The 71,047-nt window shown below is 41.8% G+C and overlaps 4 protein-coding genes across 8 annotated transcripts in view; 2 read left to right on the top strand and 2 right to left on the bottom strand.

Annotated features, from left to right (window-relative positions):
- The window catches only part of PLEKHH1 (pleckstrin homology, MyTH4 and FERM domain containing H1), a 74,756-nt gene extending 52,619 nt beyond the window's left edge, over window positions 1-22,137 (top strand). For all 4 annotated transcript variants that reach the window (XM_089521712.1, XM_089521710.1, XM_089521709.1 and 1 more), the window contains 12 exons: window positions 1,947-2,059; window positions 2,246-2,419; window positions 3,375-3,472; window positions 5,539-5,716; window positions 6,755-6,910; window positions 9,400-9,500; window positions 10,021-10,162; window positions 12,578-12,720; window positions 14,831-14,960; window positions 16,415-16,501; window positions 17,625-17,771; window positions 18,843-22,137. In XM_089521712.1, the coding sequence (XP_089377838.1) occupies window positions 1,947-2,059; window positions 2,246-2,419; window positions 3,375-3,472; window positions 5,539-5,716; window positions 6,755-6,910; window positions 9,400-9,500; window positions 10,021-10,162; window positions 12,578-12,720; window positions 14,831-14,960; window positions 16,415-16,501; window positions 17,625-17,771; window positions 18,843-19,037 (1,664 nt within the window). In that variant the 3' untranslated portion in view covers window positions 19,038-22,137. The remainder of the gene's footprint in view (window positions 1-1,946; window positions 2,060-2,245; window positions 2,420-3,374; window positions 3,473-5,538; window positions 5,717-6,754; window positions 6,911-9,399; window positions 9,501-10,020; window positions 10,163-12,577; window positions 12,721-14,830; window positions 14,961-16,414; window positions 16,502-17,624; window positions 17,772-18,842) is intronic.
- Window positions 22,138-26,709: 4,572 nt separating this feature from the next.
- Window positions 26,710-37,098, bottom strand: PIGH (phosphatidylinositol glycan anchor biosynthesis class H). Of its 2 annotated transcripts, XM_089521707.1 has the most exons (5): window positions 36,906-37,098; window positions 32,504-32,713; window positions 30,983-31,066; window positions 28,866-28,945; window positions 26,710-27,938 (listed from the first exon to the last, which is right to left on the bottom strand). In XM_089521707.1, exons 1-5 carry the CDS (start codon window positions 37,086-37,088, stop codon window positions 27,920-27,922), a joined length of 576 nt encoding a protein of 191 aa, XP_089377833.1. In that variant the 5' UTR covers window positions 37,089-37,098; the 3' UTR covers window positions 26,710-27,919. The 2 variants fall into 2 exon arrangements, with proteins under 2 accessions (XP_089377833.1, XP_089377834.1); XM_089521708.1 differs by lacking the exon at window positions 28,866-28,945.
- A 4,273-nt stretch (window positions 37,099-41,371) lies between these two features.
- Window positions 41,372-58,951, top strand: ARG2 (arginase 2). Its single transcript, XM_089521705.1, has 8 exons — window positions 41,372-41,541; window positions 42,427-42,499; window positions 53,498-53,675; window positions 54,504-54,663; window positions 55,209-55,303; window positions 55,714-55,818; window positions 55,968-56,104; window positions 56,818-58,951. The coding sequence occupies exons 1-8, from the start codon at window positions 41,422-41,424 to the stop codon at window positions 57,021-57,023; spliced, it is 1,074 nt and encodes a 357-aa protein (XP_089377831.1). The 5' UTR covers window positions 41,372-41,421; the 3' UTR covers window positions 57,024-58,951.
- VTI1B (vesicle transport through interaction with t-SNAREs 1B) lies at window positions 57,202-68,817 on the bottom strand. Its single transcript, XM_089521706.1, has 6 exons — window positions 68,629-68,817; window positions 67,317-67,375; window positions 63,863-64,054; window positions 60,606-60,779; window positions 59,389-59,450; window positions 57,202-57,547 (listed from the first exon to the last, which is right to left on the bottom strand). The coding sequence occupies exons 1-6, from the start codon at window positions 68,744-68,746 to the stop codon at window positions 57,457-57,459; spliced, it is 696 nt and encodes a 231-aa protein (XP_089377832.1). The 5' UTR covers window positions 68,747-68,817; the 3' UTR covers window positions 57,202-57,456.
- Between the last annotated feature and the right edge of the window lie 2,230 nt (window positions 68,818-71,047).

Below are 71,047 nucleotides of genomic sequence, written 5' to 3'. Positions count from 1 at the left end.
CCCCATCCCTGATCTGTTCCTTTTCATTCACGGGGGAATAGGGTAGTTTTGGCAGTTCCTTCCTCTGAAATATAGCCTGCAGCACCTGGTATTCATTGGTGGTCTTTCATCCAAGTACTAACTAGACAGACCCTGCTTAGCTTCCAGGATCAGACAGGATCTAGTGTCTTTTTATGGACTGGTGGTACTTAGGCCCTACCACATTTTTTTTTATTGTAAAATTTTTAAACAATTTTATCTGTGAGCTGCCATGGGTCCTTTTCTGGGAGAAAGGTGGCATAGAAATTAAATAAATAAATAAAGCAGCTGAGTCCCGCATTTGGGGAAATTGCAGGGGTCACCACACCCAGAGTGTAATGGATGAGCCTCACCCTGGGAACCACCTTCATGATCATGGTAATTCCCCTGAAAGTAAGTACTGACTGGTATCTTACCAAACTACAAATCCCAAGATTCCATGGAATATAGCCATGACACTTAAAGTGGTATCAAAGTATTATAATTGTGTAGTGAGAAAAAGGCCATCATATGGAGAACTCCAGTAGTAGTAAGCAACCATGGTAAGCATGGGAAATTCCTTTGCAAAGCCAGTTCTGTTCTCATGCCCTTCCCAACATTTGCATGAAACAGAATGGCTTGAGCACCCATCTGGACTTGGACTGTGGAAATAAAAAGAACTCTCATTCTGAAATCAGACTCTGGCAGCTTTCATCCAGGTCTCTGTGATAAACTAGCAGAATGGCAACTGTAAAGTCGAAGGCTTTCATGGCCGACATCCATAGTTTTTTGTGGGTTTTTCGGGCTTTGTGGCTATGTTCTAGCAGACTTTCTTTCTGACGTTTCTCCAGCATCTGTGGCTGGCATCTCTGAAGGTGCCAGCCACAGATGCTGGTGAAACGTCAGAAAGAAACTCTACTAGAACATGGCCACATAGCCCGAAAAACCCACAAAAAACTAAGAATGGCAATTGCCTTTTTACTCTGTTTAGAGTACGGTATTACACACTGTGTATATATCCTGTTATAGGCTAGCCATACTAGTGAGTGTGACATTGCTGTTTTAAGCAGGGAAGTACCAGCTCACCTTAACTACGATTGGAAGCTAAACCCATATTCATTATTAATGTTACAGTGGGTGCTTTTTTGCTGAAACACTTTTCTAGTTATAAATGAGTGTAGTGCTATAAACTTTGCTGTGCTGAATGCCAGTTATTTAGTATGGATGCCCTAATGCAGAAATAACCTCTGCCTCTTCAGAATGAAATCAGGTGTATCGCTTTCTGGTACAGCTTGCATGTAAAAGCTTCACATGTCTGGGAGAAGGATTATAGTTTTGCCTTTTCATTGATGCATTAGCTTTCCACGAGTGTAAAGTTTTTAGTGTGGCAGGGAACGGAAAGAACAGGTTGCTTACCTGTATCTGAGGTTCTCTGACTGTTTACCTATGATTTCACACAATTAGGTTTTGCACCTGTGCAGAACCTTTTGTGCAACTTTCTAGATGAGCTTTTTCTCAGGGAACCCTGTGTCTTGCTTCCTCAGCCTGAGCACCTGGGTACAAGTCAGCTAACTTTCCTCAGTTCCTTTTCATCCACAAAAATGAGTGGAAGTTCCTTCAGAAAAAGCTCAGTTCTGGAATGTTCTGTGAGAGGCTCTGTATACGTGCAACACCTAATTGTGTGATTCTCAGAGACCATGAAGAAGAACTTGCTATTCTCCCAACTACATTCTGAAAGGAGGCCATCCTTTATGAGCTGTGTGGCTTGAAGACATAAGATACCAATAAGCTAATATGGTTTTGTTAACATGATGATGATGCTGATGATGGTGATTTGGCAAGAGTGTTGTGTTTGTATATACTTATGTGTGCTTGCATGCAAACAAGATGCCTTGTGTCATGCAATATTTGACCAAGTTTTCACAGCTTTGTCCTGTCTACCAATTCAGATTCTTCTTTGTGGAAACACCCTGTGCTGTGTTTCAGCAAGGATGGGCTGCAGACATCCCTCACCACTCTGCCTTCAGAAGCATTGCAGACAGAGGCTCTCAAACTCTTCAAGGTATTCCAAGAAAGCTGTATTGTGCGTTTTGGTTCATTCAATAAAGTTATCACTGTTTGGTGGATTTTTGATGCTGTTGAAGTTGTATTTAGGTTATCATCAACATGACTAGGAGGAAAACTGAAAAGTGTTAACTACCAATCTCTCTCCATTCATGTGTGTCTGTTCTGCTTGTCTGTGTTTCAGTCTTGCCAGCTATTCATCAATGTCCCTGTAGAAGGCCCATCAATTGATTATCATGTTACACTTGCACAGACAGCACTACAAGTCTGCCTAACCCACAGTGAGCTTCAGAATGAAATCTACTGTCAGTTGATGAAACAGACCAGCAGAGATGGTCAGAATCATTCTGTCATCCAGGTGAATTTCCATATGCCTTTCCCGTCCTCTAAATACTGATTGTATATGCTAATTGCTATGTTTGAGAGTTAAATAACAATTATCAGGAAATGTTTTAATGTGTTGAATTAGCACTGGAGACAATTGTGTTTATTTTCAATAAAGAGAAGAACTGGTGAATGACTGAAATAAGGGATGATACTGTAAATATAAACTGAAACTATAGAGGCAGGATATATTGATTCAGCTGTACTGGCTAAAGAATGGAAGTTGTAACAGTGACACTTGAGTATTTCTAGGGTTGCCATATCTCGCTTTTGGATGGGACTTTCCCTGGTTTTGGGCCTTTAAGAAGGTCCCGTCCCGGCTTTCCAAGATTTCCCGGGTTTTGGCCGCCACTGCTGCCATCACCCGCGAGGGAGCCGTGAGGAGGGGCCTAGCTGGCTGGCTAGGCCCCCAAAAAGGAGACCTTGCCATGGCTCCCTCATGGGCAGTAGCAGTGGCAGCAGCAGTGGCAACCAAAACTCAAGGCCTCCTTCTGCCACTCTGCCGGCCATGATGGAGTGGAGAGGGAGAAGGAAGCCTTGCCACGGCAAGGCTTCCTTCTCCTCTTTGGCTCCGCCAGCCATGACAAAAACATCTGTGGCTACTGTTAAAGATATAATTTTGCCTTCTTGGAACTTGAGAGTGATTAATGCTGTCCTTGCTTCAAGGGCTGCTTTACGTTTTATGGGAGATAGAGCATATTCTTAAAAATAAAAGCCCCCGGACAAGGAACCTCAGGCAACTGCAGCTGCCCTTGTGCATATAGATATGTCTTTTACACTCATATGCCTTTCATGTGTAGAATTTTCAGTGTGTGACACAGCTCCCAGCAAAAATTGGATCCAGGACCTTTTTGTCTTAAGCATAAAAGAGCAGAATAGAAGTAGTTATTTTAATCTTTGTAAACAGGTTTTTCTTTTTCCCTCCACAGTGCTGGCAGTTATTGGCTCTTTGTACTCCTCTGTTCCTGCCTCAGCACCACTTTCTCTGGTATCTCAAGCATCACCTGCAGCAGCATGCGGACCCAAAGTGAATATCTTGTCTTTTACCCTTGCTGAGTTATTTTGAATTTATTTTATCTGAGCTATATAACCAGATCAGACCTGAAGGCTCTAATTAAGAATTGCTCTACAGAAAGCAACCACAAAATGGAAGCTGTTTAAAATGGTCTTTGTGTGGAAATATTGTTTACATATTTTTATTTAATATAATGTTTGTGCCACTTCTCATGAAAGCATTTGAAGTAGGGTAAGATATTTTAAAATATGTAAGATTAACAGAAATGATTAAAGTTAAGCATTGTCATGGCAGGCATTACCTGTAGAATCATTGTGATTTTCAGAAATGAAGATAGTAGGTGCAAGCCGCTTTTTCAAATTACACATGCTATGCCATATTTATATAACATATATAACACATTAGTCCTACAAGGAAATTACTTCCATGAAGGAATTTTGTAATGTGCAAAGCATTCTAGCTGTTACATATGCACTGGGCTTTTGTGGGAGAGTTCAACTCACTCCTTCGGTCATTTGAAGTTCAGCAGATTCCAGCAAACCATGCAAATATTCTGAGCTGTACCCAAATTAATCCTTTTACAGCCTGCATGACAAGTGGGAACAAAAATGTGACCAGTATAGCTTACTTGTTCAACTTGTATGCAAAAAATATTATACAGAGAACAGCTTTAGACTCAGAAAGGAACATCAACAATCAAAGATATGCGGATAACAACATACTACTAGCAGAAAATGTCATAGACGTGGAACAGTTACTAAGGAAGGTCAAGAAAGAAAATGCAAAGGCAGGGTGGTTGCTGAACATAAAGAAACAAAAATAATGACCACAGATATTCTACATAAATTCAACCTAGTCAATGAGGAGATTGAAATAGTTAAAGATTTCCCCTACTTAGGATCAAACATTGTTAGGAAAGAGACTGCAATCAAGAAATAAGAGGATTAGGAAGAGGAATGACAGCTATGAAAGAACTAGACAAACTCGTAAAGAGCAAAGACATACAGTACATCTGAGCACTAAAGTTAGAAACATCCAAGCCATTGTATTCCTCATCACTATCTGTAGATGTGAAAGCTGGACATTAAAGAGAGCACACAGAAAGAAAATCATCTCATTTGAGATGTGGTGCTGGAAAAGAGTGTTGAGGGTACTGCGGAGAGCCAAAAAGACAAACAAATGGGCTCTTGAACAGATCAACCCTGAAATCTCCTTAGAAGACAAGATGATCAAATTGAGGCTGTCGTAGTTTGGCCACATAATGAGAAGGCATCAGTCACTAGAAAAGACAATAATACTAGGAATGATTTAGGGTAGGAGAAAGAGATGAAGACCACACACCAGATGGATGGACTCAATCAGGAAGTCATGGACATGAATTTGCAAGGGATCTTTTAAATGTTTCATTCATAGTGTCGCCATTAGTCAGGATCATGTAGAGGACACATAACAACAACAACAACAACAAAAATATGCTTTTATGGTCATTGCAGTGGAAAGAATTCACTACCTCCCTCATGCAATGACTCCCACCTTTTGAGACTCAGCGTCTTCTTGTGTCCTGATCCTGGCATGGCCAAGAGGAGTCAAGAACCATCTGGTTATGTCACTATAGCCAGACAAATAACAACAATGATATCGTCCAGGATGTTCTGGGAATCCTACAGAGGTCCCAGAGGATGGCATTGTCCTTGTGTGTCCAGATACAAAGGCATAGCTAGATGCTTCTCAACTTCCTCTGGTCATCCTCAGACACTAAATGGCCAGCAGGATCCCACAGGAGGAAGATTAATCCTACAGGAGGGGAGAGGGGAGAAAAAATGGAGTTCTGCCTGGGCAGAACTTTATGCTCCATTTTCTCATGCAGGATCTCTTTCCATATTTCATGTTGCATGTGTTTATGAGTCCCCCCAAAAGACTTGCTTTGCTTATTTGGGAAAAAAAATTAATGATACTTTTCATTTAAGAAATCTCAAAGTAGTCTACAACGAAGTGTCTTACAATAAATACAGTTGTTACAGGACAGCTATATAAATACATCTATATCAATAAATCAAATGCTTTGTCTCTGTGATTAGAAGTGAAATAGGCAAGTACGCCATCTACTGTCAGAGGTCAATGCAGCACACTTTGAAAGCTGGAGAGCGAGAAGCCAGACCTTCCCGAATGGAGATTGTGTCCATTTTGCTGAGAAATCCCTATCACCACTCATTCCCCTTCAGCATTCCAGTGCACTTTATGAATGGAACCTACCAGGTAAGACATAAGGCCTAGTAGGGACCATATACTGGCAGTCTTTCAAGTCTGGATCAGTGGCTTACTGTCTGCCATTCAACCTCAAGGGGCATTTTTTGCAGTGAGTAACGCTTGGGTTTATACACATGGAATCTGATACACCTACTCTCTAAAAGTCTTTTTATTGTATCTCTGAAGTCCAAATCATACTGCAGAAATAATCCAGTTTGAGACCTCTGTAACTGTCCTGGCTAAGTGCTAGGGAATCCTGGGAATTATAGGCCCGAGACACACCAGCCAAAAGCAGTGTGCTGGTGCCGAAACTAGGGTTTCAGAGTGCACGGCAACCACACGCTCCAGAACCCTAGTCGGTACGGGCGGCGGTGGCATCATGGCAATGCCCTGTCCACATGGGCACCACCGTGACAACGCCGACGACACACAGCGTCTATAGGTCGCTGCAGATTGCGTACATCAAGAGTGCGCCAATGACACACTAGTGACGTATACAACGCGCCACAAAAAGAACCCTGAAGAACCGGGTTCTTCTTACTGCAGAGGAACGCCACACACTTTGGTGGCTGCAGTGTCCTTCCGCACTTAAAACGGGTGACTGCAGCCTGCCATTTCGAGGCAGTCTGTATTGCCCCATAGTTTATTGTTGCACAAGAAGGCTAAATGTTTCCCAAAACTACAGTTCCAAGAATTCCCTAGCACTGAGCCAGGACAGTTAAAGCATTCTCGAACTGGATTATTTCTGCAGTGTGTTTTGGACCTTACATAAGTAGAAATAACCCTGAATTCTTCCCCTTGCTTAACTATGCTTACAGTAATGGGCAGTTACAGTTCTTTAGTACCTCTGATCACAGATCCTGCAACCTTGCTAGCTGTCATGCAGCAGTATTTGCTTGGGAGACAGACTGGGAAAGGCTCTGTACAAATGTTACATTTATGTCAATCCATTCCTAGTGCATAGTGAAAATATATGCCTATCTATTGTAATGATGGAAAGAATGATTTTGCCTCTCCTTTGTGATCATTTCACCTGTTCCATTTTAGGTGGTTGGCTTTGATGGCTCTTCAACTGTGGATGAGTTTCTGCAGCAGCTGAACCAGGAGACAGGGATGAGGCGGACATCACTCTCTGGATTTTACCTCTTTACAGATGATCCTTCTGGCAGGGATCTAGAGCACTGTCTACAAGGCCCTATGAAGGTGATTGCCCTTAATTCTGTCTCCTGACAAATCTCCCTAATCCTTGTTACAAATACTTGATGATTATAGCTACTGATTAAATTTATAGAGTGGGAACACTAAATGGGTATACTGAATAAATACATTATATATTTCTTCTAATATTTACTGTGTATTTACTATTGACTCCGCCCATGGCAACCCTGCTGATGATATCTCTAAGCCCCCCTGTCCTCTACTGTTCTGTCCAGCTCCTGCAGACCCATACTTATTAATTTAATAGAGTCCCTCCATCTAGCATGCGGTCTTCCTCTCTTTCTTCATCCCTCCACTTTTCCTAGCATTTTTACTTTTTCCAGTGAGTGATGTCATCTCATGATGTATCCAAAGTACAACAGGCTCAGTTTTGCCATCTTGGTTTCCATGGAGATTTCTGGCTTGATCTGTTCTAGGACCCATTTGTTTGTCTTTTTGGCTGTCCACAGAATCCTCAGCACTCTCCTCCAGCACCATATCTCAGATTAATTGATTTTCGTCCTGTCTTCTTTCTTAGCTGTCCAGCTCTCACATCCATATATGATAATGGGAAATACAATGGCTTGTATGATTCTTACTTTTGTGCTGAGTTGAATATCTTTGCATTTTAGGATCTTTTCTAGTTCTTTCATAGCTGCCGTTCCCATTCTTAATCTTCTTCTGACTTCTCTCCCCCCCACTTCCATCCACCATCATCCCGAGGGAGAGAAAGGCAAGCCATCCGGCCTGGAGGGAATGAAAAGGCAGGCCCATCTCCATTGGGCCTGGCCTAGATTATGAAGCAAAGCCCTCCCTCTAGTCCAGTGAGAGAAGAAATGCTGGACTCTCCCCCTTCCCCACCACCACTCCCTTCTCCTTTTGTGTCTTGTCTTTTTAGATTCTAAGCCTGAGGGCAGGGAAGTGTCTAATTAAAAAGATTGTATGTACAGCGCTGTGTAAATCTACAGCACTATATAAATAAAGCTTAATGATAATAATAATTCTTGGCTACTGTCCTTGTTCTTATCAATGTTTGATCCCAGGTATGAAAACTCTTTTACTATTTCTATTTCTTCATTGACTAGTTTGAATTTGTGTAATTTTTCCATGGTCATTATTTTTATTGCCTTTGTCCTTTCCGCCTTTGCACTTTCTTCTTTGATCTTCCTTATTAATTTTTTGAGGTCTGTGAGGTGTTCTGCTAGTATTTTGGTGTCGTCAGCATATCTCAGATTGTTGATATTCCTTCCTCCTATTTTCACTCTTGTGTTCAAGCCTGCTTTTCAGATATGTTCTGCATACAAGTTGACCAAATAGTGTGAAAAGTTGCAGCCTTGCCTGACTCCTTTGCCAGTTGGGAACCATTTTGTTTCTCCATGTGTGTGTGTTGTTGTTATTGTTGCTGTGCATCTTCAAGCAGTTTCCGACCTATGACAACCCTATTATGTAATTTTCTTGGAAAGATTTGTCCAGAAGGTGGTTTTCTTTGCCACTGAAGTTGCGAGTGTGTGACATCCCTAAGGTCACCCAGCAGGTTTCCAGAATCATAGTCCAATGCTCAGACCATTACACCATGCTGGGTCCCACTTTATGTATATACTTTACATAGGGGCACAGGTTCAAATACCTACTTAGACATGATGTTCATTTGGCTTGGGCAAGTCTGGTAACCTGAAGGCTGGATTTCTGCAATGCGCTGTATATTGAGCTACCTCTGTATCAAGTTTGGAAACTTCAGTGAGTTCAAAACATAGCAGCCAGATTAATTACTGGGACATCCAGGAGGGATCACATTACACCAATATTATATAATCTGCTACTCCATTGGCTGCCAGTTAGTTTCTGGGCAAAGTACAAAGTGTTGGTCATTACCTTTAAAGCCCTACGTGTTTTGGGTCCAGATTACCATCTTCCCATATAATCTGTCCTGTACACTCAGGTCCTCTGGCAGATATTTACTCCAGTCAGCCAGTACTAGGTTGGCAACTCTCAGTCACAGAACATTTTCTTCAGCTGCCCTTAGGCTGTGGAATGACTTGCTGGAAGAGATTTGTCAGCGGAATATGCTGTCTGAATTTAAAAGAGCTTTTAAGACATGTCTCTTCTAGCAGGCTTATCCAGATGATTTTTATATTGTGATTTTTAAATAATGAGTTTTAGATGTGGATTGTTTTAATATGTGCACATCTTATTTGTACTTTTAAATTTATGAGTATTTTAACTGATGTTGTTTGTTTATTAATTGTTGTTGTTCCACACCTCGATTAATGGGGAAGAGGCGGGTAACACATTATCATCATCATCACTACCACAAGGTTTTTGTGCCAGCCTAACTTCTTGGAAGAAAAAAATGTGATGAAATGCTATTGTTAAAAATTTAAATGTCCAGTTTAACCCAATGTCTCAGAATATTTTCCTATGCCTTTTTAAATATATGCCTTATGAATTTTCTGAATCACTTCAGCCTTTCCCCACCTCTTTTATCTATTTTTAAGGTATGTGACATCATTTCAAAATGGGAGCAAGCTTTGAAAGAACTGAATCCTGGAAAATATGAAGGTGGCACAAGAATAGTGAAACTAACCTATAAAAACAGGTACTGTCCACTGTTGGCAATGATTTTTATTGCATCAGTCCAATTGTAAACTCATATGTTGATGATTATAGACTCAAGGGTTATACGGATCCACTGTATCCCAGGTTTATTTTTTCTTCTTTATTTAACTAGAACTGAATTAGAGTAAATTCTTATACAAATTCAAGTTCATAATCTACTAATTATAATTTTTAAAACATTGTTATTAATGTTATTTGTTATCGGGGATCAGGGATTGGACTGGATGGCCCTTGTGGTCTCTTCCAGCTCTATGATTCCAGGGCTCAATATTATAGAATTCTGGGGTGTGTAGTTTTTTTTAGATATTTAGCCTTCTCTGCCAGAGAGCTCTGGTACAACAAAAAATACTACAAATCCCAGGAATCCATAGGATAGAGCCATGGCATTAAAACCAGTGTCAAACTGCATTATTTCTGCAGTGCAGATACAGCCGTAGTGCCCGATATTGTGCATGTAAAGGATTTTTTAAAATTTATTTCAACATTTTTCTTTAATTTAGATTGTATTTCCGAAGCCAAGCAAAAGGTGAGACAGACCGAGAGCGCTTATTGCTGGCTTTCCAGATTAATGGTGAAATAATCAGTGGGAGATTCCCTGTCAATAAGGAGCTGGCTCTAGAAATGGCAGCTTTGATGGCTCAGGTGAACATTCATACCATTTTGCTTATATCATCAAGGAGCACTGGAATAACTGACAGACCTTGAAAAAATAAGTTTTTTGGACTGTAACTTCCAAAATACCCCAACCAACATTGACCATTTGGGAGTTGTAGCACCCAGAAACTTACTTCTCCAAACTCTGCACCTTTTTCAAGGGAGTAAAACATTTCCAAATGCTAGAGAAACATCAAATAATGGTGGAATGCTTATTGTTGTGGCCATAACAAAGTATCCTACTCCTTTCACTACCCCACTACAACACTACAAGGTGACTCTGGGTGACAGCCTTTTTATCTGAGTAGGAGATAGGGGGGATTGTATAATACCACTGCATAGTACAAAGAAGGAAGATAAAAGAATTGAGGGGAAAGGAAGAAAAAGGCCTAAATTCTATTACTAGTGCCAACTAGAGTCCACTCATTAAATCTGTTGCTGAATAATAAGTCATCCCTTATATAAATCTCATTGATTCAATGAGTCTACTGTAGTTAGGACTGCAGTAGTAATTGGATTTAGGCCAAGGTAGGAATTGTGTGGCTCTCCAGATGATGATCTACTGCTATGCCCAGCATCCCTCACTGTTGCTTAGGTCTACTCAAAAGTGGCAGTTCAACAACATCTGGAAAGCCTCTGTCTCTTATTTAGACCAGAAGGGCCAACTTCACAGGGAAATGAAGAAGATAGTAGCAGCACCCTGTCACAATCCTGGCCAGAGCATAGTATGAGGATCATTGAGACTTTTACTAGATATGGCAGTGCAGCTTATCCCCATCAATCTGCCCACTCATATTTAAAGTAGAACGGAATGGCTTATTCATATGAAGAGAATTGGGGAGAGGGAAGTGATACCTACCGTACAGTGAACTGTTTTATGCAATTTGTCTTATCCCCATATACTTCTCCTATGGATAATGGCCTGACAGCTTTTTTAAAAAACAACAGCAGAGCTGACAAAAGGCAAGGCATGGTATTGAGGTAGGTTTTGCTCCCCTCCCCTTGTATTCTGCCCAGGATGTAGTTAAAGGGTGGGGGTGGGGATTGGAAATTGTCCATCAAATCTGCCCCCAAAATGAAAATTTCCTTTAGTTCCCAATCTTTTAACATTGCAGAGAATGAGCTAATGAGAATTCCTCATACCTGGAAGGCTTATATTTGCTGTGTTTGCTTTTTCTTGGAAACTCTGCCCCTTCTCTTTGAATGCCCAAACTGTATTTCTGAATACTCTTCTGAAGTTTTAAGTTACTACAGTGCTATAAGTATGGGGACAGAAGTCAAATTTCATGTGGGGAGAGGATTATTTGAGGACAATAGCTTCATTTTATTTCCCCTTCCCCATAGATACACCCCATACTCTGTTTTATACATCAATGGTAGGAGGCACATATATGACAATCCTGTCACAGCTATGAGACCTGAGGGTCTTGGAGCACAAGGCAAGCTGAGAACCTCAGAGGTGGGAACAGTAGGAATATTTAACCAATTACAAGTGAAGCAGAGTAGCACAGGAGAACAGCATGCTTTTCTAAAGCCAGGTATGGTTGTTCATGTCTCCCATAACACATAAGACTGCAAAGAAATAAATGAACTGTGGTGCCTTCATTGTCTCATTATTTGATACCTTAAAATTACCTTACAAGATAGAATAGATATAACAACAACATAGGGTTTTGTGTCATGTTTTTTGCCTATCAATGGATCTAGTAGACCAAGGTACAAACAAATCCTGATCTAAGTAATCCAAGTAATTGCATTCCAAGTAATCAGTCATAAATCAGACATGATCAACTATGACCATCATGTTCCTAGACTATAGCTTCTGTCAGCCTTAGCCAGCTCACCAACTCAGTGGTGAGGGACATTGGGAATTGTGATCTTAACATCTTCTGACCCACCCTTACTCTAATACCAGTTCCCCAATTTAGTTCTGATGGGAATATTACCAAAACAAGGCCACTGAGAAATAAGAAAGAAGTATCAACTCACTGGGAGGGACCCCAGGATCTGCATGAATCCAAAGGTGATCCAAAGCAAACACATCTAAAAGTCATCTGAGAGCTGGAACTGTTCAGTGGTTACAGAATGTTAGGACAGTAAATAGAAATAGTAGAGAGGAATTGGAATGGAATGAAATATCCTGGAAGGGGAAACGTCTAGATTACCACCTAAACAAGAGCAATCCTCACTGCAATATTCTGTTGAAGTTTCATGTGTTGATCTGAATATAATGTTTAGATGCTGGTATGGATCTTTCTGATTTCTCTTGGTTTTACTGGATACATACCTTTCTTTATGTATGCACATAAACACACACAAAAAAAATATCTTCACAAAAAGCCACATTTGTTTTACTATATTTCAATATATTTTTCCCTATCTCTCTTGGACTTTTCCTCTAAGGTGGAATATGGTGACTTGGATCGACCGGTACAATCAAGCCCCGGGGGGTCATCCCCTTCCAAAACGCAACATCTTCTCCAGCAGGTCCTGGACAAATTCTACCCCAAGCGCTACAAACACAGTACTTCTTCTGAACAGCTAAGGTAAGAATAAGTATAGCTGAATGCATTCTGCTGTATTGAGGTTGGGCAAAGTGCAAGCCTAGACATGTTGTGAGATTGTCATTTGCATCAGCCCTTGCCATAACCAATGGTGAAGAATGCTGAGCCCAACAATATTCTGAGGGATGCATTGCCTACTCCTGTGCTTTGATAGAGCTTTACTTTTGTTGCTATGTGCTTTCAAGTTGACTCCAAGTTATGGCAACTCTATCCTAGGGTTTTCTTGGCAAGATTTGTTTGGAGGTGGGTCGCCATTGCCTTCCTCTAAGGCAAAGAAAGTGTGGCCCGTTACAGACCGCCCCTTAGGGGCGGCCTGTCGGCACACCTTTCCCCGCCGGATCGGGGCCTCAGTGGCTAGAGCGGCAGCCGCTAAGGCCCCGATCCGCCGCTTTTCGGGCTGCAGGGAAGCGGCAAAAGGCCCCTGGAAAGGGGTGTCCTTGGGGCTTCAAGCCCCAAGGACACCCCGCGGCAGCGGGGAGAAGGAGAAAGGGGCCATTTGGCCCCTTTCTCCTTTGGTCCGCTGGGCGCAGCCGTCTGAAGGCTGCGCCCAGCGGACCAAACGAGGAAGGAGCTCCGAAATGGAGCTCCTTCCGGGGTCGCAGAAAGGGCGCCCTAGGCGCCCTGCCGCAACCCCAATACGTCACAACCACACCGCCTCGTTTGGAGGCGGCGCAGCCATGACGTATCGATGACGGCGGCCGTGTAGAACGGCTGCTGCCATTTTGTGCACGCACAGCGCGCACTAGGGTTAGGGCAGTGCGGAAGCACCGCACCGCCTTAACCCTAGTACGCGCTCCGCGCGTACTTTTAAGCCCATGTGTAACGGGCCTGTGATTTGCCTGTGTGTGTGTGTGTGTCTTCATGTTCCTGCCTTCAAGTTGCCTGTCAATTTACAGTGATTTCATGATTTCACAGGGGTTTTTTAGGTAAGAAATACTCAGAGGTGGTTTTGCCAGTTTTTTCCTAGGAAATAACCTAAGCAGCTGGCATTTGTTGCTAGTCTTCCATCCAGCATCTGATTCTGCTTAGTTTCCAAGATCATATGGGATCTGGTGCCTTTATTAAGGTGTAAATTCAGTTCTTAGTCCCAAGCAAAGTAGATTCGTTGAATCAATGGCAACTTGCTCAGTCAATACTTACATAAGTTCCATTAATTCTTCTGTAATTGAGCCCGCAAGAAAAAAAACAGAGATACATCTCCAAACACTCAGTAAATGGACAAAATTGGGCTCCCCCCCAAAAAAAAAAACCCAAACTGTCATCCCCTGAGCTCTAAAAAATGTGTCTCCCTTTTTTTTTTTTGTGGGTTCCATTGGGTGTTGTCCAGTTTTTGTCTCTTCTACTGTAACTGAGACAAACATTTGGGGACAAACAAGTGGCCTGAATAAGCCACTTCTAGTGTACAAAATCCTGACAGAGCACCTTATATGATTAATTACATAATTTGCTCCATCGACTTAACTAATGGAGGTTAATATTCTAATCAAAATAGATGTGTATATATGTCCTTAGATGCTTAGTACTCACTTTATGAATTCAAACTCTCAAAATACTTAGTGAGTTTCTTATTAAGCTATTCTATGCCAGTTGTCCTAAATGCTTTCCTATGATACACTAAAGATATTTACTTTACAGTGATTTTTTTGTACTGTTAGATGGTGTTTTTTCCTTTTTTGTTGCCTCATGTTTTTCATTTTATTTCAAAATAAAATGGCATGCCAATAATGTTCTTCTTTCTTATGCTTCCTCTGAAAGCTGGCATTTCTTTTAGGGCCAGGGAGCAGGGGGGAAGGGGGGCATGTTGAAAGCTTCACACATGAGAGTAATGTCTATCTTATTTTCAGACTTGTATACCTGATAAATTGTAGACATCTAAATTATAAACAAAAGTTCAATGGGATTTTAAAAACGATATTGTAATATCTGTCTAGTGGCTTGTGTATGATTTGCATCAATTTGCTATAAAATTTAATCAATTATTATTTTCAAAAGCATTAAGGTAATTCCTTTAGGATGACAGATGCAACTTTAATATGGTAATGTTTACTAGTCTTTCTTTTAAAATTACGGCAAACTAATATTATTCCTCTAGGCGGCTGGCTGACCGATTAGCTACAAAGTGGATGGTTCTGCAAGGGTGTTCTCTGCAAGAATGTGTTCGAATCTATTTGACTGTGGCTCGGAAATGGCCTCTTTTTGGAGCCAAACTGTTTACTGCTAAGGTAATGGGAACAGGAACTCTGTTGGCACATACTAGCTGAAATCCTACATTACAAAGTATAATGGAAAAGTTCTGCAGGTGGAACTATGCTACGGCTCCCCTTTCACCACCCCCACTCTGCAGCCATTCAGTAACTGTTGGGGAGCAGGAGGGGCTGGAGAAGCATCTGGCTGTGTCGCTATAAACAGACACAGACTGATGATATCATCTGCCAAGGTCTGCCAGGGTCCTCTGACAGTCTCGGTGTATGACGTAATTATTCTATATCTGGCTGTGAGGACTATTCACCAACACATTGCTATTGGATCTTGGCCTTTATTTGAATCTCATTACTCAGAGTGGCCCTGTACAGACGGGCCCTTTGCAGCATCATGACGACATGCTAAGGTTGCCTCAGGGTGGCGTGTGCACATGCCCTGCAACCCTAGCACATTGCCATGACACCATAGCTGTGTGGCACCGTCCAGACGGCACACACAGCTATAATGTCACTACTGCGCAGCATCCAAATGGGTCCACACAGCAGCAACATGCTCATGCCACCAGCAGTTTGCGACGGAGCAAAAAGGAGCCGCTTTTCGGCTCTCCTTTTTTTGCACAACCACACCACGCAATTTGGTTGCTGTGGCGTGACAATGCGAAAAAGAGAGGTGGCTGCCAGCCACCTCTTTCTGGTGGTCTGTACTCTGCCAGTATTTGCTTTGGAAGCATTCGTATGCACATAGTCAACAGATGTACATTAATGCATCATTAGAAATTTTTAAAAAGTGTTTTCAATAAGTAGAGTGTCTTACAGTTCTATCAGCCTTGGGTAATTTCAATTTCATTCTAAAGCTAATAACATTTTAAAGTTAATAACAGAGGATGAGATATTGTGAGTTGCAAGTCTGTGAAATCTTGACAAAGTTGAATCTAAATCTGACAATTTTTCTAAGTAAGAGAAGATTTTTTGATATTTTTTTTTACTCTTAGCAACATGTTTGAGAGTAGCTTCAGGAAATACTAGCCGTGCTATATTTCGTTATTATTTGGGGGCTGGGTGGGAGCCTTTTTTTAAAAAAATGGTGCATTAAATTGATGTTTGGTTGAGAAAGTGCTAATGCATTAACACAAAGTAGGGATAAAACAGATACAATCTATTTACTTTACTTCATCAAAGTCAGTGTAACTTCGTTTGACTTGGTGGGCTGCAATGCCAAAATCTCAGTGTAGTCTAGTACAACATTTAGGCTCTCTTATCTTGTCTTAAAAACTTTTCTAATATTAAAACCAGGAGGCATTTCCCTAGAAAGAAAGTCCTGTTCTCTGTGATTCAAACTCTCAACAGATACCATCATAAACTGAATAGTCACTGATTGCTGTAAGTGCCCTAGTTGACTCAGAGAGCTATCAGTTGTTATCACTTGTCCTTAATATCATGGCATTATAAGGAATTGTTGTATCTAATTTTTCCAGCCTGTCCTACCTTCTCCCTTGGAAGATGCTCCATTATGGATAGCTGTGAATGAAGATGGAATCAGTATACTGGAATATAACACTTTGGTATGATTGGCCAAGGAATTTGGATTCTTCTCTCTAGAAGTATATTTCAATAATTGTTCACATAGAAGTTGGACATAAACTTATTTTCATGACTCTGATTACCAAATTATTTGTTTTATTTAGTTAAAGTCAGGTGGATATACTGAATCCAGAAAAATACATTACAGAATTTCTCATTCTCAAGAAAGGTAGTGGCAACTAGGGCAATTAACAGAAAAGGCTATTCTAGATATGCACATAAGGTCAGCTTCTGATTTGATAACTGCTCCAACTTGGAGAGTGCTCCTGTATTCATAACATAATACCATTCCACTGGTAGTCATTGTTATCTCCTTTGAGAAATTCAAGCTGACAGACTTTCCCAAAGCTATCAGTGGACTGATTTTGGTGTTTCATACTTTGTGCTCCAATGCCCATTCTCATGTATGAACATATACACATGATGATGTGAGCCATACTGCTCTTATATGCCAGAACAAATTTCCCCTTCACTTTTTGCATGGGCTCATGACTGCAACAGCACAGTGGTTGAATTTTATAGTGCCATAAAATCTTTTTCCTCCATAAGCAGATTACTCTATTAAGATCACTTAGAGCTTCAACTTGCTTCTTCTAAGGGAAGCACACAATGTGATTACTTAGGCATGGATAGAGACGTGAAGATTTTTGTGTCAGGAAATCAATACTGACCTTCACAATTTGTTTCGTTTTTGTTCTGTGTCTTCAGCATACAACAAGAACCTTGCCACAGGATTTTCTTAGCAAGAGTTCCTTAGAGAGGGGGCTTGCCATCGCTTTCCTCTTAAGACTGAGAAAGTGTGACTTGCTCAAGGTCACCCTATGGGTTTCCATGGCTAAGCAGGAATCCAAACTTGATATATACTAGGAGTTACTCCTTCCAACCTATATTTTTTATACACATGGACATCTTAATAAAAAAAACATAATGTAGCAATCAACCCTTAACTAGGTCTCTTAAGTATATGGCACCAATATTTTGTATGTGTGGCTCTGTTATAGAATATAGGTACCAATCTTATACATCTGATTCATGTTTTAAAAGCATGTAGTAGAGGAAGGGGAAGGCGAGTCTCTACTTGTCTGTCTTTTGTTTTTTATGCAGCACCTAAAATTGGCTTACTCATACTCTTCTGTGCTGACCTTTGGAGGCTATCATGACGACTTTATGATTGTAGTCAGTCAAATGAAGGAGAGATGTTCTAACAAAGCCAGTCCTGAAAAACTACTTTTTACAATGGCAGCTGTAAAGGTGAGTCTTTAAGCAGAGGCTGGATGGCCATCTGTCGGGTATGCTTTGACTGAGATTTCCTGCATGGCAGGGGGTTGGACAGGATGGCCCTTGTGGTCTCTTCCAACTCTACGATTCTATGATTCTAAGCAAAACTAACAAATGAAACCCCTTTTTGTTAAGCAAAAATGACTGTGAAGTTTAAAAATAGCTGTGAGTCTAAAGCAAAACATAAGGGGAAAATTCCTTTTTATTAAGCAAAAATGAATCGGAATTTTAGACGGACAGTATCTGTTTCCCCTTCTCAACATGGACAGCAAAGAATGACATAATATATTGTCTATCAAGTAGACAAAGTTATTGTCATTCTTCTAGACAAATCCCAGACTCTAATATGTTCCACAGGACTTACGGATAGACATTTATTTTAGTTAGATGGTCCTCTTCTTCTTTTATTCCTGGCTTATAAATGTTGCTCATCCTGAGCTGTTGTGTAAAGCTATGTATCTAAATTAAATTACTGATTCAAAATAAGAATGCAGGGGTTTCATTCTGTGTTTTAAAAGAATAGCCTAGGACTTGCCATACTTCTTTGTGCCCTAATTTCTGTTTTATTGACATGACAGCAATATATTTACTTGCAATTCTTATTAATTGCCCTTGCAACTTTATTATGCAAACTTCTCTGTGGGACATGGCATTTGCCCAAAAATGTTTACAGACCATTTATGTTCATAAACCATGTGTATCAGATAGCTTTCAGAAAGGGGCACACTTCATCCTTGAAATCTTCTCCACATCGACCCACAGCATTTCTACCAGGTTTCAGGGACTCTCCCTTACTCTCAGTATCTGAAGTAGGTTTCCCAGATCTTGGAGCCTGGCAGTCCATACCCAGGGTGAAGGGGAAGAAATTTGGAGCTAATACATCAGCTTGAAAGTTCTCTCTTTCTCTGTGTGCTTGCAGCTGCAGACTGCTTTGCAGTGGCTACTGTAGAGTATTTTCAGTTAAAGCAGAGCCTGGATACATTTGTGGTAGAGCCAAGAATGTTAATGTTAATTGAATTTTTATCCCTTTCACTTTCCCAATAGATTGTTGAGGTGACTCTCCTTATTGCCAGCTATATTAATTACTGTTCTTCAATGCCACACCTGTCTCCTGCATCACCTGCTCAGATCATCAGTTCACCATGGAGTGCATCATCTACTAAGAAGCTCATGGAACTTGAAAGCAGGTCTTTCTTTCCTTCACTGCCCCGGACCACTAAGGGACCTACCTTGCTGTAAAAACTATTCTAAGTGCCCTTCAGGGTTGTCTTGCACACTGTGAACTGAAAAATGCTGTGATTTCAATGGTTATGTGCCCTGTTAACCAGGCAGACTCCAGGTCTACCTCTCTGATGAAGTGCAACATTCCTAATAGCTTGTTTAAAGCTGATACTCTTTCTTCTTTAAGAATCAGAGCTAGAAAAGGGAGGTGTTATCTTTTATATTCCCCACTCCCACATTCTCCACTCCCCTGTACTTTCTATCTTAAGATTTGCATTACCTCTTGACCACTTCAAACATGCACTCACTTCTTTAAGGAGCTTCACAAGTTCAAACCTCTCAGCCTGCATTTATATTGAAGTTATTTTCACAACTTGTTTATATATTAGAGTTGCTCACTAATTTTCATCCACTAGATATTGCATATTTCCTCAGATAACATCTACTGCTAAAATCTTTATAGCAACCTAACCTCTGAATGATATTGGCCTAAATACAGTTGCTAACCCCAATTAGACTTCGTCCAGTAAATCAGTGGGATTTATTTAAACTTTGACTTACCAGTTTCCAATTAATCCCTAGGATCTACTCTACTTGGGGCATGCAGTTGGATTTAGGTCCTTATGTTCCCATTCATATTCTCAACTATTAATTCACTTCTTACTATATCTATGCTTATCCACTCTTAACTTCTTAAACAGGAAGCTTGATTTAGGGTATCTGTCACTTGACTGTCTAACTTTATTCTCCACTTTTCTCTATTTATCTAAAGATTCTGGTTTTTCCATTTTGTTTCACTTTCTTGTTCCCAGAAGCAAGCTAGGTAAATGACTTTAGATTGCATTTGTATAGCATTATATAATGCCCAATGTAGTATGAGACCATCTTACAACAATACACTTATCTCAGTGGATGCCAACAGTATTATAAATGTCACACATGCTGGATTAGAGACTTCACATAAAATAGTTGGCAACTGCTATGTGTACATCTGTATGTACAATCAGGTTGCCTGTCGAGCCCATGAATTTCATAGAGTGTTCAAAGGCAAGGAATACTCAAGAGGTAGTTTGCCAATTTGTTTGCCAATTATCACTATACTGAGTGACATGTTGTTGCTTTTAAAGAGAGACATGGGAAAGCAAATTGATAGATAACTCCTACCCACCCAACAGCCTGCATTTTCATGCCTGCATAATCTTTAGTACTCTGAGAAAGAGGGGCAGGGCAAAAACTGGCCTTCAAAGAGAAAGCCTAGAAGAGAAAATAGATAGCCTGAGGATTTTCCTCTACCATCAGTGATTTTTCTACAAGCATGCTGAATTTGGGGATATGGTTGGAAGGACTTGAGACAGATTAGAGAAGTACAGACCCTCAAAACAATTTTTGTTTGTCTGCAGTGTCCCCACTACATTTTATTCTATGCACAATAAGCACCTCACCCATAAACTCTCCTACATGTGTCTCTACAGACATACAGTTCTGAGACACAATTTTAATGTTTACTCCTCCTTTTAGCTTTTATATATTAATGGCACAATCATGTTACTCAACTACTCATACTCATTTATGAAACATAAATGTGAATCAGGGTGGGCAGCTTGTAGCCCTCCAGATGTTGTTAGACCATTGGTTATGCATCTAACTCTGTCTAAGCTGGCTAAAGCTAATGGAAGATACAATCCCAACAACATATGGACAGCAAAATGTTATCCAGTCCACCCTGGATGCTGCTGCTAAATTGTGCTCATAGAGCCTGCATGGAGACTGGTGGTATGTAGGAAAAATGCACCTCTGGCCCCTGGAGTGTAGGCCAATGTGAGCTGAAGGTTGGCCTATCACTGTTTTGACAGATAAGCAAAAAACTGAACTTAGTTTTCAACAGGAGTTAAGCAGTTAAAAAAAAAAGTCATCACATACTATATCAAATGTGTGTAGGGGCACACATAAAAGATGGATGCATGTCTCTAACCAAGCAGCTGTACTTAACAAGTACTGTTGAAGAAATCAATGTGAACATTGTGAGCAAATGGGCTATGGTTGCCTAAATGATCTGCCATTTTAAAGTGTCCAGTTTTTCAGCCACCATTGTGGACAAAAGATGAGGAAATGCAGCATATGATGTCACATCAAGAGTAATACTGTAGCTCACAAGAAGGAAATGGTCATGCGGATTCTGCTTCCAGCTGTGATCTCATCTACCCCTTAATATAGTGGTCAAGATCCTTCATCAGAAGACGAAAGCTATAGAGATGTAACTGCATCTCCTGATGCTACTCCCTCAAATCTACCTTTTAAGCAGTGTAGCTCACCCCAAAATGGCCTTTTCCATGTTGCTGGAAGTAAGGGAATGTGAGCAGACATGTTCATCTCTTTTCCAAAAGCTGGACATACAACAGTCATCCTGTTATTGGAAAAGAGCTGGATGCCTCCCTGCTCATTCCCCTGCTCTTCAGCAGCACAGAAATGCCCATGTTGGGAGGAGTGTAGTGCTTAAAAGGTAGGCTTTGTAGAGATGTTTGGTTGTTACGTGGTTAATAGAGACTTCCTACCTTCACAATGACCATAAAAGTGAACTGTAATTAAGTAAGTCAGAATTCTGCCATCATAATTCATGAACACAATGCTACCCATAATTTCAGCACTATGAAGTAAACATATCAGTATGTTAATGGGAAGGAAAGACCTTAGGTGGAATGTGAGAAAGCTTTAAGGAACCTGCCATATTTAAAAGAAAGCTAAGATTTCAATCAAATCGAACTTCCGGGGTAGTAATTCCCACTAAGGGAGTTGCTTCCAACCTAATGTCCAAGACTGCTTGAAGAATACACTGTTAGTTTCAGAATTATATAAAGCAGAGGTGGGCAACTGACTGGGTTTGGGAACAACATCCCCTGCCAGACAGAGAGCATATTGGAGAGCCATATATCCCTGCAAGATGGCAGAGGAATGCACACCCAGATCCTTTTTAAAAAAAATATTATATAAATATGCCCTCTTCTAGTTTAGACAAATTCCAGTTTAGTTTTGGTTTGAAAAAGTCTCACCTGAGCAAAAAGCAGCTAGGTCAGGAGATAAAAACATGGCAAAATTGCTGCTTACACCTTCAAGCTGGAGGGGGGGGGGGGGGTAGTATATATTTTTAATTAAAAAGCTGGGTTTTTTTTTATCATTAAAGTGCCTGAAAAACATAATTGGGGGACTATATGTTGACAGTAGGCGCACCCCTGATAGGATATCTAGAACACATGTGAAATAAAATGTGTGTCCCACGTACTCAGGTCAGAAAAATAAAACAAGGGGTCAGGGATATACAGGAAAAGGGATTCATGTTCAATATTTGCCTAAGGATGATAAGAGCAGTTTAGCAATAAAGTGAGTTGTCTCGACTAGTTGGTACATTTCTTTTTTGGAGTGTTTCAGGGAAAGATAGCTTGGTATATGAAAGTTTTAAGAGGAGAGAGGGCAACCAATCCTTCCTTATACATGTCTCAGAAACTTTAGGGAGCCCCACTCACCTCTCTTTAAAGCCCAACTGGCCACTGCAAAATGGTGAGGAAAGGCCTCCTCCTTTTCATTAGCAGCTTCAGGACAGGAATTGCAATTAGGATTTGCCTTCCCCCCCAATATCCTATGCAGCTGGAATTGCTGCTTCCGTGATATGAATGGTAGTAGAAAAGCAGCAATCTCAGTCAGGGTCTAGAAAGCTTAGCAACCACATCCGTCACCAATCCCATCTGTGTGTGTGTTCATTCATGTGCACTGAACCAGTCTCTCAGCTCATGTCAAGCAAGCAGCCCTGAGAACTCAAAAACGTGTCCAGGTGACTTAAAGAATGGTTAGTGAATCTTAAGGCAGGAGTTGTCCCTTAATGTTTAAAGGGGGTCCTTTCAACTGCATGACTCTAGTTTGGCCCACATTTAAAAACTATCCTTTAGACTCAGCATAGAAAAATGGGTACCTCTTTTGAGTACTAATTCATCAATCCATTCCTGACCAGCTTTCATAAAGCCAACAGCTGACAAATATAAAATTCAACATATTCATTTTAAACTTCATTAAAATTTAGGTAACCAAACATGTTGCAGGGATTTGGCAAATGCTTGAGTGACTGAAAAAGAATAAGTCGAATGTGTCTTCAGAACAGAGATCCTATAGCATAGCATCTGCCTACTGGACATTAAGGACAATCCTTAGGCTCTTGCCGTAGAGGTGCATTTTATCATACACAGTCTCAAGTGCAGTTATAATGTTGTAACCACTAGACAGTATTTATTTTTGGAAGTGCTCACTACTGGCATTTGTACTGAATTCATTTTGATATGGAAAGGTATATAATGTTGATTTGTCTTTATTTTTTAAAGCAGTTGTGATTTCCTGAACTCCTACTTCCTTCCAACAAGAGGAAGTGGATAGAGATCTATCCATTTCTCAATTCTACTCTTTTTTCCCTATGTAATGATCTCTTAATTTCTATTATCACTTGTGACAAAACTGATAGATGGATATTGTGACATCGGTTGCAAGTACTACTGTGAGATTTTTTTTTCCTGGGGAAAATGTATACACCTATCTACTTGTATTTGTATGCTAATCTGTAAATTTTACTCTGCTATAGAAAATTTCTATAGCAGAGTAAAATTTACAAATAATGTTTATTTAATTCAATAGATATAGCCATTATCTCTGAGCATATGGTAACTACTACAGGCAGTGGAAGGGCAGGAATCATAGAAAGGAAACCCCAGATATGTGGAATCTTTTATACATATGCTGAGTAGATACAGTGGTGCTTCTGCTTGTACATCTTAAACAAGGTGCCCATCTGGAAGCTTAGCAGCAGGCTAAAATAAGATCTACATCTCTATGGCATGTTGCTGCAAATCCATCTTCCAGTTCAAAAGGATGTATTCCTCCCCACCAATTATGTTGATCCTTTAGTCACATGCAATACTTGTGTGAATGGGTGTGACTACCTGTTTGGCTGAGCTTTTGCTTCAAACTTCATTAGGCACAAATTAATAATTAAAAAGTACTTGTGCATATCTTATGACAGTATCCTTTTAAGGTGTCTTTTTAAAAAGGCAAAGCCTGATAAAACTGTGAGAAGCAGATAACTCTCAAGTGTTTGCTTTGTTTCAATTGTTTTTCTCTTTATTAGTTAGCACATTTTATTTAGGACTATTTGGACGGCTGCATTTTATCTGCCCTCAGCAGCTATTTTAGAGGGTTTATTTTTCAGCTTCCTTTCATAGGAAGCTGTACGTATGCACTCCACACTCTCATGTACGTTAATATTCATCCTAAGAATTACTGGCAAGTCGTTCCAGAAGTACCCCTCATTAGGAAAGAGTAATTCATTTTTATAAAGTAATTTGCAAATTAAAAATACTTTTAGTTAGGTTTTCCACTGCAACAATAGTAAGAGCTAATTCAATACTGCCATTTTACAGATGGGAAATGGAAGCACATTTATAACAGCATATTACTTGATGCACATGAAATTTGAACCTGTTCTATTTAATTCTAACTACCTGACCCTAAACAAACATTAGCTGTAGCACTGAGATATCAGAGTAAAAGATGCCATTGTTTTTGCAACTGCTGTCCTGTATAGAAAGGGCTATGGCAAACTGTACTGAGTTGCTAGTGATGCTAATAAATGTGACTACAAGCAAAGCAAGATATTTTTCTTGTGTTGTTTTATTCTATATGAATGTTAGTTTTGGGATGGTATAAGCAGATGTTTGACATACCCCTAGAAGCCAAGATGATCAAATTGAGTCTGTCGTCTTTTGGCCACTTCGTGAAAAGGCATGGCTCATTAGAAAAGGCAACAATACTGGGAAATGTTGAGGGCAGAAGAAAGCGAGGAGGAATGTGTGTCAAATGGCTAGATTCAATTAGTGAGATCATGGCATGAGTCTGCAAAACTGAAGCAGAGCAGTAGAAGACAGGAAGTCTTGGAGAAGTCATCCATAAAGTCCCCATGAGTTAAGGTCGGCTTGAAGGCAGTTAATAACAAACAACACCATGCAGATGCTACTTCAGCTTAGAACGATCTGTGCAATGGAGGGGGAAGGAGTACATCGTTGTTCAAGAAATCCCATGAATCTAAAGTTCTACTGGGCCTTTGTTAAGATATGTGTTCTGTAGAAGATAGCAAAAACTTCATGTGATCTGCATTGCTTATGAATTAGTAAATACAATGATCTTATAGCCTCACAACATTAGGTACAGGAAACTGCTACCAAAACACAAGAGGAAAACGTTTTATTTACAAGCATTTCAATCAAATGGTAATGACACAGAGGGACACAGTAGCTCAAGTGGTTAAGACACTGACTCTGTTGATTGCAAGATTGGCAGATTGGCAGTCCAAGGCCTAGGTGCCACATGATGTGGTGAGTTCCCATCACTAGCCCCAGCTTTTGCCAACCTAGCAGTTTGAAAGCATGCAAATGCAAGTAGATAAATAGGTACCCTTCAGTGAGAAGGTAAAAAGTGTTCTGTGCAATCATGCTGGCCACATGATCACAAAGAAGTCTTTGACAATGCCAGTTCTTTGGCTTAGTAATGGAGGTGAGCACCGCTTCCTATGGCTGGACATGACTTGTCAGTGGGGGATACCTTTACCTTTAGTAATGACATAAGGCTAATGGCAAACTTGAGTGTGTAAGCAGGTATACAGCAAGCAGGTTGAGTATCCCTTATCTAAAATGCTTGAGACCAAAAGTGTTTTTGATTTCAGATTTTGGAATTTGTATTTTAATATTTTGGAGTATCTATATTTGCATATATGTACAGCCAGCCCTCCATATCCATGTGACAAATTTAAAAATATGCAAAGGCGGGATACAGACGGGCAAAAAGGGGTGTATTCATGACGTCATGAAGGTAGAGCCTTCAGACGGGCCTTACCTGAATGCCGCCATGAACACGCCCCCCGCACGCCCCAAGCGGGAAGAGGCGGCATTAAAAAGGTGCTGCTTTTCTCTGCTTCTTTTCCGTTTGATGCGCAGCTGCGCGGCTCCGTCTGTAAGCTGCTGCACCGGTACGTCAGTATTGCTACGCCGCTAATTTAAGTTGCCCATTTAAAAGCTCCGAGTCAGCTGCGTCGCATAATGAGTCGGGGTCCTGGAACATGCGCAGTTTGCAGTCAGGCTTTAATTGCAGCGTCAGCTGCCATGCAGGTGTGGAAGCTGCAGCACAGCTGCAGCGCATTTTAAGACTCGTAACCTTAACCCTAACCCTAACCCTAACCCTAACCCTAACCCTAGAGCAACATGTACGCATGCGCTGCTTGGAAAGTTTGGACTTTAAAGTGAGCCCCTACACACATTCCTGTGCCATTTTCACCTAACAATAAAAACCCCTAAAACTGTAAATATTTACATATGTACAAGGGAGGTGATGGGGGATGGCAGGGGGACAGCGGTGGCAGCGGCGACAGCTGTGGCTGTGCATTGCAGATTCAGCAGGAGCGCGGGGACCAAAGGAGAGGAGGCATCCATGATGCTGGTGACACTGGCAAAGTGCAAGCGGGCAAGGATGCCAACACCAGCTGATCACCAGCTGGCAGGAGACCACCATTGTTCTTGGGCAGAGCAGGGAAAAAAGTTTTAAAGGGGCTTGGGCACTTTAAATGTGCCCATAGGCTTTCTGCCGCCGCTGCTTAGCGCTGCAGCTGCGCATCCGCCAGCCGGCAAAGGAAAAAAAAAAGCCCCGTTTTTGGCCGCCCGTGAGGAAGCTGCCTCTCTCTTTGCAGTGTCCTCCGAGGCGGCGGTTTGGAAACTGCGGGTCAGAAACGGCCCCAGGTGAGGCGTCTTCACTGCCCCCCATGTGGAAGCCCCATCTCCTGAGCCACGCCCCCGGGGCGGGCGGTCTGGAGGCTCCGTATTCAGCAGAATACACCTCCAAGACGTCTTTCCCTGCCCGTCTGTATCCCGCCAAAGAAATGTAAATTCCCAAAAGCAAACCTTGATGTTCCCATTTTATATAAGAGAGACAATTTTGCTACACCATTGTATTTGATGAGACTTAAACATCCACAGATTTTGTTATCTACAGGGGATCCTGGAATCAAACTCCAGCAGATACCAAGGCCTGCTATACATAATGGGATATCTTGGAGATTGGATACAAGTTTACAAACAAAATTCATTAATGTTTCATATACACCTTATATACATAGCCTGAAGGTAATTTCATGCAATATTTAAAATAATTTTGTGCATGAAACAAAGTTTGTCTACATTGACCCATCAGAAACCAAAGGTGTCACTATCTCAATCACCCATAAAAAAAAGTTCTGTTTTTTTGGAGTATTTTGGATTTCAGAATTCCAGATAAGAGAGTGTCTACCTGTACCACAGGGACATAAGCATGTCTCATAAGCCAAATTAGCTGGCTTCAGAAAATGAAACTTAACAGTTCTGCCAGATTTCTTTCTTCCATTTATTTCAGTTAAGAAAGGGGTCAATTTTCTGATTCCAAAAATTCCTGCTAAACTCTTCTTGTACATTTCCAATGACTTGGGAAAAGTTAATTTTTGACAGAAAAGATTATCATTGAGTTTCTTACATCATCATCATGTTGACAAAAGAAAACATGGGACCTGCTTTAGTCATGTTTTTCTCTAACATTTCAAGGTTGTGCATTCAGTCCTTGCCCAAGAAAAAGTACTAGCAAATTTCTTCAGAATCCAGTGCCATCTAGTTATTCATGTGATGAAGTTCATTGACATGCCTGCTTGTAAATGCCTTCATAAATATTTGTTAGTGCTGGCACTTCAGTAAACATTCTACCTTAATAAATATTTTGTGTTAAAAAGTGGCATCAAGATTTCTTTCTCTGCTCCAGGATCTCCTGGCAACTTTTATACACTTCTGCAAGACAGTCTAGACGTGGCTTCGAGCTCTATAAATAAAAGAGATGAGAGAGGATCAGAAAAATGAAAATGTGTCATTCTAGTTGTCTTTTTATAACCAAAAGAATGGGAAACTTTACACAGAGCAAGCAAAACTCCTACCAGAATGAGATAATGCTGTCATGCTTCAAGGGGTGGCGGTAGCTCTTTTGATTACCACCTTGAACCCCATGCTGGGACAAAGGCGGGATATAGACATATACGTGTGCATATTCATATGTATACATATTGATTGCACAGGAAAGGATGACTCCGTGGCTCAAATCAGTACTGTGCCTGTTTCGTGGCTTAGGCTGCATCTGCACTGCAGAAATAACCCAGTCTGACAGCATTTTAACTGTCATGGCTCAGTGCTAGGGGATTCTGGTAGTTTGGTGAGATATTTAGTCTTCTCTGTCAGAGAGCTCTGGGGCCACAACAAACTACAGTTCCCAGAATTTCATAGGATTGGGTAATGGCAGTTAAAGGGCTGTCAAACTGGATTATTTCTGCAGTGTGCATGTTGCCTTAGTTTCTGTCCCCAGGTTCTCCATGTATATTTCACTTTGACAAACTCATACATCTTTTGAAAAATTTACTACAGACTAATGATACTCAAAAGAATTATTAATGATATTCTATGAAAACCAATTTTCAATTATTGTTATGGATATTTCTTGTATGTATCAGTTTATCATGAACAAGTAAAGTTATGTATAGTGCTTACAGAAATATCTTAAGCAGTTCCTTCCCCAAAATGTGCTACCTAGATTCTTTGCCAGTGACATGTCCAATTAAAAAAAAATTCTACTCAGTTAAGTAACTGAATATGTTTCCTAATCCTTAATAAACATTTATGTAATGTAAATGTATATTTATATTTCTGAATATATGCCACGATAGTCCTAAATGCATAATGAAGAGAAGGGCAGTCTTACAGAATCATTTTCAGCTTTCTTGCAATCTGAACAGTGTTCATTCTGTGATGTGACCTTTCCCAAGACAGCACACACATTATCTGAAAGGAAGGTATCTGTGTACAGTATAAAATTTTGGCTTTAAAATGTCAAGGATTTGTTTATTTAATTGAAAAATACCTATCCTGCCTTTCCAAGGTTTAAGGAAACTAACAAGAAAAGTTTAAAAATAGCAAAAAATTGCATATGCACAGCTGCAAATGTAACAGCAAAATGTAAATGATTACAGAGAATAATTTTTTTCAGTTCTGATTTATTATGTTCATCTAACTCTTCCTCTACTCATGTGATCAACCGCAGAATAAGTACAATCAACGGAGTCTTCTGACATCTTAAAGATTAGGCAGTTTTATTTGGGATAAAAAAATTGGCAGCCCGTTTGGTTATGTGTATGGAATATTGCCTCAATGAGCAGGTTTATATATATGCTTTATATATATGCTAAAGTGAGAAGAAAATACGTGGAAACAGAAATGGAAAAGACACAAATATCAATTATCTTAACAGCAACAGTAGTCAAAAAGGACTTCAGTCCACATGGAAATTGCATATGTAGGGTATAAAAGGCCTTACTCCAGTCCACGTTATAAAAGTTCATGAAGCCCACTGCTTCCCAAACTTTGGCCTTCCAAGTTTTAGGCCAACTTCCAGAAACCCAACCAATCCTGAGTAATGGAGTATAAAATATCTGGAGAGGCAGAGTTGGAAACCACTCCACTGTTTGAGCTCTTGAGGGCACAGGATTGTAATCAGTATTGGCAGAGGGAAAAGCAAAAAAAGAACACTTGAACAGTGTTCATTTAGCCACAAAAGCTGAAAAGGGAAACTGACATTGCTACCTAAATGAGTCAAATAACATTTCCTGAGCTAAAAAGCCTGTTCCTATTCAATACACAAGAGAGTGTGGAACCTTTATGTATCCTGTTCCTCAACCTTAACTATCCATCCTTGATCAAAAGGAGCTCAAAGTTAGAGAACTTCAAATAAAGATTCCTACAAGAAACAGCTAAACAAGAATTTATCAAGGTCAGCTCTCTCTTCTGTGGCTTAACCAGGGACAAAGGGTTTTAATCTCACCAACGGTGTGTAGAGCAACCGTTTTTGGGATATTTGTAAACGTTCATACCTTTCGTATTTCAATTCCCTTGCATTTCCTTCTCCCCAAACATGTATATAGATATCTGGCAGTAGAGGCAACACTACGTGCATTTGATCAAGTGGGCTGTAGTCTAAAAAAATCTTACACAAAATAAAACATAATCCTTTAATGCGCCACAAGATTTCTTTTTGTTTTTGAAATAAGAGACTAACGGAACTACCACCCTGGAAATTTTCACAAAACACACAGCAGCCTAGAATCCATGTGCACTAAGACTGAAGAACAGACAGAAAACTGATGATGATCTATTAATGTTGAGCTGGGCCAAAGATGAAGGGACAAATTAATGTTTCTGTATTTCATTCGCAACCAGGCATTTCCCACCCCAAACCAAATCCTGTGCTCTCTATTGACTTTTTGAGTTCCTGAAAGCATCTTGGTATAAAGTCCGCTTTGGAGGTCATCTCAATGAAAGCTGCCACTGGGAGTTTCACAGAAAAGCAGGTTAATTCTGTCCATGTTAATAGGCTCACTGAAGTGGTAAATTGTATTCTTTAGAACTAACATAACTGAGAAAAACAGAGGCTTAAATGCACCAAAGGGTGGCAAGGGTTAGTGGCCCCACCTACCTGTGCAAAATTAACTATCTAGAAAGTTCAGCAGTCAATCCATGCTTAACTGAGCATGTCACTGCAATATCTAAGTTGTGGTTAACTACAAATCAGTGAATTGCAAACTAGCAAATAGTCATGTTCTTGGACAATTGGTTCAAGATCAAGATCACGTAGCACTGCAGACTTCTGTAAAATAAGAAGCCACAGTGAACAGTGGATGGGCTAACGCATATATTTCTATTTCTAATGTTCTTAAGTGTACTATGGAAAACATAACTGAAGCTAAACAGATTGGCTCCAAGTCATATCCCAGCAAGGGTGGATATCAAGGAATAAAAATTCCTACTAAAACACCAGTGACTCACCTGGAAGAGTGGTACTACCTCAGAAACAACATCAGGTTCCACTGGGTCTTGCAGAAGAATGCATAGATAATAGATAACCTTGTGCTACCAAAAAAAAAAAAAGGGGGGGGGGGGAGAAAAAAAAAGAAAACACAAATAGAAGAAACAAAAGAAAATTGTTATTGTCTATTACCAATAATAACATCAAGTCCTCAAAAATAAGCACATGTCAGGTATATATTTCATGATAGATTAAATGTCAGGGAATCACATCATCATAATGGCATTCAATTGCAAGTGCTGAATCTTCAAACTAATAACACTAAAACAATTTCTGTAATTATTGTTGTTGTATGCCTTCAAGTCGGTTCTGACTTGTAGCAACCCCGAAGTGAACCTACCTCTGTATTAATTAGGCCTTTAAAAGAGCTTCCTAACCTCCTTCAAATACCAGAAGAACGATACTGCTTTTTTCAGCTTTAAGGCTGGTGGGCAAACACAAGCACTGAGGATCCAATGTCCACAACACCCCAGAGGCATATGAAATCAGGCCAAACCAATAATCAGAAATGACTGGAAGCCTACTTCCAGTTCCTATTCCAGGTGTTTTGGCAGGTTCAGAGAGCAGTTCTGTGCTCAACTACTGCTCCTGGAAGCCTCTGGGAACAGCGATTGACCATTTGGGGCCAATTTTTAAAGAGGAGGGAATAGGACAAGCCCCATGTGTAACCTGCAGGCTGTATATTGCTGATCTCTGCTTGAATAGCTATACTGTAGTACAAGAAATTATAATCATAAACACATATGAGCCCACTGCCTCTAGTAGGCGTTTTTATGTTTCTAAACTACCTGAATGGCATGTGGGGAACAAACGTCCATTCTCCCATAATCATTTGCTCAAGAGCCCCCTCTTTCTTACCATTCCTGTCTTTTCATGAATCACTGCATTTTTTCATCACAGACTGTGTGTATCACATCTCATTCCCTTCTGCTGTCTTCTTGAATAACTCTGAGACTGCACTAGTATCTTAAGAGTAAATTTTCTTAGGAATTTTCTTCGCCTGGGGTCATCCTGGAGACTGTTCATGTGGAAGTGGAGGAGGGCTTTGCACCTCTTATTTTCTAACTGCATCAGGAACACAACCTCAACTCTTAGCAGGGAGTTCTGCAACCATCTACAACCCATTGAAATCTGTTGGTGAGTCTCCATTCAGATTGTCCTTGTTTCAAGATCAGCTGAAGCAAAGATAGGGAACATGTGGTCCTCCCCTTAGCCAACTGGTCAGGGATAATCAAAGCTGTGGTCTGACCAACTCTACAGAGGCAGAGACTCTCAAAGCCTGAGCTAAAATATATAATTTTTCTGGCCTTGCCTCCATTACTATAGAACACATTGCCATCCACAGTTCCTTTGTTCAAAAACAAAACAAAAACAAACTTATTTTCAGACAAACAATATATCTTGCTTGAGCTTTCTTAGCATCTATAGTGAAGAAATAATAAATAAATAAATAAATAAATAAATAAATAAATAATGCTTACCATATAGATGGCTTCATTGATGACCACATCTTTTACCTGGCTCATTTCTATAAAAGTTGTACTCTCTTTGCCAGATGCATAAGATGATGTCATCTGTATTCCAAGTGAGCCAATAATCAGCAGGGACTCCTGGTCAATTTTCACAAAGTGCAGGTACACAAGCAAGCCGATCAGTGTGATGAATATAGCAGCAGAGAGTGGTAAACTGTTCTGCAATGGAAAACAAGTTAGGAACAGACAAGTGAAATCAATAATGGACCAAACTGAAGCCAGTTGTGTTTCTATCCATTTAACTAGTACATTGAACAACACATTGTAAAACAAATTTTCAAAGGAAAGGCAGGCTTTGCAAGCTTTTTTAAAATATGGAATGAATTCATGATCATGCAAACATCTGTTCACGGGCCCATTGTGAGAAAATAAGAGATAGGGAAGTGAGGGGGAAATGAAATGTGGCAGCACACATTTTAGCATGAGCTTTTATGGCTATAAATTCCTACTTCCAATGTAGTACAGAGACTAATATTAAGGCCTCAGGTATAAAGCAAATGTATACAGTTGTGGGAGTGGGGCATAAGATATTATCCTTGTGCTCAGAAGAAAAGGCAGGAGAATTAAACATATAATATGAAACAATTAACAGTGAACAGGCATGCTTTATTCTTACAGCATAGGAATAGGTCTACTCTTGCAGCACAAGAATATGGACTATCCAGCAATAGATTATGACATCAGCATTCTTAATGATAGATACAGTATTACAGGTATTTTAGAGCTCAGAAGCCAAGCCTTTTCCAAGACAAACTTGAAATATTCAAACACTGCAAACTGTTATATATTGTTATTAATTGTCACCAAATCAGCTTCAATTTACAGCAACCCTATGAATGAGATGCTCAAGACATTATATTATTAACAGCCCTGCTTCTTCTCATCTGTAATGTGGTCTTCCTCTTTTCCTATTGATTTTTCCCTTCTTGATGTTATGTGCCTTCAAGTCATTTCCAACTTATGGTGACCCTAGGGCAAACCTTGTCACGGGGTTTTCTTGGCAAGACTTGTTCAGAGGGGGTTTGCCATTGCCTTTCTCTAGGACTGAGGGGGTGTGACTCACCCAAAGTCACCCAGTGGATTTTCATGGCAGAACAGGGATTCGATCCCTGAACTCCGAGCATCCTGGTCCAACACTTAAACTATACCACCATACTGGCTCCACCTTAGCATAGGATTATTGTCTTTTCTAATGAGTTATGCCATGATATGCCTGAAGTCCAATAGCGTGATCCTGCATCCAAAATAGTTACAGGTCAGTAAATCTAGGCAATTATTCCTCATTCATGATCACTACTTAGTCAAGAGTCCTGAAACCTCTAAAGGCACCAGATCCCATTTGATCCTGGGAGCTAAATAAAGTCAGCCCTGGTTAGTACTTGGATGTGTGTAGGAGGCCACCAATGAATATCAGGTGCTGTCAGGTATATCTCAGAGGAAAGAACTGGCATATTCCTTGCCTAAGAAAACCCTATGAAATTAGGTAGCCTAAAGGCACACACATTCACTCTTAGGCAAGACTGTGACACTACTGCCACAATCATACTTTCCTCCCCATCTACTTTACTGGGTATCATAGAATCATAGATGTTTATCACACTATACTCTTATAGTGCTACTATTCCACTTTGACTGCTCTAGCTGCCTCCTGTTGCATTCTGGTATTGGCAGTTTTAAGGAGGGTATTCTAAATACCCCTCCTTAAAACTGCAAATCCCAGAATGCAACAGGAGGCAGCTAGAGCAGTCAAAGTGGAATAGTAGCACTATAAGAGTATAGTGTGATAAACACCATAGACGTCATCACACGGGGGAAATCGGGGTTAAAAAAAGAGATTGCGATTAAGATTTTCACACACATTGGGATTAAAGAGCCATTATCCTGGGTATAACCAGGCAATAAACAACAATAAATGCTTCACTGAGAAATTCCATGAATGATTTGTTGCTGTTCATTGCCTGGTTATTCTGGGGATAATGGCTCTTCAATTGTGATGTGTATGAAAATCATAATCGCGGGTTTCACAGGATAATCTCTGTTTAAACCCCCAATTTCCCGCCAAATTTCTCTGTGTGGTAAAGTCCATAGAGTTGGAAGTGACCACAAGGGACATCCAGCCCAATCCCCTGCCATGCAGCTGCATGGGGAGAAAGAAGGTCCATTTTGTAAGGTATCTGTGCATCAGTGAATGATTTTCCTGCAGATTGGTCTAGGCCAGGAGAGGTTACTTATTGAAGTATATTTTGCTGATCTAGAATACTAGCATAATCAATAACCTTGGAGGTAAATGCCAATGTGGTGTAGTGGTTTTAGCATTTGACTATTGGGGGGGGGGGTGGCTAGTTATGGCGTAGTAGTTTCAGTGTTGTACTATGAATCTGGGGACCAGGGTTCAATTCTCGCTCATCCATGAAACCCACTGGGTGTCCTTGGGCAAGTCACATGCTCTCAGCCTCAGGAGAAGGCAACGGCCAAACCTCCTCTGAAGAAATCTTGCCAATAAAACCTCATGATAGGTTCCCCTTATGGTTGCCATAAGGTGGAAACAACATGAAGGCACACAACAACAGTGCCTCTACACTTTGCATGACAGGTTTGCCTTAGAGTCGCCATAAATCAGAAATGACACATAAAAACAAAACTCTTTCACTGATTTCACTGGAAGCTACTGAGGAGACACAGGCTGGAACTGAAGCCATGGAGAGAGTGAAAGAGGAAGCCTGTGAGAGGCCTTTGAGAGCTGAGAGAGGAAAGTGCAGCAGGGTGACCACACTTGCCCTCCATTTCCACAACATGTCCTCCATGTCAACTTCCTGTCTAGTTGTTGTTTCAAATTTGAGCATGACTAAGAAGCATGCATTTATATTTATGTTAGTGTTTTCATGTTTGTATGTGATCATGTCCTCCCTTTTTCTTGAGCATCGTACATTTTGAGGTGCTTTGTCCTCCTTTGCGGCTAGGACACCTGGTCACCCTGGCTGTTCCTAAGTGTCAACCATGGATTTAGTGCAGGGTGACCAGACTCAGTCCTCCTCCTTTTCCAGGACTTGCCCTCCTCCATTTCATCCTTCTGCCCAGGAGGAATTCCATTTTGACAGCAAGGCTAAGGTCCAGAACAGACATAATCCAATTTGAGACTGCTTTAACTGCCTTGGCTCAATGTTAGGGAATTCTGGGAACTGTAGTTTTGTGAGACATTTAGCCTTCTGTCAGAAAAAGCTCTGGTGCCACAATAAACTACAATTTCCAGGTATGGATGAAGAAAAAGTAAGAAAATGAAAGCAGGTTAGAGCAAGAGGAAGGATGGTGAGCGAGGGAGGAATGGAGTTAGATAAGGCAGAAAGAATAAGAAGGGAATAAGAAGGTTCATCTCCTCTCTACCCAGCTTTAAAACTGAGATAAAGACTATGCTGTTCAGGGAAGCGTTCCCAGACATTACTTGATTGGTATTTGATGTTTATTTTAATCTGTTATTTGTATATTTTGTTGAATGTCATTGTGTTTCCATTTTGTATTATATTCTGTTTTCTAGAATGTACGCCATTGACAGGTCCATTTTATTTTATTCTAGTGCTTTATAAATAAAGATAATAATAATAATAATAATAATAATAATAATAATAATAATAGGGAGGAGGGGAAGTAAAGGAAAGAAGGTTAAGGATAAGAAGGTTTAAATTTAAAAGGATAGAAAGGGGAAAGGATGGTATAAAGTAGAAAGACATAAGGAGGGAAAGAGTAGTTGCAAGGCTATGATTACCAATCACACTGAAATGACAATTAAATGTTGATAATTACTAATAATACGTCTATAGGTGCGTATGTTTTCAAAGTTTGCATTTGTAAATGTGCGCATAGTGTGTTGTTTTAAGATTTCATGTTGTGTTTTAACATGTGTGTATATATATATATAAAATAGTATATATTATATATATAAATATATAAAACAAAATAAACTTCAATGCCCAGGATTCCCTAGCGGGGGCAGTTAAAACAGTCTCAAGCTGGATTGTTTCTGCAGTGTGTTTTGGACCTAAGAGGCATGGATTTATATTTATGAAAGTGTTTTTCAGCTTTCATGTGGCAGTGTCCTCCATCCTGAGGTGCCTGGTCCTCCTTTGCGGTGTGAGGACACTTGGTCACTCTGGCCAAGTTTTAGGGTAGTGTTTCTCCCACAATCTTAGGGCCTCCACTTATTTTGGACTTCAGCTCCCAGAAGCCCCAGCCAACTTGGCCAATGGCCAGGAATTCTGGGAGCTGAAGTCCGAATATCTGGAGACCCAAAGGTTGGGAGAGGCATCTCCCCTCCCTCTCACCCACCAGCCCTGTGCGCATGCGCAGTTAGGGGTACCTGGCTGAGGACGAAGAGCCCGTAGGCCACGAGCCACACTGAACACGTGACCGCGCTGAGGGAGCGCAGCTGCAGCCTCGGGCACCGCACCTGGAACTCCCGGCAGGAGGCGCTGTGGCGAAGGCGCTGCAAGGCGATGCGCGCCCCGGAGAGCGCCAGGTAGTACCCCTCTTCCTCTGCCATGGCCTGGAACAGAGAGAGGACGACGAGAGCCTTCCGCTCTAGGCACCCGCTGCTCTATGGCAGCAAAGCCCCGCCCCTTCCGCCTCTGGGAGCTGTCTCTTGTGCTGGAAATAACTGTGGCAATAAGGGGGACTGGCAGCCCTTTAAGGGTTGCAGCTCCTCCCCAGGGAAGCCTGGGATCTGTAGTTTCACAAGGACTCCAGACTTCCCTGCCAAAGAGTGATGGTGTCTCAAGTCGTGTTCCTTCAAGTCCTTTCCCACCACTTATCATGGGTTTTCCCTGGCAAGGTTGTCTTCAGAGGGGGTTGCCATTGCCTTCCCCTGAGGCTGAGAGAGTGTGACCTCTTGCCCAAAGCCACCTAGGATTCGAACCCAGGTCTCCCAGTGTCCTACTCCAACGCCCAAGCCACCCACACCATTCTGGCCCTTGATGGTGGCTCAACACCAAACTACAAATCCCAGGGTTCTGTAGGATAAATGGTGCCGGGACATACTAAAGCAAATGACAGTACTTTCCCATAGGGAAACCATACTTGCCCATAGAGAATCACCAAGGATTACTTGCCTATCAGCAAGTATTCCCCCATGATTCCCTATGGGCAAGTATTCTTCCATAGAATCATAGAATTGTAGAGTTGGAAGAGACCACTAGGGCCATCCAGTCCAACCCCCTGCCATGCAGGAAATCACAATCAAAGCATCCCCGACAGATGGCCATCCAACCTCTGAAGACATCTAAGGAAGGAGATTCCACTACACTCGGAAGGAGTTTGTTCCACTGTCGAAGAGCCCTTACTGTCAGGAAGTTCCTCCTAATGTTCAGGTGGAATCTCTTTTCCTGGAGCTTGCATCCATTGTTCTGGGTCCTGCTCTCTGGAGCAGCAGAAAACAAGCTTGCTCCCTCCTCAATATGACATCCCTTCAAATATTTAAACAGGGCTATCGTATCACCTCTTAACCTTCTCTTCTCCAGGCTAAACATCCCCAGCTCCCTAAGTCGTTCCTCATAGGGCATGGTTTCCAGACCCTTCACCATTTTAGTCGCTCTCCTTTGGACACGCTCCAGTTTCTCAATGTCCTTTTTTAATTGTGGTGCCCAGAACTGGACACAGTATTCCAGGTGGGGCCTGACCAGAGCAGAATAGAGTGGCACTATTACTTCCCTGGATCTAGACACTATACTTCTATACTTGACGCAGCCTAAAATCGCATTGGCCTTGTTAGCTGCGACATCACACTGTTGACTCATGTTCAACTTGTGGTCTACTTGGACTTCTAGATCCCTTTCACATGTAGTTTCATTCAGCCAGTGGTTCCCTATAGGCAAGTATTCCCCCATGATTCCCTATGGGCAAGTATTCTTCCATGGTTCCCTATGGGCAAGTATTCCCCCATGATTCCCTATGGGCAAGTATTCTTCCATGATTCCCTATGGGCAAGTATTCCCCCATGGTTCCCTATGGGCAAGTATTCTTCCAGGGTTCCCTATAGGCAGGTATTCCCCCATGATTCCCTATGGGCAAGTATTCTTCCATGGTTCCCTATGGGCAAGTATTCCCCCATGGTTCCCTATGGGCAAGTATTCTTCCAGGGTTCCCTATAGGCAGGTATTCCCCCATGATTCCCTATGGGCAAGTATTCCCCCATGGTTCCCTATGGGCAAGTATTCCCCCATGATTCCCTATGGGCAAGTATTCCCACATGATTCCCTATGGGCAAGTATTCCCCCATGATTCCCTATGGGCAAGTATTCTTCCATGATTCCCTATGGGCAAGTACTCCCCCAAGATTCCCTATGGGCAGGTATTCCCCCATGATTCCCTATGGGCAAGTATTCTTCCATAGTTCCCTATGGGCAAGTATTCCCCCATGATTCCCTATGGGCAGGTATTCCCCCATGATTCCCTATGGGCAAGTATTCTTCCATGATTCCCTATGGGCAAGTATTCCCCCATGATTCCCTATGGGCAGGTATTCCCGCATGATTCCCTATGGGCAAGTATTCCCCCATGATTCCCTATGGGCAAGTATTCTTCCATGGTTCCCTATGGGCAAGTATTCCCCCATGATTCCCTATGGGCAGGTATTCCCCCATGATTCCCTATGGGCAAGTATTCCCCCATGGTCCCCTATGGGCAAGTATTCCCCCATGATTCCCTATGGGCAAGTATTCCCACATGATTCCCTATGGGCAAGTATTCCCCCATGATTCCCTATGGGCAAGTATTCTTCCATGGTTCCCTATGGGCAAGTATTCCCCCAAGATTCCCTATGGGCAGGTATTCCCCCATGATTCCCTATGGGCAAGTATTCTTCCATAGTTCCCTATGGGCAAGTATTCCCCCATGATTCCCTATGGGCAGGTATTCCCCCATGATTCCCTATGGGCAAGTATTCTTCCATGATTCCCTATGGGCAGGTATTCCCGCATGATTCCCTATGGGCAAGTATTCCCCCATGATTCCCTATGGGCAAGTATTCTTCCATGGTTCCCTATGGGCAAGTATTCCCCCATGATTCCCTATGGGCAGGTATTCCCCCATGATTCCCTATGGGCAAGTATTCCCCCATGGTTCCCTATGGGCAAGTATTCCCCCATGGTTCCCTATGGGCAAGTATTCTTCCATGATTCCCTATGGGCAAGTATTCTTCCATAGTTCCCTATGGGCAAGTATTCCCCTATGATTCCCTATGGGCAGGTATTCCCCCATGATTCCCTATGGGCAAGTATTCCCCCATGATTCCCTATGGGCAAGTATTCTTCCATGATTCCCTATGGGCAAGTATTCCCCCATGATTCCCTATGGGCAAGTATTCTTCCATGATTCCCTATGGGCAAGTATTCCCCCATGGTTCCCTATGGGCAAGTATTCTTCCATGATTCCCTATGGGCAAGTATTCTTCCATGGTTCCCCTATGGGCAAGTATTCCCCCATGATTCCCTATGGGCAGGTATTCCCCCATGGTTCCCTATGGGCAGGTATTCCCCCATGATTCCCTATGGGCAAGTATTCCCCCATGGTTCCCTATGGGCAAGTATTCTTCCATGATGCCCTATGGGCAAGTATTCTTCCATGATTCCCTATGGGCAAGTATTCCCCCATGATTCCCTATGGGCAGGTATTCCCCCATGATTCCCTATGGGCAAGTATTCTTCCATGATTCCCTATGGGCAAGTATTCTTCCATGATTCCCTATGGGCAAGTATTCTTCCATGATTCCCTATGGGCAAGTATTCTTCCAGGGTTCCCTATAGGCAGGTATTCCCCCATGATTCCCTATGGGCAAATATTTCACATGATTCCCAGGAAGGAGACTCCACTACACTTCGAGGGAGTGTGTTCCATGTCCAACAGCCCTTACTGTCAGGAAGTTCTTCCTATCGTTGAGGTGGAATCTCTTTTCCTGCAGCTTGCATCCATTGCTCTGGGTCCTGTTCTCTGGAGCAGCAGAAAAAAAGCTTGCTCCCTCCTCAATATGACATCCCTTCAAATATTTAAACAGGGCAATCATCATATCACCTCTTAACCTTCTCTTCTCCAGGCTAAACATCCCCAGCTCCCTAAGGTGATCCTCATAGGGCATGGTTTCCAGACCCTTCAGCATTTTAGTCGCCCTCCTTTGGACACATGGTTCCAGTGTCTCAATGTCCGTTCAGAATTGTGGTGCCCAAAACTGGACACAGTATTCCTATTACTTCCCTTGATCTAGACAGTATACTTCTATTGATGCAACGTAGGATCGCATTGGCCTTTTTAGCTGCTGCTTGACATTTTTGGCTCATGTTCAGCTTGTGGTCTACTTGGACTCCCAGATCCCTTTCTCACGGAGTCTCCTTAAGCCAGGTGTCCCCCATCCTATATCTGTGCATTTCATTTTTCCTACCTAAGTGGGGAGTGAGGCCAAGAGTGACACCAACCCTAGTGGCCCCTATGACCCCTAGCTTTGCAAGGTGAGTGGGTCCGGTTTAATCTTAAAGCGTTTTTAAAAAGGCAGGCTAAATGCCAGGAAGGAAGGAGTGGGGAGGAAAGCGAGGAGAGAGAGAAAGAGAAAGAGGGCCAACGCCGCTGGGTCACGTTCCTCTTCTGGCGCTGGCCGCTTTGGAAGGGGCTCGAAGGCACACCCCCGCCAGGCTCCGCGCTGATTGGCCAGTTTGCGATAAAGGACTGGGCCAGCAGCCACCAAGGGGCGGGGCCAAAGGGAGGGGGCGTGGCGGAAGGGCAGGGCAGGCTATAAAAGCCGGGGAGCGGGCGCGTGCCGGCTCAGTCTCTGAGTGGCGGCGGCGGTGGGTGGTTGGCTAGTTAGCGTCTGAGCTGCTCCTCGCATCGGTGTCATGTCCCTCCGCAGCAGCGTCGCCCGGCTTCTGAAGCAGCGAGCGGGCTCCACGCTGAAGGTGCAGAGGAGGCCGGCGCACTCGGTGGCCCTCATCGGGGCCCCTTTCTCCCGGGGGCAGGTGAGCGGGCGGCGCTAAGGCTTTGTTTGGGAGCCCTTTGGAATGGAGGAAGGGAGCGTGAGACCTGGGAGTTGTAGAGGCTTTTCCAAAGGGCGGGGAGCGGGAGGACAAAATGTAGGACATTCCTGGGGGAATGGAAGACCTGACCAAATAAAAGCTAAAAATAACCCACTTGCAGACATAGAAACCAGTGCTTCCAAATGGAGGACCTTTTTGGGGGATCCCTCCTAGAAACTGGGATGGAGGACAGGCCCTGGATAAGGAGGACCCTGAGCTAAAAGCCCTCCATAGAAGTGTAGTCGAAGGCTTTCATGGCCGGCGTCCATAATATTACGTACTGTACTAGGCATAGATGTATTCAGTCCCTGCCTCTCTGTGATGCTCCAAATGGAGGACCTTTTGGGGGGGATCTAGAGGCTGGGATGGAGGACGGGTCCGGGAGAGGCCCAAAAGCCTGGTCGCCCTGCATTACAAACATATCCGTATAAAAGTCCCATGCTGCTTCTTTCTTTAGCGATGCTCAAAATGGAGGACATCTTGGGATTCCCTCTGGAGCAAAGGCGGGCCGAGTCTTGGCCATCCTAAGCTAAAAGCAGCCCTAGGGATAGAGACGCCTGCTGCTGAGTCCTTATCAGAATGAATGGAGGAGGAGGAGGACATTTGGGGATCGGAAAGGAGGACCAAGGCTGCTCGGCCTGAGTGGGGCGGGGGGTGTTTGGGGCCCAGGGGGCTGGTGTCATTGTTTGGGTTTCCCTCTGGAGCCTGGAGTGGAAATTTCCATCCTGGGGCCGTGACGTCATCAGCCGAGGGGCGCAGCTGGGCTCCCTCCCCGCCCCCTTTGCCTCTGACGTCATCGTGGCTCCCCTTTGTCTCCTTCTTTTGCAGAAGAAAAGCGGAGTGGACCATGGCCCCACCGCCATCAGGGACGCAGGGCTGGCGGGCAGGCTCTCCCGCATGGGTAGGTATGGCACAAAGGGGCAGAGGGCCCTTGGGCTCGGTTTGATCTCTCTTTTTCATAGAAAACAAATTAAAACAGAAATTAAAATAGTAAAAAATTACAAATATAAAATTTAAAACATAATTAAAAATAATAATCCAAAACCCCCTCCCCTCATCCTCCAATAAAGCCAAGCCTGCAAGACCCTAGATAGAACCCTAGAGTTGGAAGAGACCCCAAGGGCCATCCATTCTGCCATGCAGGAACTCCCAATCGAAGCATCCCCTTCCCCAGCTCCCTAAGGTGTTCCTCATAGGACATGGCTTCCAGACCCTTCACCATTTTAGTCGCCCTCCTTTGGACACACTCCAGTTTCTCAGTGTCCTTTTTGAATTGTGGTGCCCAGAACTGGACACACTATTCCAGGTGGCCAGGCTAGCTTCCCACCGAAGGGAGTTCCAGAGAGTGGGAGCAGCCCCTGAGAAGGCTCTCTCTCATGTCCTCACCAGGAGAGCCTGAGATAGTGGTGGGACCCAGAAAGCCTACTGCTGAAGATCTTAGGGCTCTCGGGTGGTTCTCTGGTGCTTGGCCTCTCTCCCTTCCCCAGCATGATTAACCCAGAATTCCTCCTCCTGGGAGCGAGGGGGGAGTTTCCTTCAAAACAAACTGCAGAAATAACTCAGCTTGAGACCCTTCAGGAGCAGCTGTGTTGGCCATTTAACAAATGTAAACAAAAAAATCCATCAGTGATAATCTTTAGCAACCGAAATTCACAATATACTTGTTGCAAGGTTTCCATGGGCTTCTTCATCATGGAGATGTTAAGTCAGATGCCTGCATGTTGTTTCAGTCCTTAATAAAGGCAGTATACTGGTTTGAGACCGCTTTAACTGCCCTTGCTCAGTGCTAGGGCATCCTAGGAATTGTAGTTTGTTGTGTCACCAGAGCTCTCTGACAGAGAAGGCTCAATGTCTCACAAAACTGCAGTTCCCAGAATTCCTTAGCTTTGAGCCAGGGAAAGCCGTCTCAAACTTGATTATTTCTGCCAGTGTATTTGGATCTTGGTGCTGAACTACGACTCTGGATTCAGTTCCCAGTTTGGCCATAGAAACCCACTGAGTGACAGTGAGTTTCATGGAGAATCACTCAAAAGGGAGGCTCCCTTGAGAGGAAAGTCTGCATAGGGAAGGGCCCCAAAGTGCCCTTTGATGGAAGGGGAGGCAAGATCCCAGCGGCCAGGCTGGCCTTCCTTTGCCTCTTCTGGAATGTGCCCTCAAGACGACATTTCGAGACACACAAAATTGTTATGGTGGTTGTGTGCTTTCAAGTCACTTCTGATGTGACCCTAAGGCTGCATTGGGAGGGAAGGTCTGCTATTGGGTTTTCTTGGCAAGATTTGTTGAGAGGAGACCTTCCCCTGAAATGGAGAGAGAGTGTGACTTGCTCAAGGTTACATCCAGTGGCTTACATGGCCGAACGGGGACTTGAACCCCAGTCTCCAGAATTGTAGTGCAGCACTTAAACCACTATGCCACACTGCCTGTACACACAGAATTAGGCAGCTCCATCACATCCATAAGAACCAGCTTGTATATTGATTTGAGTGTTGGACTGCAACTCTGGAGACCAGGGTTCGAATCTCCACTTGGCCATGGGAACCCACTGGGTGACCTTGGGCAAATCACATTCTCTCAGCCTCAGAGGAGGGCAATGGCAAACCTCCTTTGAAGAAATTTGCCAAGAAAACCCTAGAATAGGCTTGCCTCAGGTTTGCCATACATCAAAAGTGACTTGGAGGCACACAACAACAACAATAACTTCCATACCCAGAGGCAATGTCCTTCCTTAGATATGATCTTACTTTTGTGTGTGTGTGGAGGGGGGGGGGGAATTCAGAAAGATAGCTGAGCTGGTTCATGAGGTGGGGGGAAATCTTAACACTTAATACCTACTCTAGGTCTGACTAAAGCTGTTCAACTCTTTTGCATATGTTTGTGGCATCTGGTTGAGTGTGAGACAGGTATTGCATAACAGTGGACGTCAAAGAATATTTTTTTTCCTAGTGTATCTTCATCTCTTAAAAAACAAGCCCTTTTTGATGTATCAGCTGCAGTAGAACAAAGCCAGCCAAAAGTGTTTTGCTGCCTGAGGGGAGCTTCGCATGTCATCCCCTCCCTCTCTGTCCCAGTTTCCTTGCCATGTCTGTATGACTAGCCTACTTGGGCGCCTCAGGCAGAAAAATTCCTCAAGTGCCTCTCCCTGGAAGTAAAAATAAAATATGGTAATAAAGAACAAGGCCAGTTTATGACATTGTTCTACCTGTGGCAAAATGCAAGACAGTGCTGCCTCACTCCACATATGGGCCCTGACCCAAGTAGCTGCTGGATCTCACTTCAGCAGCATAGCTGAACCAACCAAAGGCAGAAGGGGTCTATCCGGTCGAGCTTAAACTACTACACCTCTTTCCCACCCCACCCCAGTTTGCTTTATAAGCAGTCACTCTGCCTCATCTGCTAGTCTGTTATTTATATGAGACTGTTAATTAATACTTTTCCTTTCATTTAGTCAGGCGTGTCCCTTACCAATAGGTCTGTAACAGAAATAGTTTGTCACAAATTGGGAAGTCATAATATTTGAAACTTAGGGGTATAGTGGTCTTCATAGCACATAAACTTCCATCATTGTTCAGGTGCAGAATGGTTTGACAAACTATTACATTTCTATGCCGCCTTTCTCCCAGAAAGGGGCCCAAATGAAATAATTAAATAAACACGTAGCTACCATATGCTACAAAAATACTTGGCAGTGCAGAACCAGTGTGGTATAGCCGCTTGGATATTGGACTGGGACTCAGGAGATGAGTCTGAATCCTTGTTTGGCCGTGAAAATGCACTGGGTGACCCTAGACGAGTCACACACTCTCAGCCTTAGAGGAAGGCCATGGCAAATCTCTTCTGAATAGATGTCGCTAGGAAACCCCTAGGATAGGGTCATTATAAATCAAGAGTTGATTTGGAGGCACATAACAAACTTTTACTTGGATTTCTTGGGGTTGTGTGTGGGACTGGCTTTGAACATGTTCTGGATGCTTGTTATCTAGAAGATGTTTGTGAGAGTGATAATTTGAAAATCACACCATCACTGGTACCTAATACATTGACAAATTCAGTTCAAAGTGCTGGTTTTTGTTTTTGTTATACTTTTAAAGTTTTACATAGCTTGGGATCTCAGTACCTAGACACTTGCTTCTTCCTACTTGTTCTTTGCCAGATCTGGAGATCACTGTCCAAGGCCCTTCTCTGGGTGCCCTGCCAGGTGACATGATGTGAATGATAGGGCAGTCTTACAATTGAGCAGAATGACACAATAATTTCAGGCAACAAATCCTGGGGAGGGGCAGCACAGGCAGCTTTCTGAAATTTCCTTAATGTTCCGCTCTATAGAAGGATAGTGATGTGTTTGCCACACAACTGGGTTATGGGAGCAGTAGTCCAAAAATAAAAATCCCAAACTCTGGCAGATACGGTGGAGGACATAGTCTCATTGTCAGTGTTGATTCAACTACGAGTCCAAATAGCTTCTGCTCAAGAACTTTAACACGCTTTTTAGTCTCAGGAAGCAGCATGTCTTGGAAAAGCTGTGCATGCTGACAGATTTGGGCAAGGCTTGTTAGGCAATGCTTTATATAATAGTATAATGACAAATGCAGTATGTTTGGATCAAATGGTAGCTTTATTTTGATTGTCCAGTAAGACGACCATATGCTTACACTTGTATGTATACAAAATTTTAACATGCTGCTTCAGAACATCAGAGCTGCTCTGTTAAGATCATGGGGCCCAATACAGCTAAGTGACATATTTTAAAGTGCCATTTCATTTAACAGAAGACTTAGTCATGAACACAAGTTTCTTCCACTTAAGGTTTCTGATTACAACAAAGTTATTTAATTGACAGAATAGTTGTTTTTTAGCCAAGCTCTCTTGAACTATTCTAGTTCCTTGTGTATGACTTGGTATTTGACCCCACCCTATGCACACCGTGCTTGTGATTCATGCAAAAATTAGCTTTGTGGTACTGTTAGGGATAAAGAAATATAATTGAAATTGTTGGCACTGCAGAGGAAACTAACTTTAAGAACAAAAAAAAAAACCCTGAAAGCTTATGATATCAGAACTTTTTACAATTCAAAAGTAAACCAATCTGAATAAAGCTTCTCAAATCTTTTTTAATCATTGAGATAATGTGGAATTTGAGAGGTTTTCCGTTTAGAGGCCCTGATTGTGCTTTATTTTAGTGGCTCATTTGTTTGCTATATCCCATATTCAGATGCATTGTCATTGTATCATGGCTATCTAAGGTGGGATACAGACCTCCCAAAAAGGGAGGTCTATCCACGCCTTGTTTTGCTGCGCAAGGGAGCTGTAGCGGAACCGTGCGGCTCCCTCATGCAGCAAAAAGTGGGTTCTTTCTGCAGCACCATTGTGACGCCAGGACGTGCGGATGCTAGGCGTCTGTCATGTCAAAATGGTGGTGCCCATGTGTACAGGGTGCCGCCATTTTGACGCCCTAGTCATGTGCTAGGGGTGAGGCGCATATGGGTCGTGCGCCCTCAGCCAACCCCTAGCACATGACAAGGGCGCACTTTAGGCCAGTATGTATAGCGCCCAATATAACAATCCACCCTAAAGGTACCAAATCGTGTCTCATAAAAACTAAGTTAGTTATGGGAGCCTGGTCAGCTCCTCTGAAACTGCCAGGAAATACCAGCTGCTCTAAGCTGTATTCAGTGCAAGGCAATGACAAACCTCCTTGCCAAGAAAACCCTATGAGAGGATTTTTGTAAGTCGGAGGTGACTCAAACCCACATAACAGCAGCCATCTCATACAGCAGTGGTCAGCTGGGAGTCCTAGGATAAATTTTTCTGCCTCATTGTGCCCAAATGCCCACAAGCAGTCAAACAAAGGTGAATTGCTGCTCTTGGAGACTTCTATGAGAAGCATTTTACCCACTTTTTGGCCAGAAGGAGATCAGTCCGGGGCAGCCTTACTCAATCTTTTTTATCCAGGAGGAATGCTTTAAATAATTTTCTGGTTTCGGGGAACCCTTGCATAAAAGTTATTATATGTATAGCTGAAAAAGTTTTATTTTTTTTCAATCATGGTCTTTGGAACCCTAGCAACCTCTTGCATAACCTGAGCATTCTAGGGAACTCGGGCTGAAAAACTTTGTTCTAGGAAGTCTGGAGAGACTGAGTGCCAAAAAGCAGCCAGAGGCCTGCATATATTAATGTAAAATGGCCTCATTAATTATTGTGATTACCAAATAACAGAACACCTGATGCAGAAATACCTGGATGGAGAAACTTTGAAAGCTCCAGTTAAATAAATAAATGTAAGAGCAGGATAGAATCATAGCAAATTTAACCAACTGTAAATATACTTTTTAGTTCCTGTTGTGCAGCCCTCAATCCAACATTCCCTCAGCACAGCATAAATATCTGGATATAGACTTAAGCTAAGCCATATACACAGCCCATGTCTTACTGAAAAGCCCCTGACTCCACCTCACGTGGTTGTTCCTTGCCTCATACTGAGCAAGCAAGATAAGGGAAACATCTGGCTACATCCCATAGCCAAGCATAAAATTACCACAGCAACACTGAGACCTCTGGTGGATCTCAGGGCAGATATCATCATTTCACATCTGGCTATAGGGATGTAGGCAGATGATTTTCTTATCCTACCTGATCACTATTAAGCACAAAATGGCCATGTGGGTCAGCCTCAGGGACTTTTCAGTAAAGGTGTGGGTGTGTTTGGTGCACTAGAGGGAGGAAAGGATAATAGAATCGTAGAGTTGGAAGAGACCACAAGGGCCATCCAGTCCAACCCTTTGACATGCAGGAACCCTCCATCAAAGCATCCCTGTCAGATGGCCATCCAGCCTCTGCTTAAAGACCTCCAAAGAAGGAGACTCCACTACACTCCAAGGGAATGTGGTCCACTGTTGAACAGCCCTTACTGTCAGGAAGTTGCTCCTAATGTTGGGGTGGAATCTCTTTTCCTGGAGCTTGCATCCATTGTTCCGGGTCCTGTTCTCTAGAGCAGCAGAAAACAAGCTTGTTCCCTCCTCAATATGACACCCCTTCAAATATTTAAACAGGGCTATTATATTACCTCTTAACCTTTTCTTCTCCAGGCTAAACATCCCCAGCTCCCCAAGTCATTCCTCATAGGACATGGTTTCGAGACCCTGCACCATTTTAGTTACCCTCCTTTGGACACACTCCAGTTTCCCAATGTCCTTTTTGAATTGAGGTGCCCAGAACTGAACACAATATTCCAGGTGGAGCCTGACCAAAGCAGAGTACAGTTATACTATTACGTCTCTTGATCTAGACATTATACTTTTATTGATGCACCCTAAAATTGCATTGGTCTTTTTAGCTGCTGCATCACACTGTTGACTCATGTTCAACTTATAGTCTACTTGGACTCCTAGATCCCTTTACACGTCATCTTGTTCAGCCAGGTGTCCCCATCCTATATCTGTGCATTTCATTTTTCCACACTAAGTGCAGTACCTTACATTTCTCTGTGTTGAATTTCATTTTGTTAGCTTTGGCCCAGCTTTCTAGTCTATTCAGGTCATTTTGAATTTTGTTCCTGTCCTCTGGAGTATTAGCTACTCCTCCTAATTTGATGTCATCTGCAAATTTGATAAGTATACCCCCAATTCCGTCATCCAAGTCATTGATAAAGATGTTGAATAGCACTGGGCCCAGGACAGAACCCTGTGGGACCCCACTGGTCACTTCTCTCCAGGATGAAAAGGAGCCATTGTTGAGCACCCAACCCTCACAGTACCTGAAAAAAGGACATTCACATGCGTAAGGGAAATTTACACATGCAGATGTCCCTACTGGAGACAAGGGTTCAGATCCCTGTTCAAGCATAAAAACAGCTGGGTTACCTTGGGCAAGTCACACTGAGCGTCAGAGGATTGCCATGGCAAGCCCCCTCTGAAGAAATGTGCCAAGGAAACTTTATGATGGGTTCACCATAAATCAACAAGGCACACAACAACAAAGTCCCTATTGGAATGCTGACTATTGTGTGCAGCAGAATGGAGTGGTAGAACATCCTAAATCTTGCATGTCAAGTAGAATTAATTAAACAGCAAATATACCATTGTTTTGTTGTGTGTATTTTTCCTTCCTCTCATATAGCACCATTCCTTTGTGTCGTGTCTTTCAGAAACTGAACATTAACAAAAGGAAGAGAATCTGTATCTTACAAATATCGTAGGAAAATACTTGGTAACAAGAACAACGGCTCTCTCAAAGGTTGATGAGAGAAGTGCAGCTTTAAAAAAAGAGTGCATTGTAGCAGTGTGACAAGCACAACATCATCAAATGATGATAGCACTCTCCCATTATAAATCTGGATTATTTTTGCAACCTAAAAAAGTTTTAAATTGAGAATTTAACTCACTGAGTAAAAGGACAGATGCTCTTTCTTCTGTTTAGTTTAAACTGGGGGCAAACCATATGGTTACAGATTCCTTAAAGCTAAGAGAGGTTGGAAAAGATGATACAGTAAGAGACTCATACAGAATACAAATCAAAATGAGTGGGGGGAAAGCAGAAGATCCACCCAGAGCAGATGTGATTCACTTCCAAGTGGTGACGAACTGGTGTAAAACATCTTAAACATCTTAAGAAATAATCTTTTGTAATAAGTTAGCCACTCCTAGTTCCTATTGAATGCTAGTTTCATTACGTTGAACTTTCCTGTGAATCATTTCAGTAGCCTTTACTTTAAAATACCTTGAAAACTATTTAGAGGTTGAAATGTTCCATCTTTGTATCAACTGCTGATTCCATTGGTTTAAAATCATTACCTCACTGGATTAAATCACAGGAATAAGCAAAATACAGCTTTTTCCTTTTGATTTGAGTAATCAGTACATTGACATCTGTATGAAGAATGATGTTTTTATAGGTGAAAGCTCTTGATTGTGGTAGATAAAACGCTTCTATTGGGAATTTGTGGCTATAAATGGCTTTGTAACTAACACTTTGCACATCTGGTGTCTTGCCAGAAACTCCTATCCCGCTAAGGAGTTAGTAGGGGCAAATCTGAGGTCAGACCATTCTCAGTTACAAGGCTAGGCATTGCGATACTATCTATGCATGATGGCAAAATACATTGCAATTGCGTCAGCCCATGTTGCAATGTTGTAGATTAAATGAGTGATAGTGGACTGATTTGTTTGGTTTATCCTTTTAAGATTAGGATCATAGTGTCACTAGTCAGAGTGAGGCAGCTGTCTTGGGTGGCAGATGCTGGAGCAATAACATTAGCTTGTCACTTTTGCCCCTGAATTTCATCAGCTAGAGTCCTCGGATGTGGTGAGTATCCTCTTCTGTTGAAGTATGCTGTGGTTGCTGGTCTAGTTAGTGCCTGTACTTGGCCTCAGAGCAGCACTGCTTTGTCTTCCGCCTCCAGCCACAAAATGTAACCAGCAGGCCCTGGTTCAAAGAGGACAGAGCCAAAAAGTAAAGCACTTTTAGAACAAGGCTTTATGTGGGAATAGACTTCGCGTAAGAGTCAGATTTAATCTTTAACAGAGTGTTATGCTTCAATGTTGTTATTTCCCTTGCACCAACACAATGATTATGCAATTGATGATAATGTATTGATCATCCTGCCCCTTTAGGGAAGGTGGAGCAGTGAACAGAAAGTATTGATTTTGTGTAGGCTTGGTAAGTAATCTGAGAATAACATAGTAGTAGTAAAGCTAAGGAGTTGGGCAGCAGTTTGGAAATGCAAACACTAGGAATCTTATGTAAGAACATGATATACACATTATAAACACCCATAAAATGGTATACTGTCTTCTAGGATCAAGAGGTCAGCTAAAACAGGTTATCTGGCGTATGTTCAGGGGGTGTTTGTAATCCTAAAGCATCATTCAAAGAGTATCCTTTGTTACAGTTAAGCTTTCTTGTAAATGGTTTCCTTGTGATCAGATTTTGGAAATTTTGGAATCAGAGAGGGATGAGGCATGGGAGAGTAATGGTGATTCACTTTTCTTTCTGGTCTTAGAAACCAGTTTCCCTTTAAATGTGTAGACACCAGTTTGGAAACTCTACTGTTTTGGACTAGAGTTCCAATAATTCCCTAGCCAATGTGGTACTTATGCTGGCTAGGGGTTTCTGGAAACTGTGGTCCAAAAAGTGACTTTTCTAAACTCTGGTAGTAGGCACCCCAGGAATGGCAGCAAGGGGTTGCAAACAGTGTTTCCCCTCCTTATTGGTATTAGGCCTATATATAGCAAAGGATTAAGATGGTGCTCCCAAACTCTGGAGTGGTGATGACCTCTCAGGGAATGATGAAAGAGAAGGACAGAGTTGCAAATGTCTGTCCTCTGGGGATCCAATTACCTTGTGACGGGGCAGAATATGTGTAGGAGCTGGTGGAGAAACTGGTTCAGTGGGATGCATGAAGCTGTGTTTGTATTTGGGAGCTGTCCTTATTTGTGAAACAGCTATGGAGGGAGGCAAAAGAAGCTACTTTGCAGGGAGTTGTCTGGCTATAAAATGTCTAGTCTGGAAAAGGCAGGAAAGATCTAATAAACTGGAATGGGGGACATTATCATAGGTATGTGTTGTGAGTTATCCTCAACTTTATAGGACTCATTATGCCTACACAATGAATCAGTCCTGATTCTAAGCCTTTCAGCTGCCTTGTAACTATTCTGGGAAAGAAATGCAAGAGTCTACTACTGAGACAAATTCTTTTTGTCAATCTATTAGAAATGATCAAGTTGTTGTCTCAAATGACTTTCGCTTTTCACCAACTGAAAAGATGCTTATTTTAAAAGATTCAAGTACCCGTACAAGGTTTAAGTACAGTTACGTAGTGGTGGGGGTTGGGATCTGAGTGTAATGGGAGACAGAAAGATACAGATTGTGACCCTGGTAACAAACCTTTAAAAAGGTTGTGCAAGATGATACAGATTCTGCAAGCAGCAGATCTGTTAGTTTTGTTATCTCATTGCTTTGCTTTGACACCTCAAGATTAACAAGCACGCTGCTTGACCTTACGCAAAATTCGAGGTTTGTGGCAAACGTTAACAATTTGTATAAATCAGTCATAAAAGTACTACTGTCTCCCTTAATTTTTATTTTAAAATAACCTCATTCTCTGTAAAGGAAGGAGCTCTGTAATGGCACCAATGAGTGAATGTTGCTTCATTTATAAAGCTTAAGAATAAATACCTACTTTCAGTTTTTCCTCCTGCAAAATTCACAAGATAGTAGTTTTTCTTTATGTAGGCTATTTTAGCATACAGTTAGTGTCTCCTACCGTTTGATTTAATAAGAACATAGGAGGTGTGTACTAACTGGTCCATAGACTGCATCAAGACCAGCTTGTGCAATAGAGACAGGTGTGCAGACAAAATGTTTTACCATTAGTAGGAATGACTTGTAATCGACAAGTTTTGAACTATGGATTGCTACAGTTAATATGAAGGTGAGATTCTTGTATAACGATTGGCATGGTTGCAAAGCTGCTGTTTATTTCTGTGCAGCAGCAGAAATGACTGAGTGGATTTTCATGGTTTCCACTTGGTGGGGTGCTGACAACTGTTTACTCCAGACTTTGTTCAGTGCTGCCCTCCAAATGGCTGGTCTTCAGCTGCAATGATCAGTCTGCTGATAAAGTTTGGAAACCTCACCAGGAACATATGACATCAGCACCATCTGTTTTGCTACTATTTCTGAAAAAATGTGTGGTCAAAGTGAAGATCCCGGCATTAGCTAACATACTTATCTTCTGTAAATATGAAGGTGGGATTCTTGCATAACAATAGGCATGGTTGCAAAGCTGCTCTTTACTTCTCTACATTAGCAGACTTAATAGTAACTACTAGTACTTCCTGTCTATCACGGCTGGACAACTGGGATTATGTGTAACTCAACTTTCTTCTGTTCTGTTCCTTCCTAGGTTGCCAGGTATATGATCTGGGAGATTTAAGTTTCACACAGGTGCCCAATGATGAGCTCTATAACAACCTAGTGAAATATCCACGCTCTGTAGGATTAGCTAACCAAGTTCTAGCTGACACAGTGAATGGAGCAGTGGCTGCTGGTCATAGCTGTGTAACCATCGGAGGTGACCACAGGTGAGGGATGAAATAAGGTATTATGCTTCGCATAAAGAGTAAGGAAGTACATTCTTTCTTCAACAGACTAATTGCTGAATAAAAATGTGATTATCAAAGTGATTAGCTCATCGTTGTTTCCTTTGGCAAATGGTGTTCAGTTCTGCATAGTGTAAAATAGCTAATAAAAACCATGCCCAGTATTTAGTGACAGTTCCTCAAATGATGAAACTAACTACTTGCAAATATTTGAGAGACTAAATGTCCATCTAGACATTTTAAGATATATTGCAGAGACCTCTGACTATAACATATAATGGTCTTCTAATGGGTTCTGGGCCCCACAATTCAAAAAGGACATTGAGAAAATGGAGTGTGTCCAAAGGAGGGCCTCCAAGCACTTTTCCCATCCTCATGATGCATTAATATCATGTAGCTACAGGGAGGGCAAAATGGGGATTCCCAAAATAATTTTACCCCTCCCCCCATGAAATTTTCCTTCAGTAACCAAATTTCTAGCATTGCAGTAACTTAAAATTTCAGCTGAATGTTTGCAAATACAGTTTAGGCATCTAAAGAAAGCGGGCAGGCAACATTACCAAGGGAGAGCAAAAAAAGCAAATTTAAGAGTATATGTGAACATTTTCACTATCTCACTCTGCAATGCCAGAAATTTAGGAACTGAAGGAAAATTCCATGGGAGGGGGAGAATTCTTATGAGAGGGCAGTGTTTTTGCCTACCCACCGGTTGCACTTTTGACATTAACTCACACTTATTTGACTTTTTATTTTAAAATTGTTTTAATGTAGAAGATGGATATATAACCTTGAATCCCTTTATGTTTGCAGTTTAGCACTTGGTTCCATCAGTGGCCATACAAGGCATTATCCACACCTATGTGTAATCTGGGTTGATGCACATGCTGATATCAATACTCCACTCACCACTATGTCAGGAAATCTCCATGGACAGCCAGTTTCGTTTCTTTTAAGGGAGCTTCAAGATAAGGTAAGTAGGGCTTGTGCTGTCCACTTCGGAACTATGTTAATTAGATCTATTCTGTTCTGGAACTACAGCACAACTTGTGAGATTAGCTTTTCCACAAGGGAATGAAATTGCACTTGGGTGCTCCTATAATGAAAAATAAAACCAGATTTATTAGGTCTTCTAAGGCAGGCACAAGTATGTCACAACTCAAGTTACCCCCATTGCCTGTAATCTTATGAACAATTTTTTTAAAATCACATATTATATGTATCCAAAACATGAAGCATCCCCATTTATTATTGTCTGCATACAGAATTGGTAACATCTCAGTTTTGTTCTCCTGTATGGTTTTTAACACCTTGCCTAATGAAGAAGCCAGTGGAACTTCAAAAGCTTTCAACATTGTATATGGTGCCCATAAAGGTATCAGTTTAGTGGATTTTTGATGTTATTGGATCCAATAAACCATTTACTAAGTATCTGTTTATATTAAATAGAGAACAGTAAAACATATCTGCCATGCCAGTTCTTTCAGAAACATTTTCTTTTCTTCACTTCTTCTACAGGTGCCACAGCTTCCTGGATTTTCTTGGCTAAAACCCTGTCTTTCACAGTCAGATATTGTATATATTGGCTTAAGGGATGTTGATCCTGCTGAACAGTAAGTTTGAAAAGGCTAGATTGGGTCAGCATTCCTCTCATTGTTACTCTCCAGACAACCTGGCTTGGGCTTCTGCTGCTTCCATAGGCCATTGGTACAAGTAACAGATGTGCTGACTTAAACAGGGGTGGCAGCAAATAGAATTCTGGGCCATATGAATCCCCAATGCTGTTTTGCCCAGAGTCCCTCAGACCACTCTTTCTGGTTTTAAAAAAGTGAATTACTTTCACTTTTACTCCTAGAAACCCCCAGTGATCAGCCTTTTAAATAGGTGACAGTCCCACTGTATAACAGATTTTTAAAAACTTACAATGAGAAATAGATATATATCTTCATTTTGTTTTGTATAATCAGAGTGGCCTTCAGAAGGGCTCAGAGACAGTACATAATAAACTGTTTTCTTTTAACAGCTATATCCTGAAGAAATATGGTATCCAGTATTTTTCAATGAGAGATATTGATTGCTTGGGAATCCAGAAAGTGATGGAAAGAACTTTTGACCACCTTTTGGGCAGGTAACTTAAAATTGAGGGAAAGATTTTGATAGGCAAAAATAATTAACTTATTCATATATTAATAATTATTTAGTTTGTCCTCACCTGTTTAGGGCAGGTGATACTGCAAATAGGTTATACTTGTAAATAAAATTACTCTCCTTCCACAGAGGACAAAGACCAATCCATCTGAGCTTTGACATTGATGCCTTTGATCCAACACTGGCACCATCAACAGGGACGCCTGTCTTGGGTGGCTTAACATATCGTGAAGGAATGTACATTTCAGAGGAAATACACAACACAGGTAAAAACCATACAAGCATGTTTTACTATTAGCTTAAAGTAATGCTATATAAGGAGGAAAAGATAATGTATGCTTCCATGGCAGCTACATTACAATTAGTTTCATTACCTTTACTGTTACTCCAGATTCTTTTCCTTTATTCTCTCCCCAAAGTTAATTAATGGCTGGCTGGACTGGACAGTAGTAAGGGTAATGAGACAAAATTCTGTTTTGATACATACTCCCTACTTAAACTCAAATATTGGTGAAGTAAATTCTTCCAACTAAAACGAAAGCAACTTGACACCCTGTAGAAATAATCCTGTTTGAGACCGCTTTAACTGCCCTGGCTCAATGCTAGGCAATTCTGGGAACTAGTTTTGTGAGACATTTAGCCTTCTCTGTTACGAGAGCTCTGGTGCTACAATAAACTACAATTCCCAGGATTCCCTAGCACTGAGCCAGGGCAGTTAAAATGGGCTCAAACTGGATTATTTCTGAAGTGTGTTTTGGGCCTAAGTGCAGTATGGATATAGAATCTTATCCTAGGAACTGTGTTACTACTATTTCATAGCATCTTGCATTCACTGGATGTTTAAACATTTTTATACGATGGAGAAAAAATAATAGCTATGCAAGATCCCATGGCACTACATATAGTACAAACTACCTGCTTTATCTTTTTTATAAAAATTAAGTTCTCATTTCTCTCTTGACTATTTTTAATTTCCTAGGCCTTCTTTCAGCACTGGACCTTGTAGAGGTAAATCCATTACTTGGAAGTTCACAGCAGGAAGTGACTGCAACAACTAATCTTGCAGTAGATGTGATTGCCACATGCTTTGGCCAAACAAGAGAAGGAGCACACATTGTTTTTCATGATCTCCCAAAGCCCAGTTCACCAGATGAATCTGACAGTGAAGAGCAAGTACGGATTTAAGACCTTAGGTGTCAGCGGATGCCTCACAATGGGCATTATATAAAGCGCTGCTGATCTACTCAAATGGACATGCGAAGAGCTGACTGAATTACCCTCTGAAATGTTCACCAATTTTGCAGAGACTAGTTCTTTTTTTTTCCATTGTGTGACCAAACTGCTGCACTGATAGTTAGGCATGTCAGCTTAGACAAATGTTTATTACTTTCTTATTATACAATTTTATGTGAAAGTCCTTTGTCTTTCCCCCTCAGCCATGTTTCCTCCCAGGAATGTCTCAGGTGAACATGCTGTAAGTGTGCAGCATGTCAATAGTGTCTTTCAAATACATTAAGCATAATCCATCCAATTCAAGAACTGTTCCTTGGCAATGTCCATGTATAGTCCTTAAGGTGGCTGGAAGACAAGAAGGCAGAAAGCTGTGCATCTTGAAAGTTCAGCTGAAGAACTTGTAATAGACAATGCCACCCAGGATAGCTAGCTCCAAAATGATGATAATGGAGAGCAACAACTTGTTTGTCATAAGCCTAAAAAAAAAAAGAAAAAAGAAATAGAATGTGAGCAAATCTGGATACTTAATATAATCTACCCAAATCCCTATAATGAGACAAAAGTATCATGTATTGTATTTGAAAGTGCAAACCTCTGCATATTTACTCAAAACAAAATCCTAGACTACTGTTGGTGGAGGAATAAGGTGATGGAACCAGTTGTTGTGCATGGATGCATGTTATAGGTTTGGTCAACACTGACAAATACTACATAGCACAACTGATTCTGCATGTGGCAATTTATGCTACATAACCCTGACATAGGCTCTCATAAAAAGATAGGTCTTAAACATGCATAGGTGGAAAAGGAACAAAGGGAAGATGAGAAACAAGTGCTTTTAATTTTACAGAAACTCACTACTGAAAAGATTCTTCATTAAAAAATTAGGCCGTAATCCTGTATCAGCTACTTTGATGACTAAAAAACCTCCTGGTCCAACACCCCCCTAACCTGATAGAAATGGGAATAAGAAACAGTTATTTATGTATCTGTGTAGTTAATTTAGTCATGATTGTGACACTTAACTCCTCCCACCACCAACCCTACTTTATCAAGCATCAGCTACATGAGCAGAAGCTGGAGATCCAGTTGCTATGTTCAGCAACTGGAACATAGGTGAATGACATTTCCTGCAGCTGGTGTTTTTTTTTTTGGGGGGGGGGGGCTCAGGCCAGCAGCAGTTTCTTACCATAATTAACTAAGTAGCTGCCACAGGATTCCAACTATGTTTTCTTATCAACTGACTTGGCATGGAAATATGCAAGAAACAAGAATATAATTTATTAACTTAACGCCTGGGAAATAAGGTAACCATCTATATAAGTAGGAGAATTTAAACTAGAAGTTTATAAACATTTTTACCCCCAATGTTAAAGAAAGCACTTGAAACCACACAAGCTGAAGTCAAGTTTGTTTCTTTTCCCTGAATACTATAACTTCTGTAACTTGCCCTGCTTTTGAAAAAGTGATGCCATATGCTTATTACAGACCAGCAGACTCAGGTAGTAGCACAGCTACAAATGTACCCATTTGGAAGCTTTCAAGATGCTTCTTTGCAGTACATATGTATTAAACATCCGTTGATTACCAAAAGTGTCCCCACCACCAGCTTTCTGTTAGTTAGGTAATTAGTCAAATGGTGGAAATGACACTTCTAAAGAACCCAGTAGCCCATCTGGAAAGACTTGGAACTTGCACAGGAGTGGCAGTATCTGCAGGCTTCACCCACATTTGTGCAAACAGTTATACTACTCAAATATGCGGTGAGATCCTTGCAAGGACTGAAAACAAGTAACTGATAATTACTAAAATACAATACTTGAATCTCTTGTACAGTTAATTCAATAAATGTTAGTTCAATAAATGTTAAATGAATTCTAGATATCTTTGTTACTTTTGTTTATAGCAAGTACTGACATTCAAGCTGAGATACTTCAAAAAGGAACCACTGGATCAGGGGCAGTGTGTTGCATCACCAAAGCCTGGGAAAACGTTATTCTTGCTCAGAACCCTTTATTTCTGTGGCATCGCTGAAGCAGCAATAACACTTAGATTTCTATACAGCTTCATAATGAACTAAGCACTCTCTAAATGGTTTACAATGTGTTAGACAATTGCCCCCAACAATCTGGGTACTTATTTTACCGAAGGCTGAGTCACAACCTGAAGCACTGCAGGATCGAATTCACAACATTTTGGCTGCAGTACTGGCATTTAACGACTTAACCAGGGTAATGTCTGCAGCCATGGTATGAAAAACTGGATGCAAATCTGGATCCAGCTAGTGTTTAAAATATTAAAGTAGCATCATACTAACCTTCTTGACATAGAGCGTAGTATTTTCCGACTCTTGCTTAAGTTTTCACTTGTGTTTACTAACTAAAAAGAAATATATATATATAAACACACTTTTTATATCTTATTTTTTTAATATCTACATTTTCATGTTTCTATGGATTCTATTTTGACATCAGAATTAACATTTTGTATTCAGATCATACATATTCCAAACCAAGAAAACCTAGGTATTATTATCGTCATGGGGTGGTAGAAATAGCTGTGAAGAAGACCAGTCACTACTATCAACTGCTGAAAAATTATTGTAACCTACTCTGACTTCTGAAATTTCAGCAGACAAAAGGCACACACTTTCAGATGTACTCTTCATGGCTTGATTTTTTAAAAAAAGTCTGAGGAAGGTTAATTCTGCACCCAACACCAAATTTTGTATTTTTTCTACATTCTGTAGAAATCTCAGTATATTTGGAATACTATGCTGCCAGAAACAAATTTAGCCAATATATCATACCAGAGAAAGGCAGAGAACAATGTCCCACCTGTAGGAGGCATTGTAGTTAATAATTTCCAATTTAAAGAGCTGCTACATTGTAATGTGGCAAAAGACCAAATGTCAGATGGGTCTGAATCAGAATAAGAGCTTCATATATTCAAACATGGTGTAGTGAACTAATTTTAGCACAATATGGGGGGAAAATTAGGTCAAAAACAAGCCATTCTAAAAAGAAAGCTTGTTTTCAGCCTTACTTTGGGATATGGGTAACATTGGCCCATTACAGACGGGCCTTTGCTCTGCCCCCAGTACATACTAGGGGTTGGCCGAGGATGCAGTGTCCAATCAGGCCTCACCCCTAGTACATACTGGGAACATCAAAATGGCAGCGCCCTATACACATGGGCGCCACCATTTTGACATGATGGACACTTAGCGTCCGCACGTCGCGGCTGTGATGCCGCAAGTGTGCCATTGGCACCTTGCAGCGTCACAACTGCACTGCAAGAAGAACCTGCTTTTTGCAGGTTCTTTTTGCTGCGTGGAGGAGCCAAGCTGTTTGTCCGCTGCGGCTCCCTCACACAGCAAACACAGGCGCCGGCAGAGCGCCCTTTTTGGGTGCTCTGTAAAGTGCCATTATATAATTTGCCAATGATGCTTTCTCAAAATTTCTCCACAGGTGCTCTATTTGCAATGCCAAAACATCAGGCTGTGGTGTTACAGCAGCCATTCTGTGTACTCACTCTGCCTTTGGTGCGTTGTAGCTGCTCCCGCTGTTCTCCAAGTTCTTCAATTATTTCAGTACCAATTTGATCTGTCTCAGCAGCAATCTGGTGCGAACGCTCTATGCTTTGACTGGCTCGGTTCAAGCTTTCTGTTCCTTGAAGCAGCAATACCCTCTGAGACTGTGTTTGAGTCTAAGAGATAAATTAAGACCTATTTAAAGAGGCAGAAAAATGTTTTACCTTCTGGTATGTTAGAAGATAAGTTACAGATTAATTTTCCAAGCTGGAAGGAGTCTCTAGAAGAATGTTTAATAAATGTTTAGTACAACCCAAAGGCTTCCTTATTTAGTTATGCTAGGCAAGCCTATTCATTGCTAAAAGAAAAGCAAAGAGGTAGAGATACATTCCCTGATTTAAAAAACAAAACACATGACGCCATTAATTAGTTCATATACAGTAAATTCCATTCAGCCATTTATTAGGAAATATGACAAAAATGTCATTGTTATTGACAATGTCCTGCACTTACACCAACCAGCAAAACTCTCATCCTAGCACTACAGCAGTTTGAACATCCAATGTAGAAGGAAACAGTAAGTTTTCAGAAATTACAGCTCGGTTGCAAACTGAAGGCAACTTTGCAGGAAATGGCTTGTCCTATAGGGCAAGGGCCCATCTTCCAGTGAAATTCTAAGATGCAAGTCTGGAGAACAATACACATGACATTTGATAATTCCAAAAGTCTGAGATGCTGTGAACTGACGGCTCAGGCAAATTCCAGATACATTATTAAATTCTGTTTTCTAAGTATTAAGAGTTTCTGATAACCAACAGCTCACAGACAAAGCTTTCAATCAACCAACTCATGCTTCCCCAGCTGACATAGCTTCTATGAAGCTGCTAAGAAAGGCTGCACACAGTACTGTCAGCTTGCGTATCAATTTCAATTGCTGGAGAACATGACTGGGGGGGGAGGGGGGGTTCTTTGCACTTCTGTTTTTCTTGCAGCTTCCCACAGACATCTAGGTGGATGCTATAGGAACAGAATGGTGGACTAAATAGGCCAGCATAGGCCAGGTTGCTGTCCCAGAGGACAGACTCAGTATTAACCTCTGTTACACCGGACTGGATCAGCAGTGGGAAAGGATGGGGCAGGAAAAAGCAACTGCCCTGCTCAGGATTCCTGCTATCAAAGGCACACCAGCTACCAACAGAAAAATGGCAACCATCCTGACCAGGCCCCTGATATTCCTAAGATACATTGTGAATGTGCAGTGGAAGGTGCCACCTGACAATTTTTATTGTTGTTAACTTCCATCATATTAGGTTTGATTTGTGCCAACCCCACAAATGAAAAACCTCCAAGAGACCCTGTTATTAGCAGCCCTTCTCAGGTCTTGCAAACACTGCACCATAGCGACTTTCATGGAATCCATCAGTAATGTACGCTGCCAATACAAAACACAAGAGATAACTAAAAATGTTCTACCAGTGTCTCCTTCCTTCAGGCTATATTTCTGTTTCCAAAGGACATTTAGATGAAAATCAGCATTTATCTACTGTTCCTAAATTCTAGTTATAATTCTTGTTTATAATCTTTATGAAGTAATGAGTGGATATGGAATTTTAGGTACAGAACAGGCCCTGAGTCCCTGTAGTGGGAGAAAGGTGGGATATAAGTGAATAAAATAAATAATAACAGTAATATAATACAGTGTGTCTGCATGTGTGTACCTGTGTGCCTTCAAGTCATGTCAGCAGCTAGACATACCTTCATATACATAGCCCCCCTGGTCACAGATAAATACACTATTAATACAAGGTTATAAACACTGAAAAGCAACCATTGTTGTTGCCGTGTGCTTTCAAATTGTTTCTGAAGTATGGCAACTCTAAGGCAAACCTATCATGGATTTTTCTTGGCAACAGTTGTTCAGAGGACGTGTGCTTTTGCATTCCACTGAGGCTGAGAGATTGTAACTTGCCTAAGTTCACCCAGTGGGTTTCCATGATTGAATGAGGATTTGAACACTGCTCTCCAGAGTGGTAGACCAATGCTCAAACCACTACACCATGCTGGATTGTGTGTGTGTACTCACCTATATAAAATATATAAAAATACATTATGTAAAAATAAAACAGGTTCTCAGTGGGAGATATCCTACATACTAGAACTGGGAAGGAGCAGATGGAGAAGACAGGGTAGGTCAACTTCTCCATTAAGAAGAAATATCAGGGAGGGGGTGTCAAGAACATTCTAAGCTAACTTGTATCTGATTGTGAGAGAAGCATCTTTTTCCTCCTGAAGCAAAATAATTATCAAGGAACGTCCCTTGCAGCAGATAACACTCCAGCACAGGTTTTTTCCTAGTCATCACTAGTGTAAAACAGGATCTTTAAATGTCTGGTGACAGAACAGGTTTTTGTGAACTGGGCCAGAGGGGAATTCAAAACTTTCCCCCTTCCACTGAAACAAACGAAAAAGGAAAGCAAGCAAAAGAATTATCCATAATATATTTTGTCCACCTTCCTTCCAACCATACCATTCCAGATATTCCACAGGACTATAAAACTATACCACCATAGGGCTATATAAATAACAGAAAGAATGAACTATTATTTCATACAAAATCTTGTCCTAGTCCTAACCAATAAGGAAGAAAGAGAACATTTTCCTCAAAAAGTTTTTAAAACCCCTGATGTTCAGCATTCTCTCTGGAAAGGTCAGAATTGTGTAAAATATTTCCATTTTCTCACCTAGACTAAAACTAAAGATTTAAACTTCTAGCTTTAAATAGTAAATCAAGCCTCAGAATTTCAACGTCTAAAGCAAAACATGGCACAGCTCCAACAAGGACACAATCACAAGTCACCTGCATAAACCAGAGTACTTAAGCTCAGTGGCATCATTGGGCCATGAAAGCCTTCAACTTCACAAATAATGGCTTGTTTCTGTCCATTAAAAAACCTGCATCTTCCGTTTAGGACTTAAAACCATTGAAGGTTGACAATATCTAAATCAAAAGATTAAAAACTTTTAACACCTCCTGTTAAACCTACTTAACCTGTATGCCTATAGCACAGACACTACCAATCTTTTTGAAAAACTTATGTAGTTTTTTAATATACTTGCAGTGTTGCTTTCCAACTATCCTATTGTCTATATAAAAAGTTAATATGCCTATTTAAAGGGTTAAAATACCTAGAGCTTGAAGAGATCTTCTATTAATAATAATGGAAACCTTAAACATAGTTAATTTATACCCAGTACTCACACTCTGTTCATTTTCTGTTGAGAAGATTCCAAACTTGGGATCTGCATGTACGCCTGAGGACACTCCCAAATCTATACTTTTCATCTTCCTCTGAAATGTGGCAAGGTCTCTTCTGTATGTCCGAATTTTGGGCATCATTTGATTGTGGAAAGACAATGGAGCATACTTCAATTCTTCTTCCATTTCCCTCAACTGTAATAAGTTTTAAAAAATAAACGCACAGCAAAATCCTTGTTATATATACATAACTTGAAGTATTTTAGTCAAATCTGAGATGGTCAGTTTGCAAAGAATCATAGAATCATAGAGTTGGAAGAGACCACCAGGGCCATCCAGTCCAACCCTATTCTGCCATGCAGAAAATCACAAAAAATAAAGCATCCCCGACAGATGGCCATCCAGCCTCTGCTTAAAGACCTCCAAGGAAGGAGACTCCACTACACTCCAAGTAAAGAAGTGTGTTCCATGCTGAACAGCCCTTACTGTCAGGAAATTCCTCTTAATGTTGAGGTGGAATCTCTTTTCCTGTAGCTTACATCCATTGCTCTGGGTCCTGTTCTCTGGAGCAGCAGGAAAAAAGCGTGCTCCCTCCTCAATGTGACATCCCTTCAAATATTTAAACAGGGCTATCATGTCATCTCTTAACCTTCTTTTTCCAAGCTAAATATCCCCAGCTCCCTGAGTCTTTCCTCACAGGGCATGGTTTCCAGACCCTTCACCATTTTAGTCGCTCTCCTTTGGACATGCTATAGTTTCTCAATGTCTTTTTTGAATTGTGGTGCCCAGAACTGGACACAATATTCCAGGTGGGGCCCAACCAGAGCAGAATAGAGTGGCACTGTTACTTCCCTTGATCTAGTCACTATACTTTTACTAATGCAACCTAAAATTGCATTGGCTTTTTTAGCTGCCGCATCACACTGTTGACTCATGTTCAACTTGTGGTCTACTTAGACTCCTAGATCCCTTTCACACGTCATCTTGTTCAGCCAGGTGTCCCCCAGCCTATATCTGTGCATTGCATTTTTTCGCCCTATGTACAGTACCAATCTAAGTGAATACCATGTGAACAAAACTATTATCCTCATCCAGCCTTATTACTGAAACTTATCTGATGATCATTCTTTATGATTAAGATATTGTGCAGTGGGCCCTTGGTATCTACTGGGTTTGGTTCCAGGACTCCCTGTAGATATCAAAATTCATGGATGCTCAAGTCCCATTAAATATGATAGCATAAAACATTGTCTCCCTAATATAAAATGGCAAAATCAAGGTTTGCTTCTTGGAATTCATATATTTTTTAATATTTTCAAGCCTTGGATGCTTGATTCCGTGGATAAGGAAACTGTGGATACAGAGGGCCAACTGTACTCTTAACTGTTCAGCAAACTCCTGTATTCTCTGTCCTACTAAAGAGGAAGAATACTACAGAGGCAAAAGCAAATTTAAAAAAAAATAGATGGAAACAGTAACTGAAAAATATTTGCAGTTACACTAAAAACAAAAATAAAAGACATCAAGCCTTTTCAGTTTACATGCATAAACTCAACAATCAGCAAAAAGATATCACATAAAAGGTTATTAAAATACAGCACTGTATGAAAATATATAGAAACAGCACCTGCAGCACCTTAAAAACTCATATGTTTTATTTGCCATGAGCTTTTGTTGATTGTAACCTGTTTAATCAGATGGAGATAGAAAATACCTGTACTATGGAATTTCAAAAATGACATCAAAAGTAAATGGTTAGTCATAAGATTATCAAAAGTGAATATCTGAAATACTGTACATACAGCCTTAAATTGTGTAGAAAAATATTACTGGCTGAGATTTTTAAAACAGAGGGAAAGAAGAGCCAGAAGAAAATACAAGATTTCTGCCTTCTGACTGGCAGAGATAACCCATACAACTGTGGGTCCACTGTTCACTGACAGGCTATTGGCAAATTTCCACAGTATATTATGCATTTCCTTGGGGCCTCCTTCACATTCCCCAGTCTCTCCAGAGACTCTCCAATGTACAGAGCAGATCTATAGGTCATGCAATGAAACTGTTGACAGTAGAGAGAATCTGATCTGTTGATCTTTCAATTATGTGCATTCTGCTGATGGAAAGACAGTATGCCTGTTTCACTGCAGAAAGACAGACACCCTTTCTGTCCAGCGCTTCTCTACTATACCCAAATTCACAGTAAATCTGTGAAGGGTACCATTTCAGACAGCAAAAAAGGCCCTTCCAAAATGCCTTCATTAAAAAAAAATGCATGTAGAAAAGTAGCATATCAGGAAGAATGCAAAATTAGAACCCTTTTCTTGAATCTCTAATTTCTGCATGAGGTTGGGCCTTTTCTTGTAAAGAGAAACACGCAATCATATGCAATCTTGCAACAGTATACTCCACTAGCGTCACTAGGGTTGACGTCACCTGGTGCGGTAACTCATGGTGTCACACACACAACCGACTTCCTCCCATTTCACACCATACAGAATCCTTAATAATGCTTTTTTGCACTGACGTTACTCATAAATCGTAATTCCCCTATGTCACTGAATCTAAAGGGAAGGAAACAAATGACACAGCCCATTTCTGCCAAAAGGTAGGTGAGGAGAAGTGGTATCACCACCCCTTGGGGGGGGTGTCACCTGGTGTGGTCCGCACCCCCCTAGTGACACCACTGGTAAACCGTAAAACCAATTCCAAGAAAATAAGGGGCTCTAGATTTTTTCTTTCCTTGAATAGTATTTCCCTCTCATGGATGGCAATGTCCTTTTCAAAATAGGAACAGCTTTGAAAGCAAACGGGTGGTTTTTTGTTTTTTGTTGGGGGGGGGGGATTCAGCCTATGTGGCTATGTTTTCCACAGAGTTTTGGGGGAAGGGTGCAAAAAAGCGAGAACTCCTGCAAATCACATGTTGCCAGATCACATTCTTTGACTAGAATGAAGGGTAGTATTTTGATCATAGAATCGTAGAGTTGGAAGAGAGCACAAGGACTATCCAGTCCAACTCTCTGACATGCAGGAAATCCAAATCAAAGCATCCCCAACAGATGGCCATCTAGCCTCTGCTTAAAGACCTCCAAGGAGGGAGACTCCACTACACTCCAAAGAAGGAGTTTGTTCCACTGCTGAACAGCCCTTACTGTCAGGAAGTTCCTCCTAATGTTGAGGTGGAATCTCTTTTCCTGCAGCTTGCATCCATTGCTCTGGGTCCTGTTCTCTGGATCAGCAGAAAACAAGCTTGCTCCCTCCTCAATATGACATCCCTTTAAATATGTATCATGTAGAATAGCCCCCAAATATATTATTATGTACATATATGCAAATACAGGTATTCCAAAATCCAAAAAATCCAAGCTTTTTGGATAATGGAGAGTCTTATTATCCAAAAGTTTCATACCCATTTGTGTTGTCAAACTGCTCTTTCTATATTTATAATTAATATATTTACCGTTTCATATGCTTCTTTTTGTTTTTCATCAAATTCTCGTATCAGTTTCTTCTTCTCTTCTGGAAAATATAATAGGTAATATATGAAAGAGTGATCTTTATCAAATGGGAAAAAAACACGACGAACAGTGTCAAAAGGTTTTTTCAGAGTGACTCCTCAAAATTAGCTTATACATTCTTCTGTCAGAATTAAAGGTTTTTATATCTGTTTTTTCTGAAAACTGCCTCACGATCAAAGAGTACTAACACCCAAAATCCACCCAACAGCTATCAGTTCATATTGCATCACTCCAGTTTCAGTGTAAGAAGTCTAATCTGCACAACTCACTCAGCCAAGGGTCTTGTCAGTCTGCACACTAATGTAAACAAGATATTGCAATGTAAATGAGCGGTGTGTACGCACAGAGATCTAATTTCCACAGTCTCTCCAGCTATCTTTGTTTCTTTAAAATGAGGTAGATTGTATATTACGTCTGTGGCTAATATTAAAGTTTGCCAAGTCAGCCTCTGCATGCTGACTTTGAGTCTGTGGCAGAAATGTGGGCTAAGAACCGTTTTGGGATGGAGCCAACACTCTCTTTGGACAAGACATAAGGAACAAAGCTATGGTAAGCAAATGATGCCAGAGCTGCCCCTTGAAGTGAAAAGGCCTAAGAAGAGGCCATCTCCAGGTATGTGGCCAACCCAGTCAGACCGTAAATACTGGGGCTGTGATACAGGCTTCAACCAGTGATGGAAAGACACACATACTGGGGAGGCAGGAAGCCAGCCAAGCCTTTTTAGCTTCTCCTTTTTAGCACTTTAGGGATCCGGCCCAAGACTGGTTGATGAAACAGGTCACTCACAGGAAAAGCTGAAGACAGGGTCAGCAAACGTGGCCTTGGCATCCCAAAATGGAGCCCCCAAAGCCCCTCAAAAAGCCCACAGACCCCCCCCCCATTCTTTCTTATAAACCAGGCACTTTTCACTCTCAGCCCCCATCCAGGGAGGGCAAAGCCCCTTGCTCTCCAGTTTCCCCCATCAACACTGAACCAATGGGGAAACGGGGGGGGGGGGTGAAATCAAAACCCAAGCGATGCTGTTCATTTATTGTTTCTGTTTCTGGGGGTCGGGACAAGCCAAGAGGGCCAGAACTGCGCTTTGCTCCTGGGGCTTCGGGGGGGGGGGCGGGGGCTGTATAGAAAAAGAGTTTTTGTAGAGGTCTGACAAAAAGTGAAAGCGCTGCTAAACTGGGTTATCTGTCCAGTGCGGACGCAGCCCTAGGGTTCCCCATCGCTGAGCCAGGCCAGTCCCAGCGCCTCCGCCTCACGTACCAACCGCCTGGCTCCCCCGCAGCCTCTCAGGCCCGCCCCGCAGCTCTCCGTGGAGGCCGCGGAAGACTTCGTGGAGGCGCTCCAAGGGCTCCGAAGAGCCGCCCCCTCGGACCGCCATGGCCCCGGCGACGGCGGCCCCTGGCTCTGACTCCCTCCCTTCCGAGGGTCCTCTTGCTGCCCACCCTCCCCTCCCCTCCCAAAGCAGCCCTACGCCGCCATCTTGGGGCCTCCGGCGCCGCCGCCTCGGAAGCAGAGAGAGAGGAGCGTCCTCCTCCCGCCAGTGGCACAGCGCCGCCTCCGCTGCGGAGGGAGAAGGAAGGAAGGAGGCAGGCAGGGAGGGATGGTGGTCCCCTCGGAGTGGGCCTGGGCCTGGGCCTGCCCTCGGGGGAGGAGGGCGCCTTGGTTTCCTTTGACTGTGTAAATTTATAAGCACACATACATGTCTGGACTCCCTGCAAAGAAAGAAAGAAAGAAAGAAAGAAAGAAAGAAAGAAAGAACCACGAGCCACATATATGGTTCCTTCAGACTGGGATAGCTATCCATCCATCTCTCTATCTCTCTATCTCTATCCTACTCTGAGGGAACCATAGATAGATAGATAGATAGATAGATAGATAGATAGATAATCTATCTATGGTTCCCTCAGAGTGGAATAGATATACGTAGATAGTTAAAAATAGTCTGTCTGTTTATCTATATATGATTCTCTCAGAGATCATAGATAGATAGATAGATAGATAGATAGATAGATAGATATCCCACTCTGAGGGAACCATAGATAGATAGATAGTCTGTATATCTATCTATGGTTCCCTCAGAATAGGATGGATGAACAGACAGACAGACTATCTCTCTACCTATCTCACTCTGAGGGAACCATAGAAAGATAGACAAATAGACATATAAATGGATGGATGGATGGATGGATGGATGGATGGATAGAGATAGATAAGATAGATAGATAGATAGATTGATAGATAGATGATAGATAGATAGATAGATAGATAGATAGATAGATAGATGCAGACTCAAGTCTCCATCCCACTCATTTCACTGCTGTTAGCAGTGATCACTTCCTCTCTCATCCCCACTTCTCTCCTTGACAGTTATGTATGAGGTAGGAACATTGGGTCTTACCTGTGAGATGTTCCTTTTCAGCAATAGAGGTGGAAACATCCTATAACGTGGGACTTACCAAAGCTCCCCAACCAATGGTTGGGTGAACTGGGGCATATCACTTATGTGAGAACCACCAGATGTGTCTTCCAAGTTGATTCAAGGCAACTCAACAGAGGTGGCATGTAAATGTGGAAGATGAAGGCCATGTCATGTCCTACATTTATCTTAGATGGATGCGATTGTTGGTATTGCAGAGGAAGTAGCTGCACTGTAAATGGAGTGATCAACAACTGATCACAACAGAGATATCTCAGTCTTCTTGTAGCATGTTAAAATGCACCCAAGACAAACCACAATTTTATCAACGCCTTGTTTTGATTGTGACAAAAAGATGTTGAAATCATTTCTTGAATCAAGTTATTAGAAATGTTGATTTCATCAGTGACCTGGATTGGGTCAGTCATTTGGTGTATATGAACCCTTAATGTTTATTTGTCAATTGAATCAGAATTGAGCTGTTAGTAGTTGTGGTTGAAAACAAACACTATTGGTTTTAATTGTAGCCAATTTATATTGTGGAGTAGACATTGTTGGTCGTGTTTTTATTTATTCATTTTGCTTATTGGGAGTAACAAAATGATCAACATCGCCCTAAGCTGGCATCCACCATTATTTGGAAATCTCCTTGAAAACTGGCCATGCAAGGCAGGAACAAACTTCTGGGGTAAATCTTAACCCACAAACTTAGGACTAGAAGTAGGATCATCACTCACCTCTTGAAGTCTGCCTCCTCTCTCTCTCTCTCACTGCCCAAACCTCTTGCCAGGTTTGATGTCTGCAGTGGGGCGCAATCTGGCCAAGGACAGGTGGTTCTCTCCTCCAGCCGCACCAAGGTCCTCTCTGGTTGTCCATCTCACCACCCAAACCCCTTCTGGGGATGGTGACTGCGGTGTGGCGCCTTTTGGTTAAGGACAGGGAATATTCCCTCCTCCACCACGCCAATTCCTTTTGGGATGTCCATCTCACTGCACAGACCCCTTCCCGGGGTTGGAGATTGAAGCAGAGCGCATCTGGTCCAGGACAGAGGGATCTCCCTCCTCCAGCCGCAGCTGGGCTTCAGCCAGACATGGCTGGGCTGTCTTCTTCTTCTTTAATGCTGGAGTTGGGACTAGTTGCCTCACAGCACAGCAGCTTCTGAACTGTCTCTCCCTGCCTGGCTTTGTTTCAGCCCTTAGAAAGGCAAAGGGATAGAGCAAGACTAAAGAAAACATAGCTGTTTTTTGCAGGAGAGAACAGATC

This window comes from Sceloporus occidentalis, unplaced genomic scaffold (assembly GCF_023333645.1).
Source record: "Sceloporus occidentalis isolate IW3139 unplaced genomic scaffold, rSceOcc1.0.p SCAF_4, whole genome shotgun sequence".
Taxonomy (NCBI): Eukaryota; Metazoa; Chordata; class Lepidosauria; order Squamata; family Phrynosomatidae; genus Sceloporus; species Sceloporus occidentalis.
The sequence above is the reverse complement of the archived record's forward strand: the minus strand, read 5'-3'. Positions and strand labels throughout refer to the sequence as shown.

Coding starts and splice junctions, on each gene's coding strand:
- VTI1B (XM_089521706.1), bottom strand. CDS start 68,746: ATGGCGGTCCGAGGGGGCGGCTCTTCGGAGCCCTTGGAGCGCCTCCAC. Junction 67,376..68,628: donor GCGGGGGAGCCAGGCGGTTG/GTACGTGAGGCG, acceptor TATATTTTCCAG/AAGAGAAGAAGAAACTGATA. Junction 60,780..63,862: donor CAACAGAAAATGAACAGAGT/GTGAGTACTGGG, acceptor TTTATCTCTTAG/ACTCAAACACAGTCTCAGAG.
- PIGH (XM_089521707.1), bottom strand. CDS start 37,088: ATGGCAGAGGAAGAGGGGTACTACCTGGCGCTCTCCGGGGCGCGCATC. Junction 31,067..32,503: donor TCAATGAAGCCATCTATATG/GTAAGCATTATT, acceptor TTTTTTTGGTAG/CACAAGGTTATCTATTATCT. Junction 28,946..30,982: donor AGGTAGTACCACTCTTCCAG/GTGAGTCACTGG, acceptor CCTTCCTTTCAG/ATAATGTGTGTGCTGTCTTG.
- ARG2 (XM_089521705.1), top strand. CDS start 41,422: ATGTCCCTCCGCAGCAGCGTCGCCCGGCTTCTGAAGCAGCGAGCGGGC. Junction 41,542..42,426: donor CCCCTTTCTCCCGGGGGCAG/GTGAGCGGGCGG, acceptor CTTCTTTTGCAG/AAGAAAAGCGGAGTGGACCA. Junction 54,664..55,208: donor TAAGGGAGCTTCAAGATAAG/GTAAGTAGGGCT, acceptor CTTCTTCTACAG/GTGCCACAGCTTCCTGGATT.